At 42.6% G+C, this 72089-nt stretch overlaps 4 protein-coding genes across 5 annotated transcripts in view; 2 read left to right on the top strand and 2 right to left on the bottom strand.

The window, feature by feature from the left end:
- The first annotated feature begins 12170 nt into the window (after positions 1–12170).
- Positions 12171–27553, top strand: LOC120053791 (transmembrane protein 161A-like). The gene is made up of 12 exons (XM_039001038.1): positions 12171–12388; positions 13010–13113; positions 13338–13424; positions 13540–13631; positions 13750–13906; positions 14539–14690; positions 17593–17656; positions 17827–17970; positions 18069–18182; positions 22509–22683; positions 23161–23257; positions 24432–27553. Exons 1-12 carry the CDS (start codon positions 12386–12388, stop codon positions 24728–24730), a joined length of 1488 nt encoding a protein of 495 aa, XP_038856966.1. The 5' UTR covers positions 12171–12385; the 3' UTR covers positions 24731–27553.
- A 3193-nt stretch (positions 27554–30746) lies between these two features.
- On the bottom strand, positions 30747–53965 carry mef2b (myocyte enhancer factor 2b). Its single transcript, XM_039000534.1, has 9 exons — positions 53782–53965; positions 38849–38932; positions 38531–38734; positions 38083–38217; positions 37632–37821; positions 36670–36815; positions 32043–32154; positions 31855–31963; positions 30747–31499 (listed from the first exon to the last, which is right to left on the bottom strand). The coding sequence occupies exons 2-9, from the start codon at positions 38900–38902 to the stop codon at positions 31172–31174; spliced, it is 1278 nt and encodes a 425-aa protein (XP_038856462.1). The 5' UTR covers positions 38903–38932; positions 53782–53965; the 3' UTR covers positions 30747–31171.
- Positions 53966–69758: 15793 nt separating this feature from the next.
- Positions 69759–72089, top strand: part of tmem221 (transmembrane protein 221) — a 2669-nt gene continuing 338 nt past the window's right edge. The window contains exons 1-3 of the mRNA XM_039000344.1: positions 69759–70051; positions 70607–70692; positions 71901–72089. The exon at positions 71901–72089 is cut by the window's right edge and continues 338 nt beyond it. Of these exons, the coding sequence (XP_038856272.1) occupies positions 69759–70051; positions 70607–70692; positions 71901–72089 (568 nt within the window). The remainder of the gene's footprint in view (positions 70052–70606; positions 70693–71900) is intronic.
- The window catches only part of borcs8 (BLOC-1 related complex subunit 8), a 7411-nt gene continuing 5812 nt past the window's right edge, over positions 70491–72089 (bottom strand). The window contains exon 6 of one of the 2 annotated variants that reach the window (XM_039001035.1): positions 70491–71700. The gene's annotated coding sequence lies outside the window, so the exon portion shown is untranslated. The remainder of the gene's footprint in view (positions 71701–72089) is intronic. The other variant, XM_039001034.1, reaches the window with a different exon arrangement.

Here is a 72089-nt window from a genome sequence, read left to right as displayed (position 1 = left end):
CATTCTCTGAACAGTCAATGTGATGTATTTTGGATGGGACATATAAACTCACAGCAAAAGATCCTTTAAGGGTAGAATCCACTTAAGTACTTTGGTGTGAGCATACAATTATTAGGATTGATTTGGACAGAAGAGCAGGAATCGCATGGATCATTTAAAAAAGGATGGAAATAAAACACCCAAATGTCTGAATATAACATGTAACATATTGAAGTGTGTATATATTTGTGACCCAGATAGAATCTAACTGATAGTTTCAGTGTCTTCTTAATGCACAATATCTATTCGTTTGATAAATAAATATGTATTTTGACAAAGTCAAAATATCTTTGATACCAAAGAGGTTTTGTAAAACAAGGTAATCACAGTGTTGAAAAGAAAATCATTGGCAACTCTTATGCCATCTTCTTACTGTATCTGGCTGTTGCCATCCTTGTCCTTACTGCCTCCATGCACAGCTATTCAATAACCATTGCATGACAGTTTGGAGCTTTGATATATATTAAACTCTTAAATATCTGTAATATAACTGTAAATGCAATAATTACCTTGCCATAACTGGATTTCTGTCTGATGAGGACACTGGTGAAATACCTCTGATACATCTTACCGACTGTAGATAAATGGGCTTCATACTAGATGCTATAATGTCCCAAATGTACACTATGTATATTTCACCATATTCTAATAGAGACTGCTCTTTGAGTCTTCTAATTGGAGTTTAATTTCAGAAAACATTCTTTCATCTTTTCCCCCTCTGATGTGAGTGTGAGGGGTGAGGAGATAGAGAACAACATACAGTATCAGTCTACTGCCAGACCGCTGCATTAGACTGTAAATTACTATAATCATATTCATTTATTTCCATCCAATATGCATGTTTTATTTATCCTGTAATTTACATAGATAAGCAGCATAATGTAAATATTGTAATCTAATGCACAATAGCAGAATCAATGCAATATTGCCCAACCTAACCAAGTGAGTGAGAAGAATCTGAGCCAAATCTAACGTTATAGAGAATCATGCACAAAGATTAGTACATTTGTGTCTGTCACGCACAACAAGCCTGTGATCTGATCAGCCATGGATAGACACAAATCTAATTCCAAATCAATAGCTTCAGAATGAATCATATTAACTAACAATATATATAGCCCATAAATAATTGCTTTGAATATGTATCAGAATTACTACACAATACACCCACACAAAATCACAGAATTACCAGCATCAGGTTCAATGGTTTACAAGTGACCAAATAAAGGGTCCCACTTTTGGGAATTGTAATAGCCATACTTCAAAGGGCTTGACCCCACATAAGGGCATGAGGGTCATGCATCAAGTCAAAGAGAGAGCAAATATTTGGGGTGGTGGGATACCTCCCTCAAGCCCGCAAGCCTTCCACCAATTAGTACTGACCTAACATGCCTATGACCTATAGTGAACTATTGTCATGATAGGACTCAATTTAAAATCCAAGTAAGCTTTATCGGAAATGAAGACGATCACGTTTTTACTGGATCTATATTATCAAAAGATGAACTCAACTGTTTGGTAAAATGAGGATAGAATGGGAAACAGTAGAACCTGTGTAATAGTTAAGTTATGCTCACAAATACTTAGCCCTATCATCAACTCAACTTGTCCCTGCATGCTATTTAGGGGGGAGACATTTTGAAGGTGTCCCCTCAGAAAGGCCAAAGTTTAGGGGTGTAGGCTGACATCAGTCAAAAAATCTACAGAGCAGAGGGAATAGCAAGTGCCCCTTCAATCGACTGGAGATTCATAAGATATAGTTTGATTTACACTGAATTCATTGAATTTGGTCATCAGTGCTCTCTCAAAACATTAAGTGCATAACTACTCTGATGTTTTGCAATGTCATATAAACCAGAAGAAATACATGTATAGACAGCACACATAAATACTAATCCTGCCAGGGTCTATGTCTAGTAACCTTTACTATGCAGCCTTCTCTACCATGCAGCTACTACACCACCCTCCACATCAGCTGGTGAGTAAGGAGAACCGGAGGCGAATCTAACACCAACAGTTATTGTCCAAGCAACACAAGTGAGTCAGGAGAGCAGTGTTTGCACTGATGCCATGCCCCGTGTCCCGTGTAGTCCCGTGTAGCTCAGTTGGTAGAGCATGGCGCTTGCAACGCCAGGGTTGTGGGTTCGATTCCCACGGGGGGCCAGTACAAAAAAGTATGAATGTATGTACTTGTAAGTCGCTCTGGATAAGAGCGTCTGCTAAATGACTTAAATGTAAAATGTAAATGTAAATGCCTTATGACCTGCAATGTACAGTATACTGTATCTGTGGAAAGTGTCAGCCGAAATGTCCACTGACTCAATGCAGAGGCTCTCATAGGGATAACGTCTATCTGTATCATCAATACATATATCATCTGTATCATCAATACATATATCATCTGTATCATCGGTGAAGGGAAGATTGGGAGGAAATATGATACTGGAATAAGCACATTCTGGATTCTGTCTACACACATGTTAAAGAAATTCTGACAAGAAATCATGTGTGAATGTGAATACATCAATAACACATCAATGAGGATGTTAAGTGTGAGGTAAAACCAACCTCAACTTGCACTCCTCTGAGCTTGAGTAGACCTATCATGTCACAAGAATTCCATGTGATAGATAACACCTATCAAGTTAAGATTATTAGCTAATAATCGTAACTTGATAGGTAAGGTATAACCTATGTCTCTCCACAGCAATGACACATAGAACGAATCCCATATTTTATGCCTAACAACATAAAATGTGAGAAGGAAATATAAATTCCAAATAATTACATTCTCTATTATCGTTATGCATGGCTCAACATTATACCCATAGAATTGTATTAACTTAATGTAATTGTTGAAAAAACAGAAATGATAACCGATAGCCTGATGCACATGTGGTAGTCTATGCATAATGCATTTTTTTTCTCCCAAATGAAGGGATGCAAAGTAGCCGGCTTTGAGGCCTATATGTGCAACAAGAATAACTAATCAAATAACTATATTAAAGTTTATAAACTTACAGTGTGTTTCCTGGAGAGTTCCTGCAGAGAAAGATGCTTATTCGTTCCCTACCATGAGAAAAAAGACTCGATTCTATCTGCCACCCCTCTTTAATTACAAACAAGCTGAATTTTATGCTAATGAGTAGTGACATCAGTCTCAACAATTTGCGCAGCATAAAGGAAGTGGGCAAGGGGCAAATTCGCCTCTCCTTTCCCATGCAATTTCGACGGTCAAGTTCAAGCACAAAGATTTTTGGGACAATTGTCATTCAAAACACGTATGTGTATAGGAACATATGCAAAATTCATTGAGGGACATAGACCTCAAATATTTTTACCATTTAGGAATTTTGGTAGGGCCAGTCATTTTGCTATAACTAGGCTACTTGTGGAATGTGAAGATGAAATTATTAAGGTACCTCGAAAATAATCATTAGTCAAATTTGAATCCATGATGTGAAATTTGGCTCAATTTAATTTTCTAATCATCAGTGAGAATTTGAATTCAGAGGGAGGCCTACATTTGAATACAATTTAGATACAATTCTCATCAAATTAAACTGGAATGATATGTAAACATAGAGTAGATAAGTGTTAGGAAATACAAAGAAACCTTTCTCAATGTATTATTTCTTCTCCAAACATTCCATCTTAAAAAACAACCATCATATTGTAACAAAAATTAGCATTCAGTTTCACTGTCTCAAAATACAGTAGACCTATTATTATATGGTTAGTAAAGTTGGTGGGGTAACAGTGGGGTAACAGTAGAGAAATAACAAAGACAAACACGAGACGATTTAAGATGCAAAGTGTATATACAGTACCTGTACCAGTCAAAAGTTTGGACACATCTACTCATTCAAGGGAATTTCTTTATTTTTACTATTTTCTACATTGTAGAATATTAATTTAATGAAGACATCACAACTATGAAATAACACATATGGAATCATGTAGTAACCAAAAGAGTGTTAAACAAATCAAAATACATTTTATATTTTAGATACTTCAAAGTAGCCACCCTTTGCCTTGATGACAGCTCTGAACACTCTTGGCATTCTCTCAACCAGCTTCATGAGGAATGCTTTTCCAACAGTCTTAAAGGAGTTCCCACATATGCTGAGCACTTGTTGGCTGCTTTTCCTTCACTCTGCGGTCCAACTCATCCCAAACCATCTCAATTGGGTTGATGTCGGGTGATTGTGGAGGCCAGGTCATCTGATGCAGCACTCCATCACTCTCCTTCTTGGTCAAATAGTCCTTATTATTGGTGTCCTTTAGTAATGGTTTCTTTGTAGTAATTCAACTATGAAGGCCTGATTCATGCAGTCTCCTCTGAACAGTTGATGTTGAGATGTATCTGTTGCTTGAACTCTGTGAAGCATTTATTTGCGCTGCAATTTCTGAGGCTGGTAACTCTAAAGAACATTATAGCATCATCCTCTGCAGCAGAGGTAAGTCTGGGTCTTCCATTCCTGTGGCGGTCCTCATGAGAGCCAATTTCATCATAGCGCTTGATGGTTTTTGCGACTGCACTTGAAGAAACTTTTAGCAATGCACACCTGTTCATTGAAATGCATTCCAGGTGACTACCTCATGAAGCTGGTTGAGAGAATGCCACGAGTGTGCAAAGCTGTCATCAAGGTAAAGGGTGGCTACTTTGAAGAATCTCAAATCTTTTTTGGTTACTATATGATTCCATATGGGTTATTTCATAGTTTTGATGTCTTCACTACTATTCCACAATGTAGAAAATAGTAAAAAAAAAAAAAAAAAAAACTGGAATGAGTAGGTGTGTCCAAACTTTTGACTGGTACTTTATATATTGCAGATCTGCCAGAAAATGGCTTGGAAATTACATTTAAAAAATAATTTATAAGTTGTCATTTCGATTTGTTATGAAAAGCTTGAGAGATGTACAGCTCATCTTCTAAATCAGATAATTTGTACAGCAATTCACACACACACACACACGCACGCACGCACGCGCGCGCGCACGCACACACACACACACACACACACACACACACACACACACACACACACACACACACACACACACACACACACACACACACACACACACACACACATACACACTTGTCCATGCTGGCCAAAAGAATACCTACGGGATGCTATGAAGACCAAGAGCCACGCAGTGTAATATAATTACCTCTGTACATTTCAGTAATTATGGAAGTATACACGTGCACTCATTCATGTAGTCAGAATCCTGAATCGGTATGAGGACAAACTGTAGCAAATGTGCCACACACAGTCATGCCAATCCAATTTGGCTTGGTTCAACTGAATTATCTGCATTTATGTAGCCTAAACCTCTAATCAGGGATATTATGGGACAATCTGAACAAGTGAATATGATGGTTTCATTGAATTTCATCCTATTGCAGGTGTGGCATTGGCCCTTTGGACTTCCTTTTTGTCTCATAAAGTAAGGAGAAAGAATGGAGAACTACTCTAGGCCTAGTGCACGCAATGCAGATGTTTGTTCTTGCTTAGAACCAGTCTAACTCAAATGAGGTGGATGGATGGATGGTCATCCAGGATAACCAAAGGTATATACCTCCATTTGACTATGAATACGTGCCTGAACATGCAGAGATGTTATTACTTAACAATTACAATGTTATTAGGCCTATTTAGACTGAGGGTGGACCACACAAATTATATACAAAATGCTACAGCTATCATAACTGAGACTGTAGCTTGATTTTCTTTCTTCAATCGCATGTTATGCAGAATGATCAGTTGGTATTTTGTTATTGTCTAAATGACTTAAGATACCAGTCTGCATAAGCAATGACGACACCAACAAGAAAGAGAGAATCCATGATCTGTTAAAGTGTGGTAATACAGGACAGGCTTGATTTGGAGGCAAACACTTTCCTGTGCTGCTTGACACATGTCACTCTATAGCAGTGCTAGTCACATGCCAACTGGTTAATCAATCGTCTTTGAAAAGCCATATATCTTGCCACCACCACATCTGGCATTCGGATCATTTTAATTTGTTCAATTCAGTACAGTACAGACGGTGAATGGCGGTGTTATAGGGAGGGGCTGTGCACTGTGCGCAGTGTCTCCACAGGGGCTCTCTCTCTGCATTGTGTTTCCTGTCCATCCCTGTCCAAGGCTCCCCCATGAGATATGGCGGTGTCTGAAATGTCATAGTCATGAATCTCACTCTTCTTTTACATCCCTCTGACAAATCAGTCCCAATCTCCTTGGTTACCATACCAATATCCATGCATCAAACAGAGAGGAGGATGCAGCCTGTGAGTGGAGGGAGAGGTGCAGGAGGTGGGAGGTGGGAGGGTCCACTGACACGGCCACCGCTGCCACATTTGCATGTATTCAAATTAGGCATGAATAACATCCACGCTGCAAACAAAGACGGGCCAATAGGTTGGCCTCTCTTCCACCAGCCCACAAGCCCACAGTATTCACAGCAGCACACTGGGACAGAGACAGGGAAGTGGTGTGGGAACAGAGAGGCCCCTCAGCAGTGCAGGGGGGAGACACTTGTGGCCCCCAGAATATTAGCATTTCATTTGTGCCCATTTCCCAGTAATTTCTGGACACAGATGGTTAATGTGGCTGAGGAATTACCATTTGTATCAAAGATGGTAGTGATGGAAGTGTTTTTAAGGTGCTATTTGTCTTTTATACTTGACTGTGTCTTCAAAGTGCTATCAGAAAGATGTTATGGATCCAACCATATGTATCCATAGATATTTTTCATTCTAGTCATTTAGCAGACGCTCTTATCTAGAGCGACTTACAGTTAATGCATTGATCTTAAGATAGCTAGGTGAGACAACCACATATCAGTTGTACTAAGTACAGCAAAGTCAGTGGCAGTAGGATAAGACCAGTGCAGGTAATATTATGTGTATTGTGTCACACAAAATCTTTTAAACACATATAGACCTACAGTAGATTTAGATTTGATCTATACAGCACCCAGTGGAGGCTGCTGAGGGGAGGACCGCTTCTATTAATGGCTGGAATGGAGTCAACCACATGGAAATCACATCTGATCTGTTTGATACCATTCCATTGATTCCATTCAATACATTATGAGCCGTCCTCCCCTCAGCAGCCGCCGCTGACAGCAGCACACTGTGCGTACCATCATATCTAGGTCTACAGGCCAGATAGTCTACCCGCTTTCTCCACAGATTCTACAATACTACTTAATCAAAAACAATTTCGCACTGAATTCTCCAAAGGAAATAGTTAGCATTTTCAAACAAACTGGACAGCCCTTTCAGGATTTACAGGCGAAGAAGTAGGCTTGGTGGTGCATACTTGCATAAGCGAGATGCTACCATCGTTCACAATGCTTCGTTTAATTTAACTCACCATTCTGATTGAAATCACACGCTCTTGTGCACAAATTCTGTGGGCACAACATCCAACACAAATCCAGCTAGAGGGGTGCTGCCAATCAGAAGAATGTGGACATTTTATAAACTTTTTTGAAGACCCCCACCAAGTGAACGTACATGCTAAATTCAGATTTGAATGCCATTATTGGCTTTTTGGCAAAAGATCTGAGAGGTTTTTCTCTGTGTGCTCCAGTGGCAGAATGGAGGCGACTTCTTTATAGAGGATTATCTGTAATTTCTATGCATGGCCTGGACCTGTGTATGTGTGTATCATGTGCGATCAAGCACACCACACTGGATGTTTAAGAGGCACGTACAAAGGTCCTTGTTGCCAAAATATTACCCCAGCACTGCCTTAGACAAGCTCAGACAATATCTTTAAAACCCTACAACTAACATCTAATCAAATCACAGATTCTATACCGATTGTCTTTGTCTTTTGTACTGCAATTCATATTTACTGTTTATGTTTAAATGGAGTTGCTAACTATCAGATGTTTGTCCCTTTTTTTGGTTGTTTTTGTGAACTTGGTCAATTAAGTTAAGTCTGCAAGCACTGTAGCACTGTAGCACTGTATCACTGTATCACTATAGCACTGTAGCACTGTAGCACTGTATCACTGTAGCACTGTATTACTGTATCACTGTATCACTGTATTACTGTATTACTGTATCACTGTAGCACTGTAGCACTGTATCCCTGTATCACTGTAGCACTGTTGCACTGTAGCAATAGAGCCATAATGTGAAAATAGTGTCAGTGTGTTCTACTGCAGCCAGTTTCAAACAAGCAAACATAAAAATAAATGTGTTTGTTGTTGATCTGTCTACTGTCTGTTCCCTTTGAGGTTGAATTCAACACACAAAATACATTACTGCAGTGGCACAACTTAACAAAAACAACATTTTAAATATTTTCAAACTTGAACACTGATACAAATAATCTAAATGTCCTAAGATGGAAAAATGTGACAGGTTCTTTGGATCTGGGTTGAGCAGGCAGAGTGACGTAGAGGCAGACAACAACAAGAACAGTTGACAAACATTTAATGAATTAAGGCATGGTTTCACAATTTTACCGTGGCCCATCTCTGGCCCTGGAACACATTCACAAACCAAGCAATTTATAACATACCAAGGAAACAAAAAGCACAGGAGGTGGTGCAGCCCAGGAGGCAGGCATCCATTTTCCTTCACGTACAAGACTCCATTACCATTGTTTCTATTCACCATTTATTTCAATACATTGAGAAATGTTTAATTTAACAGTTCAAATTCTCCTAAAAGTGACACTGCATTAGTGTGACTCACAGCCAAGAGCAGAGAGTGAGACATGCATATTTAAAGTTTTAATCCTCACGATCTGCATAATATTTATCTTCGGGCAATCAGATGTAAGACCCGCCGTGTCCAAAGCATGCAACAAAGAGATTATCATTAGGCAGAGCCTATAAGTGAGGCATTCAGGGTCTTCAGAAGGCATGGGGCGGAACTAAGACAGGGATGAAAGTAAGCACAGACAAAGAATGTGAAAATTAGCCAAGGACAGACAGATCGAAAGACAATTAGAAGACATGGGCAGAAAGAGACTGACAGAACTCAAGAATCATCAGCCAGTTGCATTTTTATGCAACATGATTTACCACCTACAACCAAATGTAAAAATCAAACTACACGTTCTAGGCACATTTTTAGGGAAACAGTCAGGAGGCTAAATAATAAAAATATTAGTTAATGAAAATACTATAGCTAAGGTTTCCTTGTAAAGAATCAGTAAACTTGTCACGACTTCCGCCGAAGTCGGCTCCTCTCCTTGTTTGGGCGGTGTTCGGCGATCGACGTCGCCGGCTTCCTAGCCATCACCGCTCCATTTTTCATATATCCATTTCTTTTGTCTTGTTTCATACACACCTGATTTTCATTCTATAATCACACTGCATGTATTTAGTCCTCTGTTCCCTTCCATGTCTTTGTGTGTAATTGTTTATTGTTAATGGTGTATGTTCACGCGCTATACTTTTGTATTCATGTTCTGTGTTTTTTGGGCACTTAGATGTCATGTTATGCCTAGTTTTTGACCGGAATAAAAGTGTGCCTGTTTACACTACTCTGCTCTCCTGCACCTGACTTCGCCTGCCTTACACAGCCTTAACAAAACTGTCCAAATGATGGACAAGCTGGAAAATACAGGGTGTTCTCAGTTCTACAGCTTCCGGAGAATACAGGGTGTACTCAGTTCTACAGCTTCTGGAGAATACAGGGTGTTCTCAGTTATACAGCACCTGGAGAATACAGGGTATACTTAGTTCTACAACTTCTGGAAAATACAGGGTGTACTCAGTTCTGCAGTTTCTGGAAAATACACAGTGTACTCAGGTCTACAGCTTCTGGAGAATACAGGGTGTACTCAGTTCTACAGCTTCTGGAGAATGCAGGGTGTACTCAGTTCTTCAGCTTCTGGAGAATACAGGGTGTACTCAGTTCTACAGCTTCTGGAGAATACTCAGTTCTACAGCTTCTGGAGAATACAGGGTGTTCTCAGTTCTACAGATTCTGGAGAATAAAGGGTGTACTCAGTTCTATAGCTTCTGGAGAATACATGGTGTACTCAGTTCTACAGCTTCTGGAGAATACAGGGTGTTCTCATTTCTACAGCTTCTGGAGAATATAAGGTATACTCAGTTCTACAGCTTCTGTAGAATACAGGGTGTACTCAATTTTACAGCTTCTGGAGAATACAGGGTGTACTCAGTTCTACAGCTTCTGAAGAATACAGGGTGTTCTCACTTCTATAGCTTCTGGAGAATAAAGGGTGTACTCAGTTCTACAGCTTATGGATGGTTCATCACTGCCAATACAACAGGACGTAAGGACAAATTCGGTAAAACGAATTTGGAGGTGGCTTATGGTAGAGAAATTAAACATTCCAATCTCTGGCAACAGCTCTGGTGGACATTCCTGCAGTCAGCATGCCAACTGCACACTCCCTCAAAAATGTAGACATTTGTGGCATTGTGTTGTGACAAGACAGCACATTTTAGAGTGGCCTTTAGAGTGGCCTATGCATACAGCCCATCATGTCCAAACCGATGCTGACATAAGGGAGGCACCTGAAAATGTAGCCAAACTTTAATGAGACGTTTTATTACATAAACTCAACATGCAATAATTTCAACGATTTTACTGAGTTACAATTCATATAAGTAAATCAGTCAATTTAAATAAATTCATTAGGCCCTAATCTATGCATTTCACATGACTGGGAAGATGCACAGCCATGGGTGGGCCTGGGAGGGCATAGGCCCACCCACTTGGGAGCCAGGCCCAGCCAATCAGAATGAGTTTCTCCCCACAAAAGGGCTTTATTACAGACAGAAATACTGTCCAGTTTCATCAGCTGTCCGGGTGGCTGGTTTCAGACGATCCCGCAGGTGAAGAAGCCAGATGTGAAGTTCCTCGGCTGGCGTGGTTACACGTGGTCTGCGGTTGTGAGGCCAGTTGAACGTATCGCCAAATTAGCTAAAATGACATTGTGCTAGAGAAATTAACATTCAATTACCTGGCAATAGCTCTGGTGGACATTCCTGCAGTCAACATGCCGATTGCATGCTACCTCAAAACTTGAGACATCTGTGGCATTGTGTTGTGTGACAAAACAGCACATTTTAGAGTGGCCATTTATTGTCCCCAGCACAAGGTGAACCTGTGTAATGAGCATGTTGTTTAATCAGCTTCTTGATATGCCACACCTGTCAGGTGGATGGATTATCTTGACAAAGGATAAATGCTCACTAACAGGGATGTAAACAAATTTGTGCATACAATTTGAGAGAAATACACTTTTGGTGCTTATGAAACATTTCTGGGATCGTTTATTTCAGCTCATAAAACATGGGACACAATTTACATGTTGCGTTTATATTTTTGTTCAGTGTTCATAAGTCTCACCTGCAGTACTAGCAAATATGGTTTAGTATGGGTACTAGCTGGTCATGTCTCGAAGCGATACAGCTTCGGTCAAATTGATGTCAAAAGTCGATTTCTTTCTTCTTGCATTTTAGCTAACCCTTTTCTTAACTTTAATCTCATTCACCTAACTTGATACGTTCATTTTCATAACCTGCTGCATATGTTCAATTTTGACAAAAGTGTTGCGCTTTCTAGATAAAGTCGTACTAGGTGTATTTATACATTTTTAATGTTCATCCCTAAATTAGGATCCACTGAGAAACACTGACACACACTTTGGTTCCGGTCACCTTAAAACCAAAGTTTGTAAAGTATCTTTGCTAAAACGACAAAATATAGCGAACAGACTAAGCGTCTTGTCACTTTGTATAAGAAACTACAACTCCCACAATAATAAGCCCAGTTACAGTGTGATTGGTTTGGACAACTGTGAAAGTCGTCTACGTGTACTTAGCTTTATGATACAGTATCTATAAAAGTATGATTTTATTGCTAAGCAGGTGCAACTATTTATTTTCTACATTAGAAAATACATTATTGCGATTAAGGTATATTTTTACTAGGCGTCTTCCACCACTTTTGGCATAGTTTGTAACGGGATCCCAATAAATCGTGAACAGACATCTATTCGAGCCAATGAAACCGCTTGTTTTCTGCGGTTTGTGGAACCCAAATCCAGGCCTGCCTACAGTAGCATAATGTCATCAGCTCAGAGACGGAAAAGGAAGCGTTTTTTCCCCCCCTAGTTAAATGAAAGTCAATGAATTAAGAAGACCAGACCCATCTGCTATTGCATTGGTGTCAGTTAAGTAGACCTGAACTTACAATTGATGTTCAATGGTAAACGGACAGAGTGAACAGTCTTAATTTATCTGCCATCTTTGATCAGCTGTCAAGACACTTAAACTACACGCGTGTGTCGCTAACACTACGAAAATAGACTTCAGTTCGTTGAAGAGATGGTGAGTAGCTAGATGTTTCATCTGTGTCCACTTGCAACCAGAATGTAGAGCTTCGCTAGCTAATTCAAATGCCTGTAGCTATAGCGTTTAGCCTCTACCGCAGGTACATTTTGGCTACAAAATAGCTAGGTAGCTAGCTTAGAAATGTCAGCTACCGGTAAAATGTCGTTACTGGTCACAGTTACTGCTTCAGGTTCTCTTCAAATTGAGAGTTGGCTATATGTCAGTTTGAAGTTAGCATAAATTGCCCTTACATTCTATTAGCCATGGACACGTTGCACACCGTTAGCTAGCTTACTTGGGCTGCTAGCATGGATGGTAACCTTCACAGCCAGCACTTCCCCCCCATGTCATGGCTATCTTGGGTAATTTCTTTCCTTGGCTTAAGAGGACTTGGTTCCTTCCTTGAAAAGTTGAATGGCTGACAGTTGTAGGAGGGCACCCCCCCACTCTCGACACGTGTAGTAGCGACACCTTTGAGACACGCAGCAGTTGTGTCGGTTGAAACAATTCTCAGGAAACTCCATGTTGGTTGTCTACAAACGTTGGGTTGACCCCTTTTTGTACTGTAGCTACTTTGATTAACCAGGTGTGTGTGTGTCTGTCTGTCTGTCTGAACAGGCGCTAATTGGAGTGCAGCTGGTGGTCAGCTTGCTGGTTGCTAGCATCATGCAGAGAATGACTCCACACTGTTCTTTTGCTCGCTGGCTTCTATGCAATGGCAGGTAAAGTAATGTACACAAATGTCATGCAGAAGTGGATTTGGAGGTTGGGTGTAGAGACATCCTGATAGTGGTTAGGGTTTGGAGTTATTCCTTGTCAGATCATGAGGGCAGGAGAAACTGCCTAATCATAGTGAATAGATTTGAGTTAAACAACAGTCATACTACTAGCCAACTACTTGCAATGTGTATATATGTTTAAAACAAATATAACTTGATCCTTTCAGTCTATTCCGGTTCAAACACCCCTCTGAAGGAGAGCTGTGTGCCCTGGCAGGCAAACAGATGCCCAGCAAGTCCAGCAGGAGAGACAGGTGTGAGCTGAGGGGGGATGATGATACAGTACCACTGGTGTCTTTTCTTTTGTATCACTGTTATGATAGTAGACTGTGCTGTTACAGGGAAGGTTTGCTGACTTCTTCTTTGTAGGAGACAGAATGGGGACAGCAAGCCTCTCACAGTGCCGAAGGACATCGACCTTAACTTGGAAAAAGCTCCAATTGGCCTCCTTGATGCCCTTGGTAAATAAAACAAAAGCATGACCACTACTGCTGACTGAAATGCCCTCCAAGCCCTTGCATTTAGGCCTTATCTTTTCCTTACAATATTTTTGCTTTGTCTCTCCTTTCCCATTCTCAGTATTGCGATTCTTCCTGGAGTACCAGTGGTTGATTGACTTTGCAGTGTATGCGATGGGCATCTACCTTTTCACAGAGGGCTACTTCTGTGTAGTTGACCCTGCCATGGAGGTCCACATTGGGGCCTTCTGGTGTGTGCTGACTGTTCTCTGCTGCCTGTATCCTTCAGTTCACCTTCTCTGAGATCCCATAGTTGTATTACAATTTTAACTTGAAAATGGAATTGAACTTATTCCTAAGAAGACTGAAGTTGTACTCACTGTACTTGTCAATGTTATCACCATGTAAAAACTGTTAGTGTCAATTTCTACAAAGTGGGCCCCTTGTATACATCAATAACCCTATGAAAGTCCCGCCTACTTCCTGTTGCAAGTCCCATACTGTTTTTGAATGGGCTTCAAGCTTATAATCAAAATCATGAAAACGTGGTCATTTTAACATACAGTATGTAAAATGATATTTGTAGTTTTGAATTAATTTGCTTCAACCTAATGCCTTTTGTGAAGGTTTTCGATTATGGAAAAAAAATCTAAATTCTGTCAAACCTTCATGAAAGGCATCAGGTAGAAATTAATCCACAAACATAATTTTACATATATCTTAAGTGACTACATTTTCATGAATTTGATGATATAAGCTTGACGCCCATTCAAAAACAGTATGAAACACCCAAACATGCACTGTTGCCAAAAAAACACTCAGATGCACCTGTTGTGCTCCTCCTTGATTGGAGTTGTTTGTTGAGGGACTGCCCGATTGTCCCTGTGTTGCCCTTAACCCTCTCTCACAGGAAAACCCTCCACTCCCTGATGGGCCACTATTTCCGGTCTGACGAGGGAGGTGAGCGTTCGGTGTGCTTGGCCTTTGGTTTCCTATCTCTGCTGGTGGCCATGTTGGTGCTAGTGGTCAGAGAAGACTACCTGGAGTTTGGCCTGGAGCCTGGTATGTCCACTACACTAACCCCTACTACAGTAGTCCCATGGGGATGTACACTGTGTGTACAAAACATGAAACACTTTCATAATATTGAGTTACACCCCCCTTTCCCCCTCAAAACAGCCTCAATTCGTCAGGGCATGAACTCTACAAGGTTTCGAAAGCGTTCCACAGGGATGTTGGCCCATGTTGACTCCAATTCTTCCCACAGTTGTCAAGTTGGCTGGATGTCCTTTGGGTGGTGGACCATTCTTGATACACAGGAAACTGTTGAGTGTGAAAAACCCAGCATCGTTGCCGTTCTTGACACACTCAAACTGGCGCACCTACTACCATACCCGGTTCAAAGGCACTTAAATCTTGTCTTGCCCATTCACCCTCTGAATGGCACACGTACCGTTGAAGTCGGAAGTTTACATACACTTAGGTTGGAGTCATTAACTCGTTTTTCAACCACTCCACACATTTCTTGTTAACAGACTATAGTTTTGGCAAGTCGGTTAGGACATCTACTTTGTGCATGACACAAGTCATTTTTCCAACAATTGTTTACAGAAAGATTATTTCACATATAATTCACTGTATCACAATTCCAGTGGGTCAGAAGTTTACATACACGAAGTTGACTGTGCCTTTAAACAGCTTGGACAATTCCAGAAAATGATGTCATGGCTTTAGAAGCATCTGATAGGCTAATTGACATCATTTGAGTCTATTGGAGGTGTACCTGTGGATGTATTTCAAGGCCTACCTTCAAACTCAGTGCCTCTTTGCTTGACATCATTTGAAAATCAAAAGAAATCAGCCAAGACCTCAGAATTTATTTTAGACCTCCACAAGTCTGGTTCATCCTTGGGAGCAATTTCCAAACGCCTGAAGGTACCATGTTCATCTGTACAAACAATAGTACGCAAGTATAAACACCATGGGACCACGCAGCTGTCATACCGCTCAGGAAGGAGACGCGTTCTGTCTCCTAGAGATGAACGTACTTTGGTGTGAAAAGTGCAAATCAATCCCAGAACAACAGCAAACGACTTCTTGAATATGCTGGAGGAAACAGGTACAAAAGTATCTATATCCACAGTAAAACGAGTCCTATATCAACAACCTGAAAGGCCACTCAGCTAAGAAGAAGCCATTGCTCCAAAACCGCCATTAAAAAAAGCCAGACTACGGTTTGCAACTGCACATGGGGACAAAGATTGTACTTTTTGGAGAAATGTTCTCTGGTCTGATGAAACAAAAATAGAACTGTTTGGCCACAATGACCATCGTTATGTTTGGAGGAAAAAGGGGGAGGCTTGCAAGCCGAAGAACACCATCCCAACCGTGAAGCACGGGGGTGGCAGCATCATGTTGTGGGGGTGCTTTGCTGCAGGAGGGACTGGTGCACTTCACAAAATAGATGGCATCACGAGGGAGGAAAATTATGTGGATATGTTGAAGCAACATCTCAAGACATCAGTCAGTAAGTTAAAGCTTGGTTGCAAATGGGTCTTTCAAATGGACAATGACCCCAAGCATACTTCCAAAGTTGTGGCAAAATGGCTTAAGGAGAACAAAGTCAAGGAATTGGAGTGGCCATCACAAAGCCCTGACCTCAATCCTATAGAAAATTTGTCGGTAGAACTGAAAAAGCGTGTGCGAGCAAGGAGGCCTACAAACCTGACTCAGTTACACCAGCTCTGTCAGGAGGAATGGGCCAAAATTCACCCAATTTATTGTGGGGAACTTGTTGAAGTCTACCTGAAATGTTTGACTCAAGTGAAACAATTTAAAGGCAATGCTACCAAATACTAATTGAGTGTATGTAGACTTCTGACCCACTGGGAATGTGATGAAAGAAGTAAAAGCTGAACTAAATCATTCTCTCTAAAATAAAGTGGTGATTCTAACTGACCTAAGACAAATTTTTACTCGGATTAAATGTCAGGAATTGTGAAAAACCTGAGATTAAATGTATTTGGCTGAGGTATATGTAAACTTCTGACTTCAACTGTACACAATCCATGTCAAGGCTTAAAATGTATTCTTTAACCTGTCTCCTCCCCTTCGTCTACTCTGATTTGAAGTGGAATTGTGGCATCAATAAGGGATCATAGACTGACCAGGTGAATCTGTCATGGAAAGAGCAGGTGTATGGGATCAGTAATATGCCAAATGTATTGTGTATACTCGTTCATCACCCAAATAAGGCATTGACTACTTTTGCGGTGAGCTTTACGAACGGGTGTACACCACAATAGTGTTGCAAATATAGAGTAATCTAGGGTTTCGATTCTTTACATTGGACATACTATGGTTAACATTATGGTTACCATACTATAATTTCTGCAGCCTTGAAAGGCAGGCATCAACATGGCCGAACGAGAGGCTGCCAGCGATTTATAGAAATCGCTTCCTACGGATACAAACACTTTTTTCCCCTACGACTACAAATCGCTTTCTAAGTTTGATAACTTTTTGTATTTTTCTTGTCAAATCCCTGACAAAATTCAGGTGACCTAAGCTCTTCCAAATATGGAGTTGCAGGTTTGCCGTATCTGTCATGTTTGCGCATATCTCTATGTGCAAATCTTTATGGCAGTCATTTCCTTAAGGTTCTTGGAAATGACCTGCATATCTGCTGTTCTAAAAAAATTCTAATCCCATATATCGATATACAATTCAAAAGGTGTTTGTTTTTGGATAGTGATTTACATTTGTGCGTTGGTACTTATTTGTACAGATCATGATACACAAATACAAAATGCATGCTGTGTGTTCACAATACATTTGGCATGATATTGATCCCATACAGGTGTTCCTAATGTTCTGTACAGTGTGTTTGTAATAAATAATATATATATCACTTAACAGTGATTTGTTTAGTTAATTTGATCATTTTTATGCTTTTGTATTGCAGGTTTTAACAGTCTTTTTAACAACCTTGAGGTTTTCGCAAAACAGCAAGGCTTTGCTGAGTGGTCGTAAGTATCTCTTCATTGGACAGTTTAAATTTATTTAAAATAAATATGTAAATCACAACTTGGGTCCATAGAATAGTAGCCAGTCATTCATGGACTGATGATATGCTTTTAGTGATCTGTGTGTCGGCAAATGTTCTCTCTAATGTTTATTATATTTGGGCTCCCATCAGAGTCCCGGTGACCAAGCTGACTGTGAAGTTGGGTCTGGCTGCCATCTGTGCTTTTATTGGTGCTTTGCTGGCCTTCCCTGGCCTCCGCCTAGCCCAGACCCACCTGGACGCAGTTCAGATGAACTCAGACCGCCCATTCATCCAGTAAGAACACTAACACAGATTTAGCTGTGAAACCAAATAACCACTTGGCTCCACTAGTAATGTCTTCCTGTTCGGGTGTTGTTTTCTGCTCCCTGTAGGATTCTGTTGCACATTAGTTTTCTGGCTCCAGTGGTGGTGATCGTGTTGTGGATCAAACCCATCGCTAGGGACTTCCTGGGGAACGCTCCAATGGGGAAGACCTCAGTCACGCTGTAAGTGTGTGTCTTGGTACTCTATATGTACAAAAGTGTGTGGACACCCCTTCAAATTAGTGGATTCGGCTGTTTCAGTCACACCCGTTGCTGACGTGTATAAAATCGAGCACAAAGCATGCAATATCCATAGCTAAACATTGGCAGTAGAATGGCCTTACTGAAGAGCTCAGTGACTTTTAACGTGGCACCGCCAAAGAATGACACTCTTCCAACAAGTCAGTTCGGTCAACTGTACGTTCTTTTATTGTGAAGTGGAAACGTCTAGGAGCAACAACAGCTCAGCCGCGAAGTCGTAGGCCACACAAGCTCACGGAACAGGACCACCGAGTGCTGAAGCGCTTAATTGTCTGTCCTCGGTTGCAACACTCGCTACCAAGTTCCAAATTGCCTCTGGAAGCAACGTCAGCACAATAACTGTTTGTCTGGAGCTTTATGAAATGGGTTTCCATGGCTGAGCAGCTGCACACAAACCTAAGATCACCATGCGTAATGGCAAGCATCAGCAGGAGTAGTGTAAAGCTCGCCGCCATTGGACTCTGGAGCAGTGGAAACTGCCAACTGTAATGTCTGGGGCTGTTTTTCATAGTTCGGGCTACGCGCCTTAGTTCCAGTGAACGGAAATCATATCGCTGTAGCATACAATGACATTCTAGACGATTCTGTGCTTTCAACTTTGTGGCAACAGTTTGGGAAGGCCCTTTCCTGTTTCAGCATTACAATGTCCCCATGCATAAAGCAATGTCCGTACAGAAATGGTTTGTCGATCGGTGTGGAAGAACTTGACTGGTCTGCACAAAGCCCTGACCTTAACCCCATCGAACACCTTTGGAATGAATTGGAATGCCGACTACAAGCCAGGCCTAATCGCCCAACATCAGTGCCCGACCTCACTAATGATCTTGTGGCTGAATGGAAGCCAGTCCCCGCAGCAATGTTCTAACATCTAGTGGAAAGCCTTCCCAGAAGAGTGGAGGCTGTTATTGCCGCAAAGGGGGACCAACTCCATGTTAATGCCCATGATTGTGGAATGAGATGTTTGACGAGCAGGTGTTCACATATTTTTGGTCATGTAGTGTATGTATATACTTGCTGTATTCCACTCTTGTGCATCCCCTGATTTCCTATACTTCAATGATGAAATATTACAATTATGACTGTTTGGCACCCTTGTGCTCATTCCTTGTTAGGGCTGTGGCGGTCATGAAACTTAGTCAGCTGGTTATTGACATGTAATTGACTGCCGGTCTCACGGTAATTAACATCAGCACGTTTAGCGTCTCCACACATACAAACTGCTGATGCTAGCCTTTGGAACATTTCAGTACATTTTAAAGAAGTTTAACAAATCCATTTAATATACACCATCTCAATAAATCCATTATTTATTTTAGGTAGGTCTAAAGAAACATATTAAGAAAATGTACAGTATTTCAGAAGAACCGATTATGAGTGGGCCTACTGTATGTTTTCTGTCCATGCATAGGTTCTAGGATAGTTAATTTAGCAGACAAGATATGCTTTTTAGTCCTGTGCCATTTTATATTATATGATTTTATAGTAAAAAATTATATAATAGAAAGGATATTTTTCCCATTCCGGAGCTGAGTGCGCATATGGAGTGTACAAGTGATAATTTGAAAGGTCCTATACTTTGATTTTAGAGTTAATCTAGTTTTGAATGATACAAACCTTTAGAATGTCTAACATTTATGATGATGTGACTATAGACTATTGATGATTTGAGAAAGTATCAAAAAAAGCTTGCGCTCTGTTCTTTGCCTCAGGCTGCACAGCTGTTCTCATTAAACTTTAAACATCCAACTATTCTCAATTAACTAATATGTCATTTGTTTCGATTTATAATGGCCCATTATCAAATGGGCAGGGAGAAAAAGACATCTCCGTATGCACTCGAATAGCGAATGAAGGCCGCTTTCCCGCGGTTCGTTTTGTAACCATGCCAGGTAGACTTCTCTGGTTTTATAGCAGCGCATGTGCTTAATATAAGCAGCTGAGAAATAAATATATTAGCAGCTTGGATCGTCTTTTTAGTGGCAACCATCAAAGCTCTGCTTTCACACAGGATTGCATATAGAGATGTCTGAGCTTATAACACTTATTTCACTCCAAGCAACAGCCACTGTTTGAGGAGCATGCAAATCAAATCAAATGTATTTATATAGCCCTTCTTACATCAGCTGATATCTCAAAGTGCTGTATAGAAACCCAGCCTAAAACCCCAAACAGCAAGCAATGCAGGTGTAGAAGCACGGTGGCTAGGAAAAACTCCCTAGAAAGGCCAAAACCTAGGAAGAAACCTAGAGAGGAACCAGGCTATGAGGGGTGGCCAGTCCTCTTCTGGCTGTGCCGGGTGGAGATTATAACAGAACAAGGCCAAGATGTTCAAATGTTCATAAATGACCAGCATGGTCAAATAATAATAATCACAGTAGTTGTCGAGGGTGCAACAAGTCAGCACCTCAGGAGTAAATGTCAGTTGGGTTTTCATAGCCGATCATTAAGAGTATCTCTACCGCTCCTGCTGTCTCTAGAGAGTTGAAAACAGGAGGTCTGGGACAGGTAGCACGTCCGGTGAACAGGTCAGGGTTCCATAGCCGCAGGCAGAACAGTTGAAACTGGAGCAGCAGCACGGCCAGGTGGACTGGGGACAGCGAGGAGTCATCATGCCAGGTAGTCCTGAGGCATGGTCGTAGGGCTCAGGTCCTCCGATCGAGAGAGAAAGAAAGAGAATTAGAGAGAGCATAAGACAGGAGAAATACTTCAGATATAACAGACTGACCCTAGCCCCCCGACACAGGAGAAATACTTCAGATATAACAGACTGACCCTAGCCCCCTGACACATAAACTACTGCAGCATAAATACTGGAGGCTGAGACAGGAGGGGTCAGGAGACACTGTGGCCCCATCCGATGATACCCCCGGACAGGGCCAAACAGGCAGGATATAACCCCACCCACTTTTCCAAAGCACAGCCCCCACACCACTAGAGGGATATCTTCAACCACCAACTTACCATCCTGAGACAAGGCCGAGTATAGCCCACAAAGATCTCCGCCACGGCACAACCCAAGGGGGGGCGCCAACCCAGACAGGAAGATCATGTCAGTGACTCAACCCACTCAAGTGACGCACCCCTCCTAGGGACGGCATGGAAGACCAGTAAGCCAGTGACTCAGCCCCTGTAATAGGGTTAGAGGCAGAGAATCCCAGTGAAGCCTCTTGCTGCGCGACAGGTGATATTGCGCCCACACTTTGTATGCCATGGGCTCTCCAACCATGTTCTTGCAGGTCTCTAGTGCTTAATTTGATAAGGCAAGTTAAATCTGTTAAGGAATATAGGTAGTAAAATGTTTTTACAATGAAACATATTTAATTAAACTGACAGCCCCGATCTCTGTGCTCTCGAAAGGAATTAAGGGGAGAGCGAGGAGATGGAATAGCACAGTGGTGAGATTGTGTAGCTAAAGGAAGTGTCAGCCTATTCATTATGAAAATATAACAAATACAAATTCACAAATTGTAGGCTAACTGTAAGCTGCTTGCACAATCAATGAACCAACAGTATTGCCTAGGCCTATATGTTCTTTCCAAGACTCATGGATAGCATAAGGTAACCGGTCCATCCAGTATCCATAATTATACAGTCCACACTCAAAGGTGGCTAGTATAATGTGTTTAATTTGGGAGTATAGGCTAGACCAATTATATACCAAAGAAATCTTAAATATGTATAAAAAAATATATATACAAAAATAAAGAATTCTGCCGTGTGTAGTAAGCGGTAGGCTATTAGCTATGTATTGTATAAGGAAAAATCATTTTCATTCAGGGGTTCTTCGGGCTTGGGCTCATAAGCCTATATGTATCCATAAGGTCTAATATGTGTATGGGTGTTTTGAATTGATCATCACCTTAGAAAGCACTGTCCACTTCATTGTTTGGCTTCGAAACAACATCCACAATTACCATGTTTTCGACTCAGTTTCAACCTGTTATTGAATTTCTTTCTTCAAATTGATCGATCAGTGAGGTGGGTTTTAAAAACTGTTTTGATAAGTGTTTGATATGATTTGAGATCCAATTTGCATTGATGTCAGTGGTTAGAGGGACTATAGAGATCAGAGTACACGGCCATTAGCAGTTGGGTACTAACAACACATGTCCAGAATGCATAAGAGGAGATTAATGTGACCCAATGGTCATGTGGAATTTGACTGCGGTCATGACTGCCAGTGTGGCGGTATTGCAGTCACCGCAACAGCTCAACTCCTAGTGTTGACGTCTCTGTGTGTTATCCCAGTATGTCAAGCGCAATGTTTGACAGTGTTCGTCTGTGGGCGGTGGTGGTACTGTGCTGCCTGAGGCTGGCCCTGACCCGCTACCACATGCAGGCCTACCTCAACCTGTCCCAGAAGTGGGTGGACCAGATGAAGAAGGAGGCAGGACGCATCGCTGCTATCGACATCCAGAGGAAGGTAAGATGCCTAAACCTCTAAACCAGCCATTTTGTTTTTTCGAAATACCGACAATATGATTTTCAATACTGTTTAAAAACAAGTTATGCATGCCTACATACACTTTTTTTGGGTGGAGGGGTTGGGCTGGGGCGTGCTACGCCACTGCTTAAACTATAAGGTTAGTATAACTATAAGAAATCTAAGGTGTCAAATTATCTCCAGCTCAGGGCTCCAGCTATGCATTTGCTTCGCTAACTTTCTAGCTAAGTGGCTAGATGTCAAGATCAAGCTTCTTGCTTACAGCAGAGACATACAATCTCTGTTGGCTCAAGATCCCTGTTGCCTAAATCGTTTTAGAAATAGCGCCCCTTGTGTGCACTTCCGGTAATACCGTATACCCTGGTGTGGTACAGAAACGGTTTGAAAATATGGGTACCCGCCCAACCTTAATTGACAGAGGAAACCTGTATCCATGAGTCTTTGTTGTCCTTCCAGGTGACCCGTGTGTTCTGCTACCTGACCATAGTCACCCTGCAGTACGTGATCCCTGTTCTACTCCTCCTCTTCTCTACCCTGGCTCTGAAGGTCCTGGGTAAGACATGTACAGCACCTAACAACATAAGCAACAACTCTAATCTCAGTGAGGCCTTCAGTGACTGCTGAGAATCTGCATTCTACAATTTAAAAATGGGGAGTCATGATAATTTACCAACAGCTTCACCTTAATAATGCCTGATGTTACAGGTAACTGCCAAAATAAAGGAAACACGTGTGTAAATGAGGGATGCAAAGTATATTGAAAGCAGGTGCTTCCACACAGGTGTGATTCCTGAGTTAGTAAAGCAATTAATATCCCATCATGCTTAGGTTCATGTATAAAAATGCCCAGTTGCCCATTATTTGGGCTACCATGGCTAGAAGAGCTCTCAGTGACTGAAAGAGGGATCTCAAAGGAGCATGGGTGTGTTTTTTTTATTTTTATAGAATGTCACATTTAGAAAATCTAGTATGCTTTAAATGACATTGTTATACCCATTTCGGCTTTTCATTTAGTAGACTTTGCTGTACACTTTTGAGGAAGAGAATCCTCTTTCCAGACTCACGCTTGTTTGATAATCCGTTGATAGAGAGAAAAAGGGACCCGCTGTACCCAAATGAACAAATGGCGGGAATCAACGCAATTGTGCGTTCGATGATACATTCTCAGGATTGGTGAGCCTATTTTGTTGATAATTCTTGGTTACTGTGTTCATTTTGACTAAACAGTACGTTCTGAAGAGGTGTGTGTGTGTGTGTGTGTGTGTGTGTGTGTATATAGTACGATTAGTACACAGTATGCGCTACTGGTCAAAAGTTTTAGAACACCTACTCATTCAAGGGTTTTTCTTTATTTTTACTATTTTCTACATTGTAGAATAGTAGTGAAGACATCAAAACTATGAAATAACACATGGAATCAAGTAGATTCTAGAGCGGTGCCTGACACGTAGTTTTCCACCACTATCAACAAAACACCAAATTATGGACTTTCTCATGGAAGAATGATGTCGCATCCCTCCAAGAGTTCCAGACACTTATAGAATCTATGTCAAGGTGCATTGAAGCTGTTCTGCCTCATGGTGGCCCAACACCTTATTAAGACACTTTATGTTGGTGTTTCCTATATTTTGGTAGTTACCTGTATATGTAGTCTATAAGTTGTTCATTTAGAATGTCTCATGTGGTAACGGCCTTCGTTCCTGCTGTGTTTTTGTTCTGTATGTCAGGTGACTTCTCGTGGAGTGGTGCGGAACAGGCTCCGGGGGTGACTCCTGCCCTGGTAATGCCCACGGTCACTCCCGTCCTGCCAGGGCTGGAGGAGGACGAGGATGGGGTGGAGTACATGGAGGAGGACATCCAGGCCACGGTGGCTCGTCTGACAGAGGGCTTCTCAGCCCTGCGCTCCGTCCTCACCCCCCTCTTCTTCAGAGGCCTCTTTGCCTTCCTTACCTGGTGGGTGGCCGCCTGCCAGGTCATCAGCAGCCTGTTTGGCATCTACTTCCACCAGTACCTCATGCAGAACTGAGGAAGAATACACAGAACTACACTACCCACAATACCTAGCTAACACAAGCCCAGTGTGATGTAGGCAGGTAAACCTCTTTAACACAACAGAAGGACAGGATGGGTGCTCTTGTCTTACTGTAACTAAGGACATGTGAGGGTTTCTTCTGACACACTACTACTTTGTTGTCCTGTGGGACACAGATGATGTTGCCTGTGACTGCCTGGGGACTATGATGGAGATGCAGTATAATGGGGACTGAACTCTGTCCCTTGCTACTTAACACATTTCTCTTAAGCCCAGTGTTAACCTTCTTAATTTTTCATCACACAATATTGTTAAATGCTGCAAATGAGACTTTACTATTAGGAAAAAGGTACCACTACACTACAGCCTAGTTTGCTATTAGACAGATTCAGAAGCTCTTGATGCTTTTTTAAAAATTTCGTTATATTTTCTGCTATATACCGTACCGATTGTCATGAACCCATGGAGTTCAGTCTATTTAGCAGTCATCACCACTTGTGTATGGATTGATCAAACTCGGGCCTCGCCTGTTCATTCTCCTTAATCATTTATACCCACCTTTAAAACGAAGCACTGAGGATCAGTTACTGTGTTTATTTAATGAAGGGATTCAAAGAAGAATTCCAAGTGCCTGGAAACTCAGGGATTTTAAGTCGATGATAAGATCTCCTTTTTTCATTAAATGTTTTTTTCTCTGTAAAATGGTAGACTGGTGATAGACATTTATCTGTATCATTGAATAACACTCCAGCCCAGACTGGATTTGGCCAAATTTACTTGTTATCAACCATCTTTCAGTCTCAACAAAGTTTGTTAGTTGTTTGAACAAGGTACTTTGTCTTTTATTGCTGCCAAACTATAATTCACAGATGTAGGCTTAGAACAAATCTCGCTTAAAACTTCAACCTAGGTCTGAAATGCGTTGCTGATTGTAGGGTCAATGGTTTGTTTATTTATTTATTTATTTGCCCCTGGTCATATTATGTTGGAAAGGTGCAGGTGTCGTGCTGCTGTTTGGGTCATGGTTTATGGCACGTGTGATTTATTTGATTGAATGTTCGCTAATCATTTCACGGTGTGTGGTTTGTATGAAGATGCTGTTTTTACAATTAAGAGACTTCTGAATGCATGGCGTTAACTTTTTAGTTGTGTACAAGTGTTTTATTTGGTTGTGTGGCTTAATAAAACAATAATTGAATATTTTTATGATTCTTTTCCATCTTTAGTTTTTAGTATGCCAAAATAACATGTTTTGATTATCCCAGCAAAATGTACATTTCAGATTTCATTTTCTCCCAATTACTTATTTTCTTTATTATAAAGCGTAGGAGATAAGGGTGATAAAAGATGGGGGTCCTTCAAAGTTAATAATTTGACAAAAGACCATGCATGACAATGGTTTGTAGCTGCTGAATTGGGCATTCACCTCTGACCTTAATCATTGATAATTGCCCTGCACTAATTCTGTCTCAACAATCTGATATAGACAAATATTTTTTTGTAAATATATTTAGATTTTTCGATCTTAGTATGTGTAATATCATATAGCTTTGTAGCAATGTGATGCAGTGCAACGTGTCACAAATGTAGTGCCAACTTGTCAAATTTCTCAAATGGTATATTTTTGTGGATATCACTTTTTGTGAAATAATATTGGTAAAAATCAGCTTGCTTTTGTATAGCTCTAAGGAACATGACCTTCCCTCAGATGTGACACAGACAGAAAGGCCCGTGGAGCGTTCGTCTGAGCTGACATGATTTATTGAAGATATTATTTGACTTCCTGATCCAGTCAAAACCCACAAAGATGCCCAATTTAGGGAGGGACTGATCTGAGCCTTTATGTTCTGGTGAGGTGGGAATGTTTCATTGGAGGATATCGATGGTGCTCAAGCACAGAACTAGATGGGACCAGATAACACCTTGGAACTTTGTTATGGATGGCTGAGATTCTGATCTTGAATGTTTGTTTCACTAACAATCTTTTACTGTTTGACAACATTTTTATGTGATATGATTTTTTTATCATTGTTGAGTGAAATTTCTGAAGAAGTTGTTTCCCCACTTGTTTTATCTTGTCATGCATTTGCCTTGATGCTTTTCAGATCACAGAGCATTTTACAATGATGTCAAAACAGCTATTATGAGTACTTTGACTTCCTTCTGAGAATTTTCTACCTAACCCTCTATTGCCCCTACTGGTATAAGGCCTATATAAAATGTATGTGGCGGGGCTTGCTTTCCTCTTAAGGCCAGGCAGATGCAGGCCTTTACTGGCCTCTGACAGGTCTGGGAGAGTGTCTGGTTTAATGAACTGGAAGGTGACAGGGTTGACATATCTATATAATCACATTAATTATGTGCATGTGTTTGGAGGCCCCCAGTCTGCAGCCTGCAGCCACCATGGCTGTTGCTATAGGGACCAGGCAGCGACCAGACAACGGAGGCTTCAGTCATGCCCTGCAGACTGGCCCTATCCTCAGGGGAGCTGCCCAGACACCCCCCCTGTGACTCTTTTCATTTGGGGAGCAGAGGCCATGCTGACGGGTGGGAGAGGGATAATTCTAGCCAATTTCATCCTGGTTATTCTAAATTGTAGGGAAATGCTCTAGAGGGAAGAACATATTCACTGTATGTGATGTTCAGCTGTGATTGTAAGGCATTTTGTATTGTATGCACACTGTATAAAGCTTGTCTGGTTTTATAATGTTCCTTCATTCTTGTTCCCTCAGTTGGAACCTAGTGGTTTGACATGATAGTGAGTGACTAGATGTATTCAATGGAACAATCTAGATAAATAAATGGACATATGAAAGATACACGTAGTAGATAGCATTTTATCGGTCTTCAGATAAATATACACCAAAGGAAATGCTGTGACTTCTGAATCAATGTTTTTTAAAATTACAGTCAATTAGATGTACAGCCTTCAGGTCAAAATAACTTACAAATCAAATAATGCTAATTGAAAGGCAGCCACGTCATTAAAATAAGTATAAAGCCATGGGTTGTTTTGATAAATACTGCCAGTGCTGACACTACCCACTGGGCATAAATGTCATTTCAACATATAGTTTTGATATACATTTGGTTGTGTTGTCAACTAATGTAAATTCAACATGAAATCAATAAAAAATGTCACAATGTCATTGTATTTAGGTTAAAAGTTGGGTGAAATAAAGACGAAATTCCTTTACGTTGATGACTTTCTGCAAATCCAATCAGTTTTCCACGTTAATTCAACGTCATCACATTGTTTTTTGTTGTTGAAATGACATGGAAACAATGTTGATTAAACCAGTTTTTGCCCAGTGGTATTGATGTGCTGGAATAACCTGTGTGGTTTTTACTGACAAGTGCTTATATTCAAAAATATGTCAAAAGAACTTTAATGTATCTGCGAGAATACTGTTTGTAACTGAAGTTACTGTTTTTCACTTTCTACATTTATCCACAGTTTAAATAGTTTTGTGTCAGACACATAAACATTTCTCCTGGCAATAATTCCATGTTGTCAATCAGAACCTGCCCATATACCCTCTGTGTATGTCTTCAATACACTAATTATGCAGTTTTATCTGAATACCATCACAGTGCACTGCATTAACTTGTCACTTTTGCCATGGAAAATCAGATAATTCATTGCCAGTAGTAGCACTAATGGCTGATTCTTTCTGCATTGTCTTGCCTTCAGAGTGATAGTGTGAAATACGTTGACCTCTTGTGGACTAAGGAGTTCACTTCAATCTACACACAAACCCACAAGAAACAAAATGGATACAAGATCATTTTACATTAACTATTTTCAGACTTTTTAAACATAAAATGGATAAATGAAACAATAACACACCACAAATGATCTGCATAAAACACAAAAATCATTTAAAAAAAAATATATATATAAAAAACTCACACGAGCAATAAAATGTGTCGTAATGTTTTTTTTCCATAGACAAAAGTTAATTTATGCAGTTTATTTGATAGGTGTCTGATTGTCAACATACCCTATTCCCATTGCCCCACTGAAAATGTGTTTCCTTTTCAGGAATTAATAAATAACTGGAATTTATTTAAACAAAATACAACAGTGCTGAAAGTAGTAAAGCTCAACTTTATAAAATGGTTAAAGTGAATATGGACCTTGAGCATCACAAGCAGGAATAGATTGAAGATGTATGATGATGACTAGTAATGGGGGATTCTTATATGCCATTATATGCTAAATGTTGACTTGTTTTGGATATTGCTTCACAAATAATTTAATTAAACACAATATCCATTTATAAGAAATAAAGCACATGTTACATTCCCTTTAGTCTTAAATTTGTCATAATTTTGCATTACTAAGGCCAGTGTCCAGAAATAAAGACTTTAACTATGCAGTATATAGTGCAAAAACAAACAGCTTTGCTCAGTAATTTTCTAGCCTTAAAAAGCAACACTAACCCTGTATAATGGAACCAATGATCCAAATCCCTGAGAGACTTATTGATGCACAGATTTTAAATACAAAAATCCATAAGTGCAGATTGCATTTTTGTTTTTCTTTAATCAATTCCTATCCAGACCAACTTCCCACTCACTATCACAGAGGACGTGCCACTATGATAGATGAGTAGAACTGTGGTGCTCCCTAATCGGTCTCCTGTGAGCTGACCACTTCATTGATTTTGGGCTAAAGGCTAAAGCATTAAAGTTATATACAGTGCCTCCGAAAAGTATTCAGACCCCTTGACTTTTTCCACATTTTGTTACATTACAGCCTTATTCTAAAATGTATTAAATAGAAAAAATCCTCAGCAATCTACACACAATACCTCATAATGACAAAACAGATATACCTTATTTACAAACCAAGCCATGAGGTCAAAGGAATTGTCGGTAGATCTCCGAGACAGGATTGTGTTGAGGCACAAATCTGGGGAAGGGTACCAAAAAATGTCTGCAGCATTAAAGGTCCCCAAGAACACAGTGGTCTCCATCATTCTTAAGTGGAAGAAGTTTGGAACCACCAAGACTCTTCCTTGAGCTGGCCGCCTGGCCAAACTGAGCAATTGGGGGAGAAGGGCCTTGATCAGGGAGATGACCAAGAACCCGATAATCACTCTGATAGAGCTAGAGAGTTCCTCTGGAGATGGGAGAACCTTCAAGGAGGACAACCATCTCTGCAGCACTCCACCATCAGGCCTTTATGGTAGAGTGGCCAGATGGAAGCCACTCCTCAGTAAAATGCACATGACAGTCCGCTTGGAGTTTGCCAAAAGGCACCTAAAGATTCTCAGACCATGAGAAACAAGATTCTCTGGTCTGATGAAAACAAGATTGAACACTTTGGCCTGAATGCCAAGCGTCACGTCTGGAGAATACCTAGCACCATTCCTACGGTGAAGCATGGTGGTGGCAGAATCATGCAGTGGGAATGTTTCTCAGCGGCAGGGATTGAGAGACGAGTCAGGATCGAGGCAAAGATGAACGGAGCAAAGTACAGCGAGATCCTTGATGAAAACCTGCTCCAGCGCACTCAGGACCTCAGACAGGGGTGAGGGTTCACTTTCCAACAGGACAACGATCCTAAGCACACAGCCAACACAATGCAGGAGTGTTTTTGGACAAGTCTCTGAATGTCCTTGAGTGGCCCAGCCAGAGCCCGGACTTGAACCCGATCTAACATCTTTGGAGAGACCTGAAAATAGCTGTGCAGCAACGCTCCCCATCCAACCTGACAGATATTGAGAGGATCTGCAGAGAAGAATGGGAGAAACTCCCCAAATACAGGTGTGTCAAGCTTGTAGCGTCATACCCAAAAAGACTCGAGGATGTAATCACTGCCAAGGTGATTCAACAAAGTACTGAGTAAAGGGTCTGAATACTTATGTTAAAAATGTCTAAAAACCTGTTTTTGCTTTGTCATTATGGGGTATTGTGTGTAGATTGATGAAAAAAAAGTATTTATTCAATTTTAGAATAAGACTGTAATCTAACAAAATCTGGAAAAAGTCAAGGGGTCTGAATACTTTCCGAAGGCACTGTAACTGGGGACCTGAATGTAAAGTACTACTCTGAAACACGGTGCTCTAAGAACATGGCTAAATGACTGATACTCCCTCACCCTCTGCTCTGTAGCTCAAACAGGATGAGAGAACCACACTGATATGTGGTTTGACATAACCTCTGACCCCAACACACAGACAAACCAACAAAACCCAACAACAACACACCCAGACAATATATCAGGATCAGGATCAGAGAGGCAGTGACACATGTTCATCACCAACAAGGGAGATTCCAGCCCAGCTCTAAGGGGGGTCTTTCTTTCCTCTGGGATGATGTGAATGAATAAACCTCATCTCCCCATCCTCCTCTCTCTGTGAGTGGGCAACCATGTGGCAGGCTTGGCTTGGCGGAGAGTGGGTGGTGTGTGGTAGTCGCTGCCAACTATCTCTGCCATCCATCGCTAATTTCTAATTGCCTCAGGGGCAGCCCCCCTTTCTCCTCTGCCCCTTGCTGAGCCGGGTAGGGAAAACCTCCTTTGGAGAATTCCTCTCTCTCATTGGCTGGGTAGGGTTCCTGAGGGGTGGGGAGAGCAGAATCGGGGGTGCTCATTGGAGAGTGCTGCCTCAGATGTTGCAGCGGCGGAGAGGTCGCAGAGCAGATGCGCTCCGGGGAGGCTCGCTCTGATTTGATGCTGAGGTTGAGGGAGGGGTGAGGAGGAGTGGTGGGGGTGGAGGCCTGAGAGGGGAAAGAGCACCCTCCGCTGGACATCCTGGTACACAGCAAGCAGACAGAGAAAAGGGAAGAGAATATGCATCACATAGAGCGGGGGTATTCAACTCATACCCTACGAAGTCCGAGGCCTGCTGGTTTTCTGTTCTACCTGATAATTAATTGCACCCAGGTCTAAATTAGTCCCTGATTAGAGGGGAACACTGAAAAAGCGCAGTGGAACTGGCTTTGAGGTCAAAAGTTGAGTTTGAGGGACATAAAGCATGAAATAAATCCACACATGCTATTTTTCCTATAAAGGGCACTAGAAGACTCATAACAACAGCATCATGGTCCATCCTTGTTCAATGTTTAACACTTAGTAATTGAATAAGGTTTTATATCAGTGGTCTTACACTGGGCTGAGGTGGGGTACATGTTGCTCCTGCTGTTGTGCTGTCTGCCACGGGTTTACTGTACCACGCTGTAGACTCACAGCATGGGAGAAACCTGGGTGGCTGTAGTCTGGGACAGAGAATGATTATTTTATATCACTAACCAAGAAGCACATACAGATGTCAGAAGAGCAGAGCTGCAGTCTTACCAGATGGTCCAGCAGAGAGGCCGTAGCCCCCAAGACTCTGGCCCAGCAGACCTGCCTTCCCCATGGTCAGCATGTGGTTCCCTGGGTGCATGCCCTGGTACAGTATGCCTCTCTGAACATTACATGGAGAGAGAAGCATTTACTCAGTTCAAAACATTATAAACTGGGTGGTTCGAGCCCTGAATGCTGATTGGCTAAAAGCCGTGGTATATCAGACCGTATATCATGGGTATGACAAACCATTTATTTCTACTGCTCTTATTATGTTGGTAACCAGTTAGCAACAAGGCACCTCAGGGGTTTGTGATATATGGCCAATATATCCGCGTTGCGTTTTACCTAAGAACAACCCTTAGCCGTGGTATATTGGCCATATACCACACCCCCTCAGGCCGTATTGCTTAAATACAGGCCATGTGAGTAAGTGTGAGAGTGAGAATTATAGTGTACAAGCGTGAGTGTGGTTGGTCCTCTGATTGGCCTTTCGTAATGACATCGTCATTACCCTAATCTCTGATTGGTCTCCTCATAATGACATCATCATAATGACATCGTCATCACTCTGCTCTCTGATCGGTCCCTTCATTATGACATTATCATTAGGACGTCATCATAACTGGGGCTGTGGCAGTCATTGCATTTTGTCACCTACATTTTAAAAAGTCAAATAAATCAATTTAATATAGCCTACACCATCACAATGAATCCATTATTTATTTTAGACAGGTCTAAAGAAACATGGTATGAAGAAAATGTAGTATATTTCAGAAGAACAGAATAGCATACTCGGAGTTGTCCTTATGTTAGGACCTGATCTGGCTATGCCATATGGCTGTGGGCTACTCTAGTTCATTTAGCAGACAAGAATTGCTTAGAATTCCGTGGCATTATTTTATAGTATGAATAATACAATTGAACAAAGCTGAATAAAATAGAAAGGATGTTTTCTCCAAACGATTTCTGAGGGCGTGCGCACACGCGGCTATTCTGTATTGAGTGGTTAACAAAGAAATAGGTCCCACTATATGCTTAATTTAGAGCTATTTATGCAACTTTAGTTGTCATACAAACATTGAGCTATATGTTTAGATTTTTAATACGTTCTAAGGCTGCATGAAGCGACTCTAATGATGAATATAATAATTATAATTCACTTCTCCTGGCTACATGTTCTGATGCACCTCTCACTCACATGGCTCTCTCAGATATCGCAATTCTTATTAGCCAATGCCCGTCACATGATTGGGTTCTTCTCACAGGCATCTATCTCAGCTCCAAAGTAGGCTACAAGTGAAGACAGACACATCGGGGATGCAACTGTGCGCGTTCTTCTTATCGAATTCCAAGGCGTATATTTAAGATGCTAGAAGAACTCTACACATTTACTTTTCGTCAGCCAACAAGATGAGTATGCCTAACGAACAGCAAAAGCTTTAGCCTATGTCAATCTACTATCCACCATAGTACAACGGTTGACGTATTCTATTGGTCAACTTGTCCTTCTGTGCGAGAAATAAATATTCCAAACATTTTCTGGGGCAGTTGTGGGTGTAAGGACAGATGCTGGAGACAAGAAGCAAGTGCAGGGAGTGAACATTTAATGAAACACGGACAGGAACAGAATACGGACAGCGTCTGGACAGGGGAAAACAAAACAAAAATAATGCGACACAGGGAAAAAACTGAGGAGCAGATATAGAGGGGCAATCAACAAAGTAAGGGAGTCCAGGTGAGTCCAATGAGTCTTGATGTGCGTAATGATGGTGACAGGTCTGCGTAATGAAGGGCAGCCTGGCGCCCTTGTGTGCCAGAAAGGGGAAGCGAGAGCAGGTGTGACAGTACCCCCCTTCTAGGGGCGCCACCCTGCATCCCACCTGGGCGAGCCTGACGGGCTGGCCGAGGCATGGCGCTGGACTAGCCGGCTGAGGCGTAGAAGCCCGACGAGCCGGCTGAGGCGTGGGAGCCCGACGATCCGGCTGAGACATGAAAGCCTGACGATCCCGCTGGGGCGTGGGAGCCTGATGGGCCGGCTGAGGCATGATGTGGGATGGGAGACTGATGAGCCGGCTGAGGCGTAGGAGCCCGACGAGCCGGCTGAGGCATGACGTGGGATGTGAGCCTGCCGATCCAACCGAGGAAAGGAAACCTCTCGAGCTAGCTAAGGCGTGGAAGCCCGACGAGCCAGCTGAGGCAACCCCTGTTCCATCGGTCACCACCAAAAACAAAAAACAAGAACTCCCTGATGCTTCAAATAGTGGTGTCAGCATTCTGTAAGGACAGGCGCTGGAGACAAGAAGCAAGTACAGGGAGTGAACATTTAATGAAACACGGACAGGAACAGAGTACGGACAGCATCTGGACAGGGGAAAACAAAATGACAATAATGCTGACACGGGTAACAAATTGAGGAGCAGACAGATATAAAGGGGCAATCAACAAAGTAAAGGAGTTCAGGTGAGTCCAATGAGTGCTGATGCGCGTAATGATGGTGACAGGTGTACGTAATGAAGGGAAGCCTGAGGGGAAGTGGGAGCAGGCGTGACAGTGGGATGCGATAGATCCCAGATTAATACAACCACTCACATCAAAAACCTTTTAAAAGAGGCTGATGCAACAGATTAAAACATGTATCTTATAATGCTGATAAAATATTAGGCTATTTCTTCACATTATAAGCGCAGCAACACCAGTTGTAAGCGGATGAATGTGCTTAATTTTAAGAAGTTATTTGGCCACTTTAGTTGTGATACAAACCATATCAAAACATATAGGCCCATGGGCTAGGCTACATGTGGGACTATGATTTCTTGCCTTAATGCACACAAGCTGGACATTATATCATCAACAAGTGATAGGCTAACATTGTCACCCATCAGACTATTCTTGATTTAATCTTGTCTTTACATATACAAAATCATATTTGTGTGAAATTAGTTTTGATTTAGAACGGACCATTATCATGCACCTGTCTCGGAACAGGGGCAGGGATAAAAAGACATGTCATCTATGACCTTACAGTGCATTCGGAAAGTATTCAGACCTCTTGACTTTTCCCACATTTTGTTAAGTTACAGGCTTATTCTAAAATCTAAACACAATACCCCATAATGACAAAGCAAAAACAGGTCTTTAGAAATTTTAGCAAATGTATAAAATAAAATAAATAAAATATCCCATTAACATGAGTATTCAGACCTATGTCCAATCAATTGAATTTACCACAGGTGGACTCCAATTAAGTTGTAGAAACATGTCCCTGAGCTCAATTTCGAGTCTCACAGCAAAGGGTCTGAATACTTATGTTAGTAAGGTATTTCAGTTTTTTATTTTTTATTCATTTGCAAAAATGTCTAAAAAACGGTTTTCACTTTGTCATTATGGGGTATTGTTTGCAGATTGACGAGGAATTTATTTTATTTGATCCATTTTAGAATAATAAAATGTGGAAAAGGAGAAGGGGTCTGAATACTTTCCAAATACACTGTAAATAGCAAATGTAGGACGCTTATTCCATGGTTAATTTTCATGCCAGCCAGATAAGCTATTCTCCTGCTGTAAAGCGAAGCAATGTGATTAATATTAGGAAAGTTGAGAAATAAACTGATGGGATCCACCTTAATAGAGGCCATCAAAACTCTGTTTTCTTATGCAATTGCATAGCCTACAGAAATGTTGCGCAACATGAGCTCATGGGCTCTCATGAAGTGTTTGATTTGATTTTCGAATACATTTGCATTGATGTCAGAGTGACTAGAGGGACAATAGAGTGCTGAGTACCAGGCAGTTAGCAAGTTTGGTAGGCTACTATTGACCATCAGCAGCATCAGAGCTTGGAGAAGCCTAGTTACCGTGACTAAACGGTTACATGGAATTTGACTGCTGTCATGACTCGTGACTGCCGGTGTGGTGGTAATATGGTCACCGTAACATAACCCTGATCTCTGATTGGTCCCTTCATAATGACATCAACATAATGATACTGTCATTACCCTGCTCTCTGATTGGTTCATCCTAATGACATCGTCATAACCCTACTCTCTGATTGTTCCATCATAATGAAATCACCATAACCCTGCTCTCTGATTGGTCCATCATAATGACATCATCATTACCCTGCTCTCTGATTGATTAATCCTAATGACATCGTCATAACCCTACTCTCTGATTGTTCCATCATAATGAAATCACCATAACCCTGCTCTCTGATTGGTCCATCATAATGACATCATCATAACCCTGCTCTCTAATTGGTCCCTAGGTAATGGCATCGTCTTAACCCTGCTCTCTGATTGGTCCCTTCATAATAACATTGTCATAACCCTGCTCTTTAATTGGTCCCTTTGTAATGACATTGTCATAACCCCCAGTAAGACTAGCTGTCGCCATTGGCGTCGGCTAATGGGGATCCTAATAATACAAATTAAAATGTATTTGTTATTGGTCCCTTCATAATAACATCCTCATAACCCTGCTCTCTGATTGGTCCCTTTGCAATGACATTGTCATAACCCTGCTCTCTGATTGGTCCATGAGTGATAGTGAAACTATATTCTGTAGCCTGCAGTACTGCAAAACCTCCTGCTAACCTCTTGTTATGACTGACAAGTAGGATTTAAGAGATCCTTACAGCACTGTTGAGGTTGGCGCGAATGCCACCCATACCAGGGTGGCTCTCTGCCCGCCGGTTGTCATTGCCCAGGTTCAAAGGGGGAGGAGTCTTCATCTCCAAGGCCCGGCTCAGGTTGCCATGGGAGAACATGGAGTAGCCAATACCTTTACAGAGAGAAAACAAATAGGAAGTGAAAAACAGATGTGGGTAGAATAATGTTTCACTCACAGACAGTACACTCATTCACTCTCTCTCAATCTCTCTCACTCACTCCACCTGTAAAACAGAAGTTCTTTTTTAGGATTAAACTTTATCTCTTATAGACATGGGGCACTTCAGATTACCAAAACGTACATTGTTAATGTTAACCTCATAATGAAAAATGTATTCACACCTTGATAATAACTACTTTAAGTCAGTAAGCATAATAAGCATTTTTTTTTTTTTTTACATACGTTTTGCTCTGATATGTATTGATAAAAAAGGAAAATAACAAGATTCATAATGTACAGTGTAAAGCATTTCAAAATGCAGCGTTAATTGACTAGATAGTTCAGTTGCGATGGCAAACCATTGAGTGGCATCCCTACTACTAACTATAGAGTATGAAAAGTGGAGTTGAGCTCAACTGAGATGACCAGCAGGTGCAACACACTCACTGCTCAGAAACCAAAGATCAGCCTCCAGATGCTGTTTCACTTGTGGGGGGGGGGGCTGTTTCACACAGCACGTATGCATGCACTCGTACACGCAAACACACACACATGCACGCACGCACGCACGCACGCACGCACGCACGCACACACACACACACACACACACACACACACACACACACACACACACACACACTTCCTGTTTGAACAGCCAGCTGCACAGCATTGAGGTGGCCTCACATTCTGTAGGCAATCAATGACAAGAATGGTACCTCTAACCCTCTAGGAATGTTTGCAAAGAAGAACTAGGGGGCCAGGTCTTACCTGAGTGTGGAGACATGAAGGCAGCGTGGCTGTGGGGCCCTGCAGGGCTGGCTGAGCCTGGTCTGGGGCCCAGGGGCTTGAAGGCAGGGGGTCTGTGGGAGCTCAGGCTGGGGTTGGATGAGTTGGGGTATCCATTCTCACAGCCAGCAGTCACCAGGAACTGGGCCTCGGGTGAGAGCAGGGAGGGGGCCTGAGGAGAAATATGGGAGAGTGTCTGTTTCAGTTGAGATCAGAAAGTTAGGTCTATTGCAGCTGCATTGTACTGCTAAAGTGTCTCTTTAAGTACAAAATGTGCTCACTGAGTCAAATTAATGGTTCGACCGTTCAATAGAATCATTTTCTCAAACTGCCATTCTTCACTGAATACAATAAATCAATGAAACAGCTTTAGTCCATTTACAGCCTTTGGCTCAGACAGCATGTGTTTCATAAGACAAGTGTGAGTAGTTACGTAGTAGCGCTGGCGGGCCAGGGAGAGGTCCATGCCCTCGCTTAGTGAACCGAACTTCTCTGCTGCCACCAGCATGGGCTCCTCAGTGTCCAGCAGCTCTGTCCCGTCCAGACCCAGGCCTTTCCTCCGCAGAGTCTACAGCAACAGGACAGAGAAAAGAGCAGCACACAGACATTACCTTAAGGATACCACATACTACAGCCTGTTTATACTATTGCCTATTTGGGATGACCTAATGATACAGAAGTGGGCTGTACCAACATTGTTTTTTCAATGCATTATAGGGTTGCCCAAGTAAGCATTTCATAAGCTTAAGCATTTAAAAATCAAAGCTATCTCAACTTCATTGGGAATGAATGTAATTGGAACCTTGGATATAACAAATGACTATACATACTGTATAGGAGAACATGTTGAGTAATGTGTGGACCTAGTAATGTATTTATACCTCCATTATGTCTGTGTTGGTCCTACTCTCGTGAGGCTCGCTGTACTCTGTGTACTTGAGTAGGACCTTGTCCATGTCAGTGCTGGCGTACTGGAACAGACGGTTGGTGCTGTTGAAGATGATGAGGGCAATCTCACAGTCACACAACACACTCAGCTCATACGCCTTCTTCATCAGGCCAAACTTACGCTTGGTGAACGTCACCTGGGGACAGAAACATATTGGTTCAATGTATTATTTATCATGTGGGACTGTTTAACTAAACCATGGCAAATACAATAATGATGGAAAGTGATAGAAATAATCAAAGAGTTGTACCTGTCTATTCCGCTGGTCCAGGATACGAGAGATTTGTATTTTCTTCCTTCCCATTGTGATCGCTGTCTGACAGGTGGCTTTACACTGTGAAAAAATATCACATTTTCATCAAAACTCAATAATTTTAACTCATCACCTTTTCATCACATAATAGAGAGAACATTTCACCAGGATATCCCATTGCGATAAATAATCTCTTGTATATCTCATGGCAACATCAACAAACCATTACACAATCAAACCTGACAAACTTTCAAAAAGCAAACCATATGGTTGAGACCACTGCACTTTGGTATTTTATTAGCATCTCCATTAGCTGTTCAAAAGAGGCAGCTACTCTTCCTGGGGTCCACACAAAACATGAAACATAATAAAGAACATTAATAGACAAGAACAGCTCCAGGACAGAACTACATACACATAAAAAAGGCACACGTAGCCTACATATCAATACATAGACACAAACTATCTAGGTCAAATAGGGGAGAGGCGTTGTGCCGTAATTTTTGAAACCAGGTTTGCTGTTTATTTGAGCAATATGAGATGGAACAGAGTTCTATGCAATAATGGCTCTATGTAATACTGTACGCTTTCTTGAATTTGTTCTGGATTTGGGGACTGTGTAAAGACCCCCTCTTGTGGGGTAAGTGTGTGTGTCAGAGCTGTAAGTTGACTATGCAAACAATTTGGGATTTTCAACACATGAATGTTTCTTACAAAAAGAAGAAGTGATGCAGTCAGTCTCTCCTCAACTCTTAGCCAAGGGAGACTGGCATGCATAGTATTTATATCAGCCCTCTGATTACAATGAAGAACAAGATGTGCCACTCTGTTCTGGGCCAGCTGCAGCTTAACTAGGTCTTTCCTTGCAGCACTCGACCCCAAGACTGGACAATAACCAAGATAAGACAAAACAAGAGCCTGCAGGACTTGCTTTTTGGAGTGTGGTGTCAAAAAAGCAGAGCATCTCTTTATTATGGACAGACCTCTCCCCATCTTTACACCCATTTAATCTATATGTTTTGACAATGACCGTTTACAATCTAAGGTTACGCCAACTAATTTAGTCTCCTCAACTTGTTCAACAGCCACACCATTCATTACCAGATTCAGCTGAGGTCTAGAACTTAGGGAATGATTTGTACCAAATACAATGCTCTTAGTTTTAGAAATGTTCAGGAGCAGTTTATTACTGGCCACCCATTTGAAAACAGACTGCAACTCTTTGTTAAGGGTTTCAGTGAATTCATTAGCTGTGGTTACTGATGTGTATATGGTTGAATCATCAGCGTACATGGACACACATGCCAGTGGCAGGTCATTGTTAAAATTGAAAATAGTAGAGGGCCTAGAGAGCTGCCCTGTGGTACAACACACTTTACATTTGACATTAGAGAAGCTTCCATTAAAGAAAACCCTTTGAGTTCTATTAGATAGATAGCTCTGCATCCAAGATATGGCATAGGTTGAAAAGCCATAACACAAGTTTTTCAACAACAGGTTATGGTCAATAATATCAAAAACTACACTTAAATCTAACATTACAGCTCCCACAATCTTCTTCTTATCAATTTATTTCAACCAATCATCAGTAATTTGCGTCAGTGCAGTACATGTTGAGTGCCCTTTTCTATAAGCATGCTGAAAGTCTGTTGTTAATTTGTTTACAGAGAAATAGCATTGTATTTGGTCAAACACCATTTTTCCAACAGTTTGCTAAGAACTGGCAGCAAGCTTATAGGTCTGCTGTTAGAACCAGTAAAGGCTGCTTTACCACTCTTGGGTAGTGGAATTATTTTTGCTTCCCTCCAGGCCTGAGAAAAAATACATTCCTCTAGGATCAGATTAAAATATGACAGAGAGGAGTGGCTATAGAGTCAGCTACTATCCTCACTAGATTTCCATCTAAGTTGTCAATGCCAGGAGGTTTGTCGTTATTGATCGATAACAATAATTTTTCCACCTCTCCCACACTAACTTTACAAAATTCAAACTTGCAATGCTTTTCTTTCATTATTTGTGTTTTTATGTATGAATACCATGGCTCACTGTTTGTTGTTTGCATTTCCTGCCTAAGTTTGCCCACTTTGCCAATAAAATAATAATTAAATGGTTTTGTGATGAATAAGCCATCTGATTCGATGAAAGATGGAGTTGAACTTGTCTTTCTGCCCATAATTTTATTTAAAGTACAATGTTTTTTTCCATCATTCTTTATATCATTGATCTTGGCTTCATAATACAGTTTCTTCTTTTTGTTGAGTTTAGTCACATAATTTCTCAATTTGCAGTAAGTCAACCAGTCAGGTGTGCAGCCAGTCTTATTAGCCACTCCTTTTGCCCCATCTTTTTTAACCATACAGTTTTTCAATTCTTCATCAATCCATGGAGCCTTAAGAGTTCTAACAGTCAGTTTCTTAACAGGTCCATGTTTATCAACAATTGGAAGAAGCAATTTCATAAATTCATCAAGTGCAGCATCTGGATGCTTCTTATTAATCACATCAGACCAACAAATATTTTTAACATCATCCACATAAGTCACAGCAAAATCTTTTGTATGATCCCAGCTTTTGGAACTTTGTCTTACCTGGATATAGCCACTATATTGTGATCACTGAATCCAATGGGTACGGATACAGCTTTAGAACAAAGTTCTACAGAATTAGTAAGAATGTGATCGATACATGTGGATAATCTTGTTCCTGTAGTGTTTGTAAACACCATGGTAGGTTGATTAATAACCTGAACAAGATTACAGGCACTGGTTACAATGAGAAGCTTCCTCATGAGCTGACAACTTGATGAAAACCAGTCAATATTCAGGTCCCCAAGAAAGTAGACCTCTCTGTTTACATCACATACACTACCAAGCATTTCACACAAATTATTTAGATACTGACTGTTAGCACTTAGTTGCCTATAGCAACACCCCAAAGAAAAGGCTTTAGATATGCCAAGAGTCCTGCAACCACAACACTTCAATAACACTTGACATAAGATCCTCTCTAAGCATTACAGGGATATGGCTCTGAATATATACAGCAACACCTCCCCCATAAGCATTGCTGTCTCTTCTATAGATGTTTTATCCTTATATTGCTACTGCTGTATCATCAAATGAATTATCTAAGTGAGTCTCAGAAATGGCTAATATATTCATATTATCTCATGTCAGCAAGTTATTGATTTCATTAACCTTATTTCTAAGGCTAAATATATTATTTTCAGCCCTTTCCTGGTAGCTTTTTAGAGATCGACATTATATGTAAAAGAGCTAACAAAGCAAGAGAAATGTCTCTGTGCAGGGTAGGCCCATACACAGTGGTGTCACTCAACCTTATCAAAATAAGAGCACCAACCACCATACAGTATGGGAAAATGTCATCTGTTTTCTTTAACCCTTCCCCCTCGTCATTGCAGCCTATTTATTTATACCCTGATGAGGCGATAGGGGCTAAAGTTAGAGCAGGCCCATGCAAGGCTGGCACTCCCTTAGTCTGGGTTACCCCGGGACCAGTGTACACCAGCCAGCTCCCTGTAAGGTGGAATACAGCAAAATAAAATAAAAAGTGTGTTTTAGACCAGGAAAAGTTGCAAACCACCCCCTCTTCTACCATGTTCAGGCAGTTCTGGGGGGGGGGGGGGGGGGGTCCAATGGCAGCCTATTTGCAAAGCTGGGAATGACAGTTGAGAACACTGTAAAGCGATCTAAATCACAATACCAGTGTCTATATATGTAAAAACTGTGATTTTCTACATTTTGTAGAAAAAAATATAACGTTATCAAAGTCATCAAAAGTTACAACCTTTTTTTCTTTTTTTTAACACTATGAGATTCGAGGTGACGTGGAGAGCAAGAAAATACCTCGTTCCGGCGAGAAACTCGTTGCAGGTTTTGGAAAATCACTGTTTTTCTTACTTTCAATTCTACCCTGTGATTTCACAGAGAAACATTTTTTAAGACCATTTTTTTCGTTTTAACCACAAATCATAGAAACACGCCGTTTTCACACACAGTGCATTCGGAAAGTATTCAGACCCCTTGACTTTATCCACATTTTGTTATGTTAGTATTATTTTAAAATGGATAAAAGAAAAAAAAATACTCATCAATCTACACAAAATACCCCATGATGACAAAGCAAAAACAGCTTTTACGTTTTTTGCTAATTTATTAAACTTAAAATGGAAATATCACATTTACATAAGTATTCAGACCCAGTACTCAGTACTTTGTTGAAGCACCGTTGGCAGCGATTACAGCCTGGCACACCTGTATTCGGGGAGTTTCTCGCATTCTTCTCTGCAGATCAGATTGGATGGGGAGATTGGACGGGGAGCGTCGCTGCACAGCTATTTTTAAGTCTCGCCGGAGATGTTCGATCGGGTTCAAGTCCGGGCTCAGGCTGGGTCACTCAAGGACATTCAGAGACTTGTCCCGAAGCCACTCCTGCGTTGTCTTGGCTGTGTGCTTAGGGTCGTTGTCCTGTTGGAAGGTGAACCTTCACCCCAGTCTGAGGTCCTGAGCGCTCTGGAGCAGGTTTTCATCAAGGATCTCTCTATACTTTGCTCCGTTCATCTTTGCCTCAATCTTGACTAGTCTCCCAGTCCCTGCCGCTGAACAGCATCCCCACAGCATAATGATGCCACCCCCATGCTTCACCGTAAGTATAGTGTCAGGTTTTCTCCAGACGTGACACTTGGCATTCAGTCCAAAGAGTTCAATCTTGGTTTCATCAGGCCAGAGAATCTTGCTTCTCATGGTCTGAGAGTCCTTTAGGGGCCTTTTGGCAAACTCCAAGCTGGCTGTCATTTAGGGGCCTTTTACTGAGGAGTGGCTTCCGTCTGGTCACCATAAAGGCCTGATTGGTGGAGGGCTGCAGAGATGGTTGTCCTTCTCGAAGGTTCTCCCATCTCCACAGAGGAACTCTGTAGTTCTGTCAGAGTGACCATCAGATTCTTGGTCGCCTCTCTGACCAAGGCCCTTCTCCCCTGATTGCTCAGTTTGGCCAGGTGGCTAGCTCTAGGAAGAGTCTTGGTGATTCCAAACTTCTTCCATTTGAGAATGATGGAGGCCACTGTGTTCTTGGGGACCTGTAATGCTGCAGACATTTTTGGTACCCTTCCCCAGATCTGTGCCTCGACACAATCCTGTCTCGGAGCTCTACGGTACACCTGCTTTGAAGGGCTGGTCATGGCTCACATCAACAGCATCCTCCCGGATACCCTAGACCCACTCCAAATAGCATACCGCCCCAACAGATCCACAGATGACACAATCTCAATCACACTACACACTGCCCTTTCACACCTGGACAAAAGAAACACCTATGTGAGAATGCTGTCCATTGACTACACCTCATCATTCAACACCATAGTGCCCACAAAGCTCATTACTAAGCTAAGGACCCTGGGACTAAACACCTCCCCATGAAGAGGGCACGACAAAACCTTTTCCTCCTCAGGAGACTGAAAAGATTACGCATGGGTCCCCAGATCCTCAAAAATTTCTACAGCTGCACCATCGAGATCATCTTGACCGGCTGCATCACCGCCTGGTATGGCAACTGCTCGGCATCTAACCGTAAGGCACTACAGTAGGGTAGTGCGTACGGCCCAGTACATCACTGGGGCCAAGCTTCCTGCCATCCAGGACCTATATAATAGGCAGTGTCAGAGGAAAGCCCATACAATCATCAGAGACTCTAGTCACCCAAGTCATAGACTGTTTTCTCTGCTACCGCATGGCAAGCGGTACCAGAGCGCCAAGTCTAGGACCAAAAGGCTCCTTAACAGCTTCTACCCCCAAGCCTTAAGACTGCTGAACAATTAACCAAATGGCCACCGGACTATTTACATTGACACCCCCCGCTCCCCTCCAGTTGTTTTATACACTGCTGCTATTCACTGTTTATTATCTATGCATAGTCACTTCACCCCTACCTACATCTGCACTGTTGGTTAAGGGCTTGTAAGTAAGCATTTCACAGTAAGGGCTACACTTGTTGTATTCGGCACATGTGACAAATAAAGTTTGATTTGACTTTTTTCCTTCGACCTCATGGTTTTGGTTTTGCTCTGACATGCACTTTCAACTGTGGAACCTTATATAGACAGGTGTGTGCCTTTCCAAATCATGTCCAATCAATTGAATTTACCACAGGTTGACTCCAATCAAGTTGTAAGAATATCTCAAGGATGTTCAATGGAAAGAGGACGCACCTGAGCTCAATTTCGAGTCTCATAGGAAAGGGTCAGAATACTTATGTAAATAAGGTATTTCTGTTTTTTAGTTTTAATACATTTGCAAAAATGTATAAAAACCTGTTTTCGCTTTGTCATTATGGGGTATCGTGTGCAGATTGATGAGGAAAATGATATATTTCATCCATTTTAAAATAAGGCTGTAACGTAACAAAATGTGTAAAAATGGAAGGGGTCTGACTACTTTCCTAATGCACTGTATTATAGACATTGGTATGGTGCTGAAGATAATGAGTTTGAGGTTGAAAAGTTGCGGAGTTGCCCTTTAACCTTTACTGCTCAGGCGTTCCGCCAGAGGAACTCCTCCCACATTCCACTGAAAAGGCAGAGCGCGAAATTCAAAATATATTTTTTAGAAATATTTAACTTTCACACATTAACAAGTCCAATACAGCAAATGAAAGGTACACATCTTGTGAATCCAGCCAACATGTCCGATTTTTAAAATGTTTTACAGCGAAAACAGCACGTATATTTATGTTAGCTCACCACCAAATACAAAAAAGGACAGACATTTTTCACAGCACAGGTAGCATGCACAAAGCCAACCTAACTAACCAAGAACCAACCAAACTAACCAACAAACAACTTCATCAGATGACAGTCTTATAACATGTTATTCAATAAATCTATGTTTTGTTCGAAAAATGTGCATATTTAAGGTATAAATCAGTTTTACATTGCAGCTACCATCACAGCTACCGTCAAAAATAGCACCGAAGCAGCCAGAGTAATTATAGAGACCAACGTGGAATACCTAAATACTCATCATAAAACATTTCTGAAAAATGCATCGTGTACAGCAAATGAAAGACAAGCATCTTGTGAATCCAGCCAATATTTCAGATTTTTTAAGTGTTTTACAGCGAAAACACAATATAGCATTATATTAGCTTACTACAATAGCCTACCACACTACCGCATTCATTCATCAAGGCACGTTAGCGATAGCAATAGGCACGTTAGCGTTAGCGAATAAACCAGCAAAAGATATTAATTTTCACTAACCTTCATAAATCTTCCTCAGATGACAGTCCTATAACATCAGGTTATACATACACTTATGTTTTGTTCGAAAATGTGCATATTTAGAGCTGAAATCAGTGGTTATCCATTATGCTAACGTAGCTTCTTTTTCCCAGAATGTGCGGATATTTCTATTAGACTCTCACCTATTCTGACCAAATAGCTATTCATAAACATTACAAAAAAATACATGTTGTATAGGAAATGATAGATACACTAGTTCTTAATGCAATCGCAGTGTTAGAATTCTAAAAATATCTTCATTACGACATAAGGCTTATGTTATAGCGAGAGAGTGGCCAAAACCTGGGCGCAAAACTACTAGTACACAGTTCGACAGATATATGAAATAGCATCACAAAATGGGTCCTACTTTTGGTGATCTTCCATCAGAATGTTGGACAAGGGGTCCTTTGTCCAGAACAGTCGTTGTTTGGATTTAGAACATCGTTTTTCCCTCTTGAATTAGCAAGCACACTGGTCAAGTGGCGCGAAGCTCTCCATCGTCAACAAACACAGACAATGCAACACGCCTAACGTCCCGAAAAAATTTCAATCATCTAATAAAACTATATTGAAAAAACATACTTTACGATGATATTGTGACATGTATCAAATAAAATCAAAGCCGGAGATAGTAGTTGCCTATAACGACAGCTTTTCAGAAGGCAATTCCAGGTCCATCTTCGCGCTTTCCAGAAAACAGGAAATGGATGACTCGTCGTGCCAAGAGGATTTATTCCACCTCAGACCAAGATAAACACTTCATTTCTTCTCTCACTTCCTCTTGACATCTAGGGGAAGGTGTATGACGTGCATGTATAGTCATACGTATCATGCCCATTTATAGGCAGGCCCTTGAACAGAGCATCCTTTTCAGACTTTCCACTTCCTGGTCAGAAAGTGTGCTGCCAAATGAGTTCTGTTTTACTCACAGACAAAATTCAAACGGTTTTAGAAACTAGAGAGTGTTTTCTATCCAATAGTAATAATAATATGCATATTGTACGAGCAAGAATAGAGTACGAGGCCGTTTAAATTGGGCACGATTTTCCCCCAAAGTGAAAATAGCACCCTCTGTCCTCAACAGGTTGGTACAGTATATGCTTGCATTGTTAGCACACCAATAAGTTACAGATCAAGATCAAGAAATCACATTCAGCACCTTACTGCAAAGTAAGTGATAACAATACCGGTCGTATATCACACAAAATGTTTGTGTTTTATTGCTTGAGATAAGTTGATTGTTGAGATCAGAAAGTAAGGCCTATTGCAGCTCTCTGCATCCCTATCCTCAGCTGGATTGGCCGTAGCTGCAGGCTGTCTAAGCAGCTGACTGAACTGTACTGTCTCTACTGATGCAAAGCCCAGAGGAGTATTCCCCTCGTTTTCCTCTCATATTGGGCATGTATGACCTCCTCTATATTTAGAGGCTACATCCAAATTGTGAGTGAACGGATATGGTGCCGGTGTTCCCACGACCCCCAGAGTCCCCCAGAGTGCCCGCTGCCCCCTCGCCCATGCTTGGCACACAGGCACTATGGGCATTTCTGAGGAATCCACCTCTGTGCACCTATCATTACCTTATAAAGTATCCACTGGACTTAGCCTCTACAGACAAGACACTCTCACCTATCACACTGTAAAACGCAACAGAATCAATGTTTTAATTCATACATCGTTGGCACTCACAAAATGTTCTATGGATGAAAACTCTTTACGAATAATACCGCTTTATTAAGACTGCCAGAATTAGAAAGTAGACAAGTCTAATAAATTTATAGTGCAGCGTACTAGTAACAGATACTGGGCCAAATTAGTAGTAACTGCTCTGATATTGGATTGCATAAACAAGACGTCCACCAAGAACACACCAAATGACTGCACCATTTATGATTGCATCACCTTGCATTGTACTGAATGAAAATAACTGTGGCGCCATTACACTATACAACCAACTGTTGTGACATCCCTCCCACTCTGTCTGCTGGGATGCTTTTTGCAGGAGCCCAGTGGGCAGAGCTGGGAGGATTGTCAGTTGATGTGGCGCACCTGGGAAGGCTTGGCCTGCAGGCTATTAAGGGTGAGCACATCAGCCAACATTCTCTCTTCCCTGACTGGCAGGTTGGCTTCCACCACCTTTTGGGTTTTTAGTTGGTTTTCACCATACAACACCCTGCATACACTACTGATCCTACAGACATCCATAGCTTATGTTGTATTTTTGTATTTAGCATTATTTAGTTTAATACATGTATTACTTTTAACATTTAAGTCAGGCGTGGTTTCTTTTTGTTGTTACGAACTATGAGCCAGGTCATAACACTGTACATGAATACACTCTATAAAAATTATGGGCTAAAAACAACCCAATTTGGGTTATTTGGTAATCCAGCACTGGTTAAATAGTGGACAGAACACATCTTATTTTGACCCAGCTAGTTGGGTTGCGTGAATAACCCAACATGTTGAGTTGTTGGGATTACCCAAACATGGGTTAATTTAAGCATAATTTTGATATTTTTTACTCTCATGCTGGGTTGACCTAGCAGCTGTTTCTTTTTTAATGCAATCTTTGGTGTATTTTCAGGTGGTGTGGCTTGTAGGGGCGTGGCTTTCAGCAAGCTCTTATTGGCAAGCCATAAGAGTAAATGTAGGTTAAGTTTGCATAATGCAAAGAGCATTTTTTTTTTTTTTTTTTACACATTCTTCTTTAATATTTTGATGATTTATTACGGATTATAATAAGGTATACCATCTTATTGCATCCCAACAATGGGATTTACATAGACTTTCAGGAAGCTCATACACTTCTGTAAGCATCATTGAAACTACAAACATTTTAATATCCAACCTTCACATGTGACAACTATGCAACAGAACAGATGAACAGGAATGACATTTACACTCATGGGTGGTTAAAAAGAATTGTCTGAATGCCAAGCCCCTACTAAACTACGCCTCTAGTCTACTGATCTGACCCGCTGGGTCATAGCTCAATAACCCAGCACCAATAACCAAGCAGTTTTTATAGAAAAGAACCCAACTAAGTGAACCAACGCCTGCAACCCAGCAGTTGAGTCAACCAAACAACCCAGCAGTTGAGTCAACCAAACAACCCAGCAGTTGAGTCAACCAAACAACCCAGCAGTTGAGTCAACCAAACAACCCAGCAGTTGAGTCAACCAAACAAACCAGCAGTTGAGTCAACCAAACAAACCAGCAGTTGAGTCAACCAAACAACCCAGCAGTTGAGTCAACCAAACAAACCAGCAGTTGGGTCAACCAAACAACCCAGCAGTTGAGTCAACCAAACAAACCAGCAGTTGGGTCAACCAAACAACCCAGCAGTTGAGTCAACCAAACAACCCAGCAGTTGAGTCAACCAAACAACCCAGCAGTTGGGTCAACCAAACAAACCAGCAGTTGGGTCAACCAAACAACCCAGCAGTTGAGTCAACCAAACAACCCAGCAGTTGGGTCAACCAAACAACCCAGCAGTTGAGTCAACCAAACAAACCAGCAGTTGGGTCAACCAAACAACCCAGCAGTTGGGTCAACCAAACAACCCAGCAGTTGAGTCAACCAAACAACCCAGCAGTTGGGTCAACCAAACAAACCAGCAGTTGGGTCAACCAAACAACCCAGCAGTTGAGTCAACCAAACAACCCAGCAGTTGGGTCAACCAAACAACCCAGCAGTTGGGTCAACCAAACAACCCAGCAGTTGGGTCAACCAAACAACCCAGCAGTTGGGTCAACCAAACAACCCAGCAGTTGGGTCAACCAAACAACCCAGCAGTTGGGTCAACCAAACAACCCAGCAGTTGGGTCAACCAAACAACCCAGCATTTTTTTTGGAGTGTAGCAGGCCTACATTTTCTTCTGCAGAAGATAGTATCTCACCTCAAATGTAAATTAAGAGAATAGAGGGAAGTGGGAGATCTGAGCTAAAGAGAAGCCAGAGATCTTTATCACATAGGGGTTTACAGAAAGTTCCTTTCTCTCAGATATAACTTCTCACCACAGACAACCCCCCCTCTCACACAGCCAGGCAAATATAGCATTTACCTCCCCTAAACGGTGAGGACTTGGCCTTCTCAGAGTGGTTTCGAATGTTTCTCAAACCACTACAGCCAGTAAACCCGCACACGCCTAATGTCACCTAATTCTGGATAATGCAGTCTGTATGACAACTGCCGCTCAAGGTCTCAAAAAGGCTAAAAACAGCCAAGGAGGACAGCAATGTAGCTGTCAGCAAGAGTTTCACTGTCTGTAAAATCATTAGTGTTGATGATAATATACATTTGGCTGCCTTGGGAGCTAATGACCACATTTTATGGTCTTAATTTCCGATGACACTATACATACACTTTTTTACACTCCAGAGATCCTGGTATCTACGACCAAGACCAGCTAAGATCCTTTATTGATGTCACTTGTTAAATCCACTTCAATCAGTGTAGATGAAGGGGAGAAGACAGGTTAAAAAATGATTTGTAAGCCTTGAGACAATTGAGACATGGATTGTGTATATGTGCCATTCAGAGGGTGAATGGGCAAGACAAAATATGTGTCTTTGAATGGGGTATGGTAGTGGGTGCCAGACACACCGGTTTGTGTCAAGAACTGCAACGCAGCTGGATTTTTCATGCTCAACAGTTTCCTGTGTGTATCAAGAATGGTCCACCACCCAAAGGACATCCAGCCAACTACACACAACTATGGGAAGCATTGGAGTCAACATGGGCCAGCATCCCCGTGGAACAGTTTCGACACCTTGTAGAGTCCATGCCCCGATGAATTGAGGCTGTTCTGAGGGAATAGTGCAATAATTGCACGCATACAGGGTCTACAGCTCCTAGGGACCGAGAGCAGCTTCCTCTGACATCTTCCCAGAGGCCAGACAGTGGAAACGAGACCATTACACACTAACAGAGCAGGCCTCTAACACAGTCAGGCTCTCTCTCCCAAAGACACCATGCAGTCCCTGGAGACAGGGACAGACTAATTGCTGAGTGTCTCACTGTGACAACACGGGGTGAACACCAACAACAAACTGTTGTGTCATTACCAGTCAACGCTGTAGCACTACTTCATGAGTGGGGGACTTGATACAGAGGCGTTACTTCTCACTAACACACTGAATGTTAATTCCAGTGAATGTTAAATGGGAACTTACTCATGAACACTGATACTTACTGTATCTTTACACGACGATAATAACTGTGTCATGCACATTCCATTAAAAATAAATATGTTTTGTGCTAATGTTTACTCTTTGCAATAACCATATATTTACCCTTTTAGGCTTATAACTTTGAATAGAGAAGCATAGATTTAGGTTACAGTATGATTCAACTACCATACAATATTAGCTGGAAATAAGCATACAAGCAGAGCATATGGCACCTGACCAGGCCAAAGCCCAACACATTTTTTCAGTATTAGTTGTTGATGCTTCTGCCAGTCATTTCAGCTCAATGGCAAGATGAGAAACCAGGTCTCAAAATAGAAGGCAGAAATCCTATTTGCATAACCCAATACATAAAGCCCCTAAGCCAAGGCAACCATGCCGACGCAAACATTTATTGACTCTACACAATTATCATCAACAAACCTCAATTATAAAAATTTGAAATTTAAAAAAATACTTGTGAGGCATGAAGTTAACACTTAATTTATTGTGTGTATCACACATTTATGTATCACACATTAAGGTTTGCATGAAATCTGGGATAAAGACAGATTTTATTTTATTTTATACAGTATAAATTTGTGAGACTGATTTATGGTTGAAAAATCAACATTTTACCCCATGTGTATTTAAAATTTAGTGATATAGCAGGGTCAGACAGTTCATACGCTTCGTTACATTCAATCACTCCCTGGCTGGACCTTTGCAAAACTGAGGTGTGAAAATATTTGGCTAATTTTAACAGGAGATAATTCAATTTCCTGGATATTTTGGATTGAGACAGAATAGAAACACACTATGGGTAGGACAACTGATTTTTCTGGTCTGGCTTTTGGGATTTTTGATGACCATAGAGACCATAGTGTCATGTCAAGACTATACTGTCATTTCTCAGCTTAGAAAACGTCAGAGAGAGACAGTGAGGTACTCACAAGGGTCAACAGGTTCAATACTGAGTGACCAAGTTTTGTGGTTTTATTATGAAACCAAGAGGTCAAAGATGCTCTCTTTCAGAACAAACATATTGCTGTCCATGGAAAATCAACTTGACCACAAGAATAACAAACACAGAGGTTGTCAAGTCATGCAAATAATTTCAACTGTTCAGTACGCAATAAACACATATTTCTTGCAATTGAGCATTGGAAATATTTCAGTATTTTACAAAAAACGGTTGATTCTTAAATATTCTACTTTGAATACATGTTTTTCTTTATGGATCCTAACCACATAATGTGTGCCTTTCTATTGCTGTTTGCACATTCTCTGTTAGCAATGCTTTGATGCAAGTTAAGATTTTTGCAAAGCTGAATGAGATTAAAGTGTAAGCATAAAGAAAATGAATTTAAACAGCCACTGGACCAGATTCCACTGAACATATTTGCAGCACAGAGAATCTTTCCATCAGGATAGAAAAGCCTGCCTCCCTATTGTGACAGTATCATTTACACCCACTAAGCCACTGGCATCATCTAAAATAGATGTAGTGCTTACAAAAAACAGTGTATAAATGTTCTCTAGCATTTAAAAATGCACCATAACATGTGCATTACTTAACAAAATGTTGTACATGCAATGGGAATGAAATAACAACAAACACAATACACCCCTCACCCCAAATATCCATTATTTATGCACACTATAAATGTTATATTTGTCAGTCATTATTATGATGTGTAGATAAATTAGCTGAAAGTTTCATGTCTTGTTGGGTATACTTGGCGCATTATATGTTCCACAACTGGAAATATGCATACATTTTGCTATCCCTTTCCTTTCATCTTCAATTCTCACACAAATATGATCTGACTGAGGTATGACTCAGTGGGATACAGCTATAGAATGAACATGTATTACTATTTATCATGCAAGCATTAGCCTAGGTCTACTTTTTCCATGACTTGCTTCATTGGATGAAATCTCACTTTTCAACTGCTTGAACACTACTATTAGCTTCTTGCTAACATTTAGAAAAATCATATATTTGATCCTATCAGGGGGTTATAACTATCTCTTTTCACCAAGAGGAAACCATCAATAAAAACAGACCTACTGGTGATTGCCCATTAAATGTATCAAGTGAAATTCTGTGTCAAGCACAGCATAAGCAGGCACATGACAGTCTTACATAATTATACAACTGGGCAACAGCACTATAAATACAGCTGTGAGGCCTGCGTGTGTTGTTGCTAATAATAAATAAGACTGCCAAATAATGACTGAATTGCTGACGTCATTCAAAAATACTCGGTTAATAATAGCCCTGTCCCAGAGTTAGGCATTCCTAAGTATCTATCTAAGTTACTTACATAGTAATAGCATGTGACTATGCAATAACTTACAGTATCCTCAGAATATAAAATGTATTTTAGGCAACTCGGAGAGTAACTGTGTTAAATGTTGTTTTGACAGAGGAAACCAACAAAGGTATGCGCTCAGCTCACCTATTCTTTGATGTTTCTCCAGTGTCACGTTTTTCCCTTTTTCTTTACTGTAGGCTTTGCGTTTGACCCGATATTTACTGAGAAATTACGACAGCAGAGTATATTACTAGTTTGTTTCCTGTCTCAAAATGATTCAAGAGCTCTTCGGCCTCGTTGAAGTGAATAGAATACGCAGTTCCGTGGCTAGAGGTGTCCACTTGATGCTCGAGGATGATGATTCAGGAGCGCTCCTTCCAACCGCGCGCACATCTCCGGCAGCAACAGCTGGCTGCAGCCCATTTGTAAATTATCATGTATACCGCCCCTCGGCTGTGCCCATTGGCTTAGCGCTGATACACTCATGCGCCTCCGCTAGCCAACATTTCAGTTGACGAGAGACTACAGAACTAGGCTACAATTCAATGAAGGCTGTCACAACTGATGCTCCAAATAGTTTGTGTCAATATGACATGCTTGCTTCTTAGTTTTTATGTTATTGTTAGATGTGATATTTTCATCATACACATTACTGTACATGACAAGACATGGACATGTTATATTATAACACATGGGAATAAATTAGGAAAATGTTTTATGAGATTAAAGAGCGACTGGCCCTAAAACCCAACTAATCATTTTGAAAACGGCCCATGTGGCATCAAAATGAGTCAGAAACATGTATTCTAATGTCAAAATGTACTAAAAAGTGTAAATAGGATAATTTTGGTCATAAAGTCAGTCTCAGTGCGTCACAAGTAGGCCTAAATTAAGGTTGGGGTTGGATTACAAATATGTCATATGCCAAACTCCTCCTGCAAATCGCCTCTCAGCCCACTTCGCTTCCCTTCATTGAATGGGGCTCCTTTGTTTCATCGCCTCCAATGCGTTCAAAGGATCATGGCCGTTTTAGACTGAAAGCCCTATACTGATTGACCATGCATGCTTCCAGCAGGATGCAGAGCTAACTGGGTTGCATGCCCTGCCAAAGGACCAGTGGTGGAAAAAGTACCCAATTGTCATTCTTGAGTAAAAGTAAAGATACCTTCATGGAAAATTACTCAAGTAAAAGTGAAAGTCACCCAATAAAAAACAACATGAGTAAAAGTCGAAAAGTATTTGGTTTTAAATATACAAAGGTGGGTATCATAACATGTCCAGCAATATGATTGCAATGGTTTAAGCAACCTCCAAAAATAATTCCATTCACTGTTCACTTGCTATTTTCACAGTTTGTCAGGCAAGACCTCAGAATGAGTGGTTCATGCGACACAAGTACCCTTGTTACACCTCCTATGTTGTTGCCAGTCCCCCTCGACTCCTATGAAAAGGATACGCCATCATGAGGCCTCTAATAGTGACCCGAGTTACTTCCCTGATGACACAGCGGCTTCATCAACAATGACAGGTAATGTGTGTTATGTGAAAAGTTGTAGTCAAAAGTTGTATTCAAAAATACCTTGCTTGATAAACTAGTTGGCTAATTCCCCAGCCAAGCAGATACAACCAGTAGAGTAATTTTGGTTGTGAAGTGCATTAGCAAAAAGCTTTGTCCTTTCTTTAGAACAAAATGCAATTTACCACTTTGTTGTCTATTATATAATCCTGTCACAGGCCCTTCCAGTCAACACCACCTCATAAGATTGCCTGCTGCAGTTGTTCGAGAGATGTCCAGTTTGCAGCCGAACATGCAGCATAGAGAAGACCAGCAAGGGGGCCCTAATCAGCATCATGCCTTCGCTGTGAGCCTTCGCTGTGAGCACTCCTATGAATGAAACAGTCAGCCACATGTTGGCTGTATCTGGCCAGCAGCCTTCACCAGTCAGCAGCAACAGCTTTCACAGGCTCATCATTTGTACAAATACAGAAGTTAACCCACTTCATTACTTTGATAACCCAATTGTGAAACATAATTTATGTAAACTGACATCATTTGTTGCTTATTTTCTACTTCTTAGATGCATATAAAATCCAGGGCATAACCTGGTCTTGGAACCAGCCTGATCACTGTGGCCTTAGTTATCCTTGTTTTCTTTATTATTTTAGGTCAGGGTGTGACATGGGGGATGTTTGTGTGTTTTTTGTCTAGTCTAGGGTGTTTGTATTGTATAGGGGGTTTTGTAGAGTTCATGGGGTTGTGTTCAGTGTAGGTGTTTAGGTAAGTCTATGGTTGCCTGGATTGGTTCTCAATCAGAGACAGCTGTCTATCGTTGTCTCTGATTGGGAGCCATATTTAAGGCAGCCATAGGCATTAGGTAGGTTGTGGGTAATTGTCTATGTCTATGTTGCATGTTAGCACTTAGTTTGTATAGCTTCACGTTCGTCGGTTTGTTGTTTTGTTAGTTTGTATAAGTATTTGTTTCGTCTTCATTTTATTAAAGAAGATGTATTTATATCACGCTGCGCCTTGGTCCACTCATTCACCTAAAGACGATCGTGACAGAATTACCCACCATACCAGGACCAAGCAGCGTGAGAAGCGGCAGCAGGAGCAGCGCAAGGAGGAATGGCAATGGGAGCAGAGTCTGGACTACACTACATGGGAGGAGATCAACAGGTGGGCGATCGACCCAGGGAGAATGCCGGAGCCCGCCTGGGATTCTCTGGAGCAGTGTGAGGAGGGATACCGGCGAATGGAGGCAGCACGACGACGCGGTAGGAAGCCCGAGAGTCAAGCCCGAAAATTTCTTGGGAGGGGGCTACAAGGGAGTGTGGCGAAGTCAGGTAGGAGACCTGCGCCAACTCCCCGAGCTTACCGTGGAGAGCGAAAGTACGGGCAGACACCGTGTTATGCGGTAAAGCGCACGGTGTCTCCTGTACGTGTGCATAGCCCGGTGCGGTACATTCCAGCTCCACGTATGGGCCGGGCTAGATTGAGCATTGAGCCAGGTGCCATGAAGCCGGCTCAACGCGTCTGGTCTCCAGTGAGTCTCCTCGGGCCGGCATACATGGCACCAGCCTTACGCATGGTGTCCCCGGTTCGCCAACACAGCCCAGTGCGGGTTATTCCACCTCCCCGCACTGGTCGGGCTACGGGGAGCATTCAACCAGGTAAGGTTGGGCAGGCTCGGTGCTCAAGGGAGCCAGTACGCCTGCACGGTCCGGTATATCCGGCGCCACCTCCCCGCCCCAGCCCAGTACCACCAGTGCCAACACCACGCACCAGGCTTCCAGTGTGTCTCCAGAGCCCTGTTCCTCCTCTACGCACTCGCCCTGTGGTGCGTGTCTCCAGCCCAGTACCACCAGTGCCTACACCACACACCAGGCTTCCAGTGCGTCTCTAGAGCCCTGTTCCTCCTCCATGCACTCGCCCTATGGTGCGTGTCTCCAGCCCGGTACCACCAGTTCCGGCACCACACACCAAGCCTCCTGTGTGTCTCCAGAGCCCTGTGCGTCCTGTTGCTGCTCCCCGCACTAGCCTTGAGGTGCGTGTCCTTAGCACGGGTACCTCCAGTCAGAAGCAGCCAGAGCCGCCCGCCAGTCGGGAGCAGCCAGAGCCGCCCGCCAGTCGGGAGCAGCCAGAGCCGCCCGCCAGTCGGGAGCAGCCAGAGCCGCCCGCCAGTCGGGAGCAGCCAGAGCCGCCCGCCAGCCGGGAGCAGCCAGAGCCGCCCGCCAGCCGGGATCTGCCAGAGCCGTCAGTCAGCCGGGATCTGCCAGAGCCGTCAGTCAGCCGGGATCTGCCAGAGCCGTCAGTCAGCCGGGATCTGCCAGAGCCGTCAGTCAGCCGGGATCTGCCAGAGCCGTCAGTCAGCCGGGATCTGCCAGAGCCGTCAGTCAGCCGGGATCTGCCAGAGCCGTCAGTCAGCCGGGATCTGCCAGAGCCTTCCGCCAGTCCGGAGCTGCCCCTCAGTCCGGAGCTGCCCCTCAGTCCGGAGCTGCCCCTCCGTCCAGTGGCGCCCTCTAGGATGGTATTCAGTCCAGGACTCGCTGAAAGGGTCGCCGCTCCAGAGGCGCCACCAAAGCGGGTAGTGACTATGGTGAAGTGGGGGCCACGTCCCGCACCCGAGCCGCCGCCGTAAGAAGGCCCACCCGGACCCTCCCCTTCTGTGTCAGGTTTTGCGGCCGGAGTCCGCACCTTTGGGGGGGGGGGGGGGGGGGTACTGTCACGCCCTGGCCTTAGTTATCTTTGTTTTCTTTATTATTTTAGGTCAGGGTGTGACATGGGGGATGTTTGTGTGTTTTTTGTCTAGTCTAGGGTGTTTGTATTGTATAGGGGGTTTTGTAGTTCATGGGGTTGTGTTCAGTGTAGGTGTTTAGGTAAGTCTATGGTTGCCTGGATTGGTTCTCAATCAGAGACAGCTGTCTATCGTTGTCTCTGATTGGGAGCCATATGTAAGGCAGCCATAGGCATTAGGTAGGTTGTGGGTAATTGTCTATGTTGCATGTTAGCACTTAGTTTGTATAGCTTCACGTTTGTTGTTTTGTTAGTTTGTATAAGTATTTGTTTCGTCTTCATTTTATTAAAGAAGATGTATTTATATCACGCTGCGCCTTGGTCCACTCATTCACCTAAAGACGATCGTGACATCACCATTATATTTCACTTCCATTTTATGATATCTGAAGTGAAATAGAAAGGTGAACGCAGCAATTAGGTTGGTGATGAAGTCCAGACTGACAGACAGGCTTGATACTGATGTCTCTGAATGGAGAGAGACTTGGCACTCTACAGTCGTGGCCAAAAGTTTTGAGAAAAACACAAATATAAATGTTCACTAAGTCTGCTGCATCAGTTAGTATGATGGCAATTAGCATATACTCCAGAATTTTATGAAGAGTGATCAGATGAATTGCAATTAATTGGAAATTCCCTCTTTGCCATGCAAATGAACTGAATCCCCCAAAAACATTTCCACTGCATTTCAGCCCTGCCACAAAAGGACCACCTGACATCATGTCAGTGATTCTCTTGTTAACACAGGTGTGAGTGTTGACGATGACAAGGCTGGAGATCACTCTGTCATGCTGATTGAGTTCGAATAACAGACTGGAAGCTTCAAAAGGAGGGTGGTGCTTGGAATCATTGTTCTTCCTCTGTCAACCATGGTTACCTGCAAGGAAACACGTGCCATCATCATTGCTTTGCACAAAAAGGGCTTCACAGGCAAGGATATTGCTGCCAGTAAGATTGCACCTAAATCAACCATTTATCGGATCATCAAGAACTTCAAGGAGAGCGCTTCAATTGTTGTGAAGAAGGCTTCAGGGCGCCCGAGAAAGTCCAGCAAGCGCCAGGACCGTCTCCTAAAGGTGATTCAGCTGCGGGATCGGGGCACCACCAGTACAGAGCTTGCTCAGGAATGGCTGCCGGCAGGTGTGAGTGCATCTGCACGCACAGTGAGGCGAAGACTTTTGGAGGATGGCCTGGTGTCAAGAAGGGCAGCAAAGAAGCCACTTCTCTCCAGAAAAAACATCAAGGACAGACTGATATTCTGCAAAAGGTACAGGGATTGGACTGCTGAGGACTGGGGTAGAGTCATTTTCTCTGATGAATCCCCTTTCCGATTGTTTGGGGCATCCAGAAAAAAGCTTGTCCGGAGAAGACAAGGTGAGCGCTACCATCAGTCCTGTGTCATGCCAACAGTAAAGCATCCTGAGACCATTCATGTGTGGGGTTGCTTCTCAGCTCACTCACAATTTTGCCTAAGAACACAGCCATGAATAAAGAATGGTACCAACACATCCTCCGAGAGCAACTTCTCCCAACCATCCAGGAACAGTTTGGTGACGAACAATGCCTTTTACAGCATGATGGAGCACTTTGCCATAAGCCAAAAGGGATAACTAAGTGGCTTGGGGAACAAAACATCAATATTTTGGGTCCATGGCCAGGAAACTCCCCAGACCTTAATCCCATTGAGAACTTGTGGTCAATCCTCAAGAGGCGGGTGGACAAACAAAAACCCACAAATTCTGACAAACTCCAAGCATTGATTATGCAAGAATGGGCTGCCATCAGTCAGGATGTGGCCCAGAAGTTAATTGACAGCATGCCAGGGCGGATTGCAGAAGTCTTGAAAAAGAAGGGTCAACACTGCAAATATTGACTCTTTGCATCAACTTCATGTAATTGTCAATAAAAGCCTTTGACACTTATGAAATGGTTGTAATTATACTTCAGTATTCCATAGTAACATCTGACAAAAATATCTAAAGACACTGAGGCAGCAAACTTTGTGGAAATTAATATTTGTGTCATTCTGAAAACTTTTGGCCACGACTGTACATTAAAATGTTACTAGACACAACTTTTATTTGTATTGTCTTTTTTAAATTATTTAATTGAATAGTATCAGTCAATATGAGGTGGGAGAAACACTGTGTATTCTGTACCAGGATCAGGGAACTCCTGTTGTATACAGGACACCACACAGGAAGATGTTTACCAAGGTTTGCCAACTCTGACATGTTTGCCAAGGTAGCCTGATTACCGCCAGACAAAATGCAGATAGGCACAGTAACTGTATCGGCTGGGAAACAGCTGCGGGCAAGGTTCTGACAGATGGGCTTGGCTTGGTGGTGGCAAGGACACACCCAAGAAACATACCCCCAAGCCAACTCACGTTTTGCTTCTGTCATGGCCGCCAGCATGTGTTGAGGAGCAAGCCAAAAAATGAGGCAAAATCAGCAGGTGTAGTTCCCCTTTAAAATTGTTGGACACTTATTCCATTTTACTCAAGCTATTGATGGCCATACCAAATGATGCAATGATATAAAGCAATTTCTCTGACAAAAGTTTGGTGATGCAAGTGTGACAGAGAGATGCTAGACCTGGACACTGTAATTGATTAAGAATCTATCTATTGTGCACGATATACCTAACTTTGCAAACACTTATCACACAGGATTTAACTGTAGTCCTTTGTTACTGTAATATACAGTTACGTTTCAACTTCACAACATTTTTGTATTGTAAATAATAATATTCATGAGTTCACGCTTTATTAAAGTTGCATATTAACAGCTTAGGCTGGTGTTGCCCCAAGTAACATTGTAACGGCTTTCTTCCAGGGGTGAAGGAGAGGACCAAAGTGCAGCGCGGCTAGTGTTCAACATGTTTAATTAAAGAACAAGTGAAACACTACAAACAACATACAAAATAACAAATGTGAAAAAACCGAGATAGACCTATCTGGTGCAGACAAAACACAGAGACAGGAAACAACCACCCACAATCCCCAACACAAAACAAGCCACCTATATATGATTCTCAATCAGGGACAACGATTGACAGCTGTCTCTGATTGAGAACCATATTAGGCTGGACACAGAAACAGACAAACTAGACACACAACATAGAATGCCCACCCCAACTCACGCCCTGACCATACTAAACAAATACAAAAACAAGGGAAAACAGGTCAGGAACGTGACAGAACCCCCCCCTCAAGGTGCGAACTCCGGGCGCACCCCTAAAACTCAAGGGGAGGGTCTGGGTGGGCATCTGTCTGCGGTGGCGGCTCCGGCGCAGGACGAGGACACCACTCCACCATTGTCTTTATCCCCCTCCTTAGCGTCCTTTGAGTGGCGACCCTCGCCCCCGACCTTGGCCTAGGAATCCTCCCCAAGGCCCCCACATGATTTAGGAGACAGCTCAGGACAGAGAGGTAGCTCAGGACAGAGAGGTAGCTCAGGACAGAGAGGTAGCTCAGGACAGAGAGGTAGCTCAGGACAGAGGGGCAACTCCGGACTGAAGGGCAGCTCCGGACAGAGAGGCAGCTCTGGACTGAAGGGCAGCTCCGGACTAATGGCAGCTCCGGACTGAGGGGCAGCTCCGGGCTGAGGGGCAGCTCCGGGCTGAGGGGCAGCTCATGACTGGAGGGCAGCTCATGACTGGAGGGCAGCTCATGACTGGAGGGCAGCTCATGACTGGAAGGCAGCTCATGACTGGAGGGCAGCTCATGACTGGAGGGCAGCTCATGACTGGAGGGCAGCTCATGACTGGAAGGCAGCTCATGACTGGCGGTCAGCTCATGACTGGAAGGGCAGCTCATGACTGGCGGGCAGCTCATGACTGGAGGGCAGCTCATGACTGGAGGGCAGCTCATGACTGGCGGGCAGCTCATGACTGGAAGGCAGCTCATGACTGGAAGGCAGCTCATGACTGGAGGGCAGCTCATGACTGGAAGGCAGCTCATGACTGGAGGGCAGCTCATGACTGGAGGGCAGCTCATGACTGGATGGCAGCTCCTGACTGGATGGCAGCTCCTGACTGGCTGGCGGCTCTGGCAGCTCCTGACTGGCTGGCGGCTCTGGCAGCTCCTGACTGGCTGGCGGTTCTGGCGGCTCCTGACTGGCTGGCGGCTCTGGCGGCTCCTGACTGGCTGGCGGCTCTAGCGGCTCCTGACTGACGGACGGCTCTAATGGCTCGGGACAGACGGGCGGCTCTAATGGCTCGGGGCAGACGGAAGGCTCAGACGGCGCTGGGCAGACGGATGACTCAGACGGCGCTGGGCAGACGGATGACTCAGACGGCGCTGGGCAGACGGATGACTCAGACGGCGCTGGGCAGACGGATGACTCAGACGGCGCTGGGCAGACGGATGACTCAGACGGCGCTGGGCAGACGGATGACTCAGACGGCGCTGGTCAGACGGATGACTCAGACGGCGCTGGGCAGACGGATGGCTCAGACGGCGCTGGGCAGACGGATGACTCAGACGGCGCTGGGCAGGCAGATGGCTCAGACGGCGCTGGGCAGGCAGATGGCTCAGACGGCGCTGGGCAGGCAGATGGCTCAGACGGCGCTGGGCAGGCAGATGGCTCAGACGGCGCTGGGCAGGCAGATGGCTCAGACGGCGCTGGGCAGGCAAGCAGCTCAGACTGCGTTGGGCAGGCAGGCAGTACAGACGGTGCTGGGCAGACGAGCAGTGCAGGCGGCGTTGGGCAGACGGCCGACTCTGACCTGCTGAGGCGCACAGTAGGCCTGGTGCGTGGTGCCGGAACTGGTGGTACCGGACTGGAGACACGCACCTCAAGGCTAGTGCGGGGAGCAGGAACAGGGCACACTGAATTCTCAAAGCGCACTATAGGCCTGGTGCGTGGTACCGGCACTGGTGGTACCGGGCTGAGGGCACGCACCTCAGGGCGAGTGCGGGGAGAAGGAACAGTGCGTACAGGGCTCTGGAGACGCACAGGAGGCTTGATGCGTGGTGCCGGAACTGGAGGTACTGGGCTGGAGACACGCACCATAGGGAGAGTGCGTGGAGGAGGAACAGGGCTCTGGAGACGCACAGGAGGCTTGGTGCGTGGTGCCGGAACTGGTGGTACCGGGCTGAAGACACACACCATAGGGCTAGTGCGTGGAGGAGGAACAGGGCTCTGGAGACGCACAGGAAGCCTGGTGCGTGGTGTAGGCACTGATGGTACTGGGCTGGGGCGGGAAGGTGGCGCCGGATATACCGGACCGTGCAGGCGTACTGGCTCCCTTGAGCACTGAGCCTGCCCAACCTTACCTGGTTGTATGCTCCCCGTAGCCCGACCAGTGCGGGGAGGTAGAATAACCCGTACTGGGCTGTGTTGGCGAACCGGGGACACCATGCGTAAGGCTGGTGCCATGTATGCCGGCCCGAGGAGACGTACTGGAGGCCAGATACGTTGAGCCGGCTTCATGACACCTGGCTCAATGCCCAATCTAGCCCGTCCAGTGCGGGGAGGTGGAATAACCCGCACCGGGCTAAGCACACGTACAGGAGACACCGTGCGCTCTTCCGCATAACACGGTGTCTGCCCGTACTCCCGCTCTCCACGGTAATCACACACCTCAGGGCGAGTACCGTGTATACTACGCCAAACCAACATCTCTCTCTCTTCGCTCTCCCCCAATATCACCAACAACTCATCAAATGTCTCATAATCTCCCATCCTTTCACTTTCCTCCAATCTGTCCAATAACTCCTCCACATTCTCCGACTCGTACCTCAATTTAGCCCACTGCTCCTTCTGGTAAGCACGGGGAACTGGCTCAAATCTCCCACTTGACCCAGCCATACTCCCCGTGTTCCCCCCCCCCCCAAGAAATGTTTGGGGGAGCCTCTCGGGCTTCCAGCCAGTCTGCCTTGCTAGCTCCCGCTGCTGCTGCTGCTGCCGCTGTTGCCTGTTGCCACGCTGCTTGGTCCGAGTTTGGTGGGTGGTTCTGTAACGGCTTTCTTCCAGGGGTGAAGGAGAGGACCAAAGTGCAGCGCGGCTAGTGTTCAACATGTTTAATTAAAGAACAAGTGAAACACTACAAACAACATACAAAATAACAAATGTGAAAAAACCGAGACAGACCTATCTGGTGCAGACAAAACACAGAGACAGGAAACAACCACCCACAATCCCCAACACAAAACAAGCCACCTATATATGATTCTCAATCAGGGACAACGATTGACAGCTGTCTCTGATTGAGAACCATATTAGGCTGGACACAGAAACAGACAAACTAGACACACAACATAGAATGCCCACCCCAACTCACGCCCTGACCATACTAAACAAATACAAAAACAAGGGAAAACAGGTCAGGAACGTGACAAACATGCCATTTCACACACTCCATATTTTCAAGCATTGTGGTGGTGGCTGCATCATGTTATGGGTATGCTTGGAATCGTTAAGGACTGGAGAGTTTTTCCCAGAAAGACACAGCTGTAATCACTGCCAAAGATGATTCTAACATGTATCGACTCAGAGGGTTGAATACTTATCTAATCAAGATTTATTACTGTTTTACTTTTCATATAAAAAAATAATAATAAATGTTCCCCCAAAAATTCCACTTTGACATTTGAGTATTTTGTGTGGGCGTGTGTAGTGTGTGTACAGTATGTGTGTGTCGGGGTGTCAGTGTAAGTATGTGTGAGTGTGTGGGTAGAGTCCAGTGTTTGTATAGAGTCAGTGCAAGAGAGTTAGTGAAAAAAGGGTCAATGAAGGTGGTCCGGGTAGCCATTTGATGAGCTATTTATCAGTCTTGTTTAAAAGTCTTATGGCTTCGGGGTAGAAGCTGTTCAGGGTCCTGTTTGCTTCCAGACTTGGTGTATTGGTACTGCTTGCCGTGCAGTAGCAGAGAGAATAGTCTGTGTCTTGGGTGGCTGGGGTTTTTGACAGTTTTTGGACCTTCCTCTGACACCACCAGGCATAGAGGTCTTGGATAGCAGGGAGCTCGGCGTCAGTGATGTACTGTCTGGGCCGTATGCACTACCCTCTGTAGTACCTAGCGGTCGAATGCCAAGCAGTTGCCATTCCAAGCGGTGATGCAGCCAGTCAAGATGCTCTCGATGGTGCAACTATAGAACTTTTTGAAGATCTGAGGACCCATGCCAATCCTAAACAACACTGTAGGCCCGGTCTTGGTCTGTGTCGTTCATAGATATGCTACTAGTATACTTTTTGTGCCTTGTTCTGAAGAAAACATAGATAAACCACAGAGAAGACATATATTTCTGTTCACTGTATTGGGTTTTCAAAACAACATTTTATTGGTCGGAGATGTTCTAATGAAGGCCTACCATTGGTATGACAAGAGTTCAACTCAAGTTGGATTGTGGATAAAAATTACCTATTTTCTTTACATGAAGAAAAGTGAAATAATCCTTTCATTTCGGCCCACGGCAAATTCTAGGAGCTCCCTATTTGCTGACTTGCTTGCTAACTCACTTACATTAGCTGTGTGTCAGTAAAAAGGTAATTCAAAATGAATGATGTCAATAATACAGCCTAAGAACAGAAGTGGATAGTGGTGGATAAAATTACAAAAAATATAATAAAATGCTCCAAAGAGAGGTACACTACTGTACTCAAAACGATTTGATAGGTAACTTAGATCACCTACTGTTTATATTTAGGTTAAGTTCAATGGGTGAGTGTATAGACTGGCAATAAGAGCATCCAATATCCAATACCTCTGTCCTTAATGTCTCACTTTCTCACAATCTGCATTGAATCTCACTGCATACTTTTCCAGCTAGTATTACTTACATTGGTTGTGCTTGCTTTTGTTAGATCTACAATACATTTTTCACCGTTTTACTGAACTCACACAGCTAATCAAGGCTTATTACTCTTCAATAATCTAGCCACATCCCTTAGGCCAAACATAGTACTGTCATGGTTTATTATATATAGCATGCATTTGTCACTTCAAAGATGTCAAAAGTTAGTCCACATACTATCTTAATAGATACTGTATATTTAGAGGTAATTACTCAATCATTTATGTGAGCTACACTATTCTTGACTATTTTGGGAGGTGGCACATTGCTTTGGACACTCCTAAAAAGTATTTAAGGACAAGTGTTATTAACATCGAACAATCACAGAGACACACACACCCACACACTCACAATGATCTCCAAGGAGGCCTTTCATGATGCAAGTGTTAGCAATATCCCAGAAGGCCGCTTCCACCCTGGCGATAGGCTACATCCCTGTGTGCAGCTGGATTCACCCAATCAGTGGAGAAAACACACAACACCATCACCTTTAAATAAAAGAGTAAACCACCTGCTAAGAATCATAGAAGCTGTGTTGACCTTTTGTCTAAAAGTTATTCATTATGGAGGTTTAGGTTCAAACACAGGGCAGAGGAGATCTGTTATGTTACATTCAGTTACATTATAAATGGAATAATGGTCGACATTATCATGTGAATTAATGCATGTATAGTATCATACAGCTTACACGGTTGTCCAATAGCATACGACTTGGATGACGTATAGTATTGCACGTCTTTATCTGAGACCAGGTTGCTTCTTGCGCTCTAACAACATAAGAGAATTAGGGGGAGAATTTACATTGGAGGTTAGGGAAACTAAAGACAAAGGTTAGGAGAACTAAAAAGACAATGGTTAGATGAATTTACGTAGCAGGTTTGGTGAATTGGGTTAAGTTTAGAATCAGGGTTAGCTAAAATGCTACAGTTGTCCCTGACACCACTCAAACATGCAACCTTTGGATTGCTAGACTGTTGCGGATTTCACCCACCCATCCTCACTGACCAACCTCCCTCAACTAGACCATTAGTAGGTATCATACATCTTGGAGGTGTTCAGAAATAAGTAAAATATATTTTGCATGCCTCTGAGGCCAGACTGCAGTGTTGTGACCAAAGTATGTTTCCCCTTATGAATCACATGAAGAGAGTGTATTCTAAGTCAGATGAAGGAGCCTTTGGAAAGAGTTCACATTTAGACTTATTTTTTGTTTTCCTGAAACTGCTCACTTCTGCTTTCGACAACATCAGCGGCTGCCATTTTAGTATGTGTGGTAAGGCTGTCAAATTCAGAAATAGACTTCATGGTCAGTGTGCATATGTGAGAGCAATTCTTCGTTGTGTGTACTTTTGTAGCTGCAAGCTTATCTCCATCAGAACAGCTTTAGCTGCACTACAGGTGTCCTGCTGTCTTTAAGACAGTCACATGCAGATCACATTTCCCTTACCCCTTATTACTAGAGATCAGCATCAGTACATACACACATATAAAAGTATACCTGATTAAGCTTTGGTTTTCTTGGAACTTTTGTTGTTGTAGGGTTTTAACATGTGCTATACACTTCAGAACGGATAAAATACAACCATGTTTGTTTGCATGAAATCAAATAGGTATTCTATTTGTATACTAGGGAGGTATCCATGTAATTAAAGTAACTTCAGAAAATGGAGGCATAGCCATAGTCTAAATATGGATGATGGAAAGAAATAGTAGGAATATTAATTAATCAAACTGTAGGCATAACATAACTTTTTGTTAAGTGGTGCAATCCATGGAGGTCCCAATGATCACCAATAGGACACATTCACTGTCAATCGAGTATTTTCTGAAATTCAATATACTGTAAACTGAACAAAAGTATAAAAGCAACATGCAACAATTACAGTTCATATACAGAAATCAGTCAATTTAAATAAATCCATTAGGCCCTAATCTATGGATTTCACATGACTGTGAATACAGATATGCATCTGCTGGGCACAGATACCTTAAAAAAAAGGTAGGGGCGTGGATCAGAAAACCAGTCAGTATCTGGCGTGACCACCATTTCCCTCATGCAGCGTGACATATCTCCTTCGCATAGAGTTGACCAGGCTGTTGATTGTGGCTTGTGGAATGTTGTCCCACTCCTCTTCAATGGCTTTGCGAAGTTGCTGGATATTGGCTGGAACTGGAACACACTGTCATACATGTCAATTCAGAGCATCCCAAACATGCTCAAATCACTCGCTCACATCTACCCGGAACAGTTGAAAACGGGATTCATCCTTGAAGAGCACACTTCTCCAGCGTGCCAGCGGCCATCGAAGGTGAGCATTTGCCCACTGAGGTTGTTAAGACGCCGAACTGCAGTCAGGTCAAGACCCTGGTGAGGATGACGACTACGCAGATGAGCTACCCTGAGACGGCTTCTGACAGTTTGTGCAGAAATTCTTTGGTTGTGAGAACCCACAGTTTCATCAACTGTCCGGGTGGCTGGTCTTAGATTATCCCGCAGATGAAAAAGCCAGATGTGGAGGTCCTGGGCTGGCTGGCATGTGGTCTGTGGTTGTGAGGCCGGTTGGGTTTAAACGACATTGGAGGCGGCTTATGGTAGAGAAATTAACATTAAATTATCTGCCAATATCTCTGGTGGACATTCCTGTAGTCAGCATGCCAATTGCATGCTACCTCAAAACTTAAGACATCTGTGGCATTGTGTTGTAACAAAACTGCAAAAGGTGCACCTGTGTAATGATCATGCTGTTTAATCAGCTTCTTGATATGCCACACCTGTCAGGTGGATGAATTATCTTGGCAAAGGAGTAATGCTCACTAACAGGGATGTAAACAAATTTGTGCACAACATTTGAGAGAAATAATATTTTTGTGCAGTATGGAACATTTCTAGGATATTTTATTTCAGCTCATGAAATCAATACTTTACATGTTGCATTTATATTTTGATTCAGTGTACAATAACAGGTCAATGGTGAAATGAATTACGTTTCCTAAAGAAGCAAAACATGAAAGGTGGGTAAGTGAATGCACAGGGGAGTAGCCTCAAATCAACAGAGCAACAGCAGTGCGCTCTCTGGGTAAACAGTGTTTGTTTCCAAGGCAACCACTGAAAAGTTAATTGGATTCAAAGAGGGAGATTTCGGGGAGAATGAATGAGAGGGCAGGACACTCCATTTAAAATTCCCAGGAACACTTGGGGCGTTGCACAATCGCGAGCTGATGGCATTGCGTCATCTTTTGGCAATTTAAGACGCTCGTGCATGATAAGCGAAACAATAACTAATGTAGACACTTTGTTTGATTATTTTCAGGAGGCTACTATTGATTCATTAAATAGACAATGCCTAATTAAAGAGCTATTGAGAACTAAAGAATGTATGTTGATGGATCCTTATTCATTTTAATAGCATGTCTGCACCAAAAATATGACGGTGGCCTAGTCAACCCAACATAAATAAAAACCAAGTCATAATATACAAATAGAAATATTTGTTTTCTGGAGCATGGTTTCTTCATATGTAAAATGTATTTGAGGTTTAAATTCAATGCGCACTACTGCAATTGTGTTAACATTCCCAAAATGCCTTCATGCCGGGGTAATTCATGTTTTGGAAAGGAAAGTGAATAGTTTCTAACTTGTATAAATTTGTAGTTTCCCCCCGGCTGTGGACTGCTTCGGACAAGCACACCAACGCATTGTTCCGGAGAATCCAAGTGAAAAGTCCATTGTTGTTGCGAAGTTTCTAATCTGGGGATTTAAAGAACATCACATGCTCGGCTGGGGGAGTGGGTGCTCGCGCACAACACGCAAATAACACTCTAATTCCATGATCGGACTCTCAATCACAGGTTTCTTACCTTTTCAAAACATTTTTCTACACTTAAAACTACATTTTATGTTAGATTGAAGCCTTTGGAAAAGAGGATCGCAAGAAGGATCCGGAGGATAAAGTGGATTCCCACCGCGATAACTTTTTCCAAGGAAGACAAGTGCGTCGACGTCAGTCCGTGATTTATTACCCAAATATGACGGTTTACAGCCAGCGGTCTTTGATGGTCCTTGCTTTATTAGGGATCCTATCAGGGATTATGTCTCTGCTATCGGTCAATCTGATTTTCCATTTACAAACACAACAGATTGCTGTGAAGGAATCTCCCCCCACCATCTCCATCGTGCCAACTAATGTTTGGGCAGTGCTGATGCCAGTGTCTACAGTGCTTTCTGCTCTGTCTCTCACGCTCAATTTGAGCTCTGTCGTGGTCTGCCTTCTGCACAGCTACTTTACAACCGAGATATGCAGAGAAGATGATACGGAAAGGTAAATCCATCAACACACCTATACTTAGGATGTTATTTGTTGTAGGCTAACATTTATCACTGATACACCAGTAGTTTATTTGGTTGAATAATGTGCTTTAATTAGCCTATATTAATGTTTGACATTGATAGAAATTAAAATAATACTACATTCTTATAAATTCATAACTTTCAGTGTGTGCTGAGGCTACTTCACTGACCGACCCCTATCTCTAAACTCGGTATGAATCCTGGACAAACAATAGCATTTCCTCATTATGCACCCAGTGCACAAGGCCCCTGGGCTCAGTGGCCCTGCTCTTTCCCACTTTGGCTTATACATTTACTCTCATTTAGCTTCTGTGCACTCCAGTGTAAGTAATGACAAAGAATTCTGTTTAAAACAATCTATTTTGAGCAGAAAAGTATCCCACATGATAGAACAATTATGGACAGAAGGCCTAATTGCAACCTTGAATTTATTTATTTAGGTCAAAATACATAATACGTAATTTAGCACTTTCCACAAATAGCATGATCATGTCACTGATTGCATTTGCTTAATTTCCTCCCACAGAGCAGACTGGTTCCTATTGGATAGCCGAGCTGTCCGACATGTGACCATCGGACTATTTTGCCTTGGGGTTTCAGTATACTTTGCAGGTAAGACCAACAACAAATAACAGTAAGGCCTAGTTAATGACCAGCACATATGGTGGACTAAAGCAATCTGCATCCAGCTGGTCTTAACACTTGTCACCTCAAACTCATTGGCAAAATCAAAAGTAACAAACTGCTACATATTTGGTAGCGTTATGTACACAGTAGTTAGCCCACATAACTCTATTCCACATCAAGTAACTCAAAGACAAATACACCTTCTGGAACAGTGAGGACTGAAGGGTCACACACATGGGTACATATGTACACTACACACACATACGGACACATACACACACACACACACACACCTGGATAGTGTGTTGCATTAGAGTAGTGGCCTGCAGAGAGACAGTTAATATATTGTGAAATCTGTTGTAACATTTATTTTAATGTTTAAAATTATATTCCTATATATTACTGCATTCATTTTTGCTGGACCCCAAGAAGTGTAGCTGTTGCCTTGGCAGCAGGTAATGGGGTTCCACAATAAATACAAATGAACCTCACGTGCAATCACTTAAATGAATCTGCTTTAGCTAAATTATCAGACATTATACGTTTAGACCAACGGCTAATCAATTAACAGCTTCTACCAAATAGTTGTGACCCTAGAAAGGAAAACTTCATTTAGATTCCTACAGATATATTCCAGTTCATTTGCAGCAGAGGCAAAAGTCACTACTTTCAGAGTCCCTCCAATTGATTGATACACAAGGCCCAAAACAATGACGTCTTTGACGTTCATTTTCGGAAGTGTGTTAATGCAAGTCCTGGCAAAGCAAAGCTGCTGGCTTTCCATTCCATTGAGTCCCTTGTTGAGGCGGTGGGGGCAGTGCACCATTGTGATGGTAGGGTGAATGACTTCCTGACCCCACAGCTCCCTTTCAGAGGGAACTTAGCCAGAGCCTCACTGCAATGCCACAATGTCGTCGTCGTCATCATCATATCCCAGAGCTGTGTTTCTCTCCTCCTTCCTTCAGCACTCTTGGGTCTGTGGTTCTTCTCCTGCTGAGAGATGTCCAATATAGTAAAATAGGTCACAAAAACACAACCGTGGAAATGCACTACATTATTTAGAGTTATTCACCCCAGGGAGAAAAATGGATCTTTCTTACAGTGTATAGACTCATCTTTCTGTACCTGGCACTGTGTCCATCACCCTCTCATCTGTTTAGCTTTCTCTCTCTATCCCTCCCTCTCTGCTGCAGCTATGTCCATCTACATGCTGCTGGTGTTTGAGGTAGAGACAGGCATCGCCAGCGCATGCGTACTGGCCTCGGGCATCCTGATTCTGCTGATGATCGTGATTCACTCCCTGGTCAAAGCCGCCCGTACCGCCCAACACTACCGCAGTGGGGAACACACTGACACCCTGTACCAGAACCAGCACGGTGGGA

Source organism: Salvelinus namaycush, chromosome 9, assembly GCF_016432855.1.
Source record: "Salvelinus namaycush isolate Seneca chromosome 9, SaNama_1.0, whole genome shotgun sequence".
Taxonomy (NCBI): Eukaryota; Metazoa; Chordata; class Actinopteri; order Salmoniformes; family Salmonidae; genus Salvelinus; species Salvelinus namaycush.
This window is presented reverse-complemented; position numbering and strand designations above follow the sequence as displayed.

Excerpts from the sequence above, each read along its gene's own strand:
- mef2b (XM_039000534.1), bottom strand. The coding sequence starts at position 38,902 with ATGGGAAGGAAGAAAATACAAATCTCTCGTATCCTGGACCAGCGGAAT. Across the intron at positions 38,218-38,530 it reads CCAACACAGACATAATGGAG|ACTCTGCGGAGGAAAGGCCT; the intron begins GTATAAATACAT and ends CTGTTGCTGTAG. Across the intron at positions 31,964-32,042 it reads CCTCTCTGCTGGACCATCTG|ACTACAGCCACCCAGGTTTC; the intron begins GTAAGACTGCAG and ends TCTCTGTCCCAG.
- LOC120053791 (XM_039001038.1), top strand. Across the intron at positions 22,684-23,160 it reads CTATCGACATCCAGAGGAAG|GTGACCCGTGTGTTCTGCTA; the intron begins GTAAGATGCCTA and ends TTGTCCTTCCAG. Across the intron at positions 23,258-24,431 it reads CCTGGCTCTGAAGGTCCTGG|GTGACTTCTCGTGGAGTGGT; the intron begins GTAAGACATGTA and ends TCTGTATGTCAG.